The sequence below is a fragment of the Triticum urartu genome, chromosome 5A (assembly GCF_056163025.1).
Source record: "Triticum urartu cultivar PI428250 chromosome 5A, HENAU_Tu73, whole genome shotgun sequence".
Lineage (NCBI taxonomy): Eukaryota > Viridiplantae > Streptophyta > Magnoliopsida > Poales > Poaceae > Triticum > Triticum urartu.
The window spans coordinates 179,798,517-179,870,605 of NC_141877.1; the positions used below are offsets into that span (position 1 = coordinate 179,798,517).

At 47.0% G+C, this 72,089-nt stretch overlaps 1 protein-coding gene across 4 annotated transcripts; it reads left to right on the forward strand.

The window, feature by feature from the left end:
- Positions 1-738: 738 nt before the first annotated feature.
- LOC125508531 (Rubisco methyltransferase family protein) lies at positions 739-31,776 on the forward strand. Of its 4 annotated transcripts, XM_087525761.1 has the most exons (13): positions 741-1,127; positions 1,206-1,281; positions 2,368-2,573; positions 2,686-2,772; positions 2,853-2,945; positions 13,171-13,325; positions 13,459-13,543; positions 13,613-13,699; positions 13,775-13,894; positions 14,838-14,939; positions 15,018-15,186; positions 17,253-17,338; positions 31,405-31,776. In XM_087525761.1, the coding sequence occupies exons 1-11, from the start codon at positions 801-803 to the stop codon at positions 15,183-15,185; spliced, it is 1,506 nt and encodes a 501-aa protein (XP_087381887.1). In that variant the 5' UTR covers positions 741-800; the 3' UTR covers position 15,186; positions 17,253-17,338; positions 31,405-31,776. The 4 variants fall into 4 exon arrangements, with proteins under 4 accessions (XP_087381884.1, XP_087381885.1, XP_087381886.1 ...); XM_087525758.1 differs by having other exon boundaries at positions 739-1,127; positions 13,459-13,699; XM_087525759.1 differs by lacking the exon at positions 17,253-17,338 and having other exon boundaries at positions 739-1,127; positions 13,459-13,699.
- The last annotated feature ends 40,313 nt before the right edge of the window (positions 31,777-72,089 follow it).

Genomic DNA, 72,089 nt, shown 5'->3' on the forward strand with positions numbered 1-72,089 from the left:
AGGGTACGTAGACACACTCTCCTCTCTTGTTGCTATGCATCTCCTAGATAGATCTTGCGTGATCGTATGAATTTTTTTAAAATACTGCGCTCCCCAACAAAAACATGCATAACCCAACCCACATGAATCATGTTCATGTTCAGAAAAGGGGATCTGGATGGCTAAAATGGAGTTTTGCTTGCAATGGAAAACTTATAACTTTTCTGACGCACTTGTAGAAGCGTTTCCCAGCACGTGAAATGAAGGTGACCACCTTGTCGCCACATGATGGGCAAGGAATCAGCGGGAGTGCATCGTCGACTTGAGACGAAGAAGATGAACTAGTCATGGTTCCCAATCTGGTTCTTGGTGGCGAGGTTGAAGAAAAAGAGAGGAACGCTTTGGGAAAAGAATCGTTCAAAGAAAAGCCCATGGATTGGCTGCCGTGCACAAATAATGAAGCGGCCGGAGGCCCACCAACATCCAACGTCTGAGCCGTAGCACAGGACGACTATCCCCGTCTGAGCCGCCAAGCGGGCGGCCGTTGCCGTCACAATACGGGCTTGGATGGGCCATTGTTAGCGAGATATGGGAATATACAACTCCGAATACACACATGAACACCTGGCACGGTGCGAATCTTAGGCTAGCTCACGATGGAGATAACGAGCTCATCTGAGCTCGAGCTTAGAATAACACTTTCGTGGCTAATCTAATTAGGATCCGATGTCTCTTGTCCGTGATGAATATGGCTCCACCTGGCCCAGTCGCGCCTTTCCCTCATCCACACCAACCGGTCGCCCGAATCTCGAGCGCCACCCATGGCCTCCTCCGCCTTGTCCGGCACCCACCATCGCCTCCTTCTCCCCTGTTTCCTGCGCCGCCTCCCCCGACCCCGCTCGCGCTCGTGCTCCCGCCTCCGCCTCGCCGCCTGCCACGCCGACACCCTCCTTTCCTCCTCCGGGGCCCAGGGGCCGCCCGCCCCCGCCGCGTGCTCGTCGGCATCCTCCGCTGGCGGGTTCTCTGACTGGCTACTCACGAATGGGCTGCCGCCGGGCAAGGTGGCCATCCTGGAGCGCCCCGTCCCGTGCTCTCGCGGGGGCAAAGACCGGCCATTACACTTCGTCTCTGCTGGGCAGGACCTCGAGGTACTGAGCAAGCAGGGTTAGTTGTTGACTCGGCGGTGAACATGCGATCCTGATGCGGCTTTCTGCTTGCTTGCGCAGGCGGGGGATGTGGCGTTCGAGGTGCCCATGTCGCTCGTTGTCACACTGGAGCGGGTTCTCGGCGACGAGTCGGTCGGTGAGTTGGCCTCTGGCTCTAGACCGGCTGAGTTCTGTCATTTGGTAATCTAATAATAAATGAATTTGACATTTGTAATGGTATTATGCCGAAATCGTTCCTGCCCTGAGTAGGTTACATATGAAAATAATTTGTAGAAATATTGTGCAGGTCATTTCTTATGTAAGATGTTCTTTCCACTTCTATGTGTTGCAATACCACGTAGTTTCTTGGTAGTCTTGTTACCAGCAATACGTATGTGGTCTGAGGAATTTTCTTTGTAAGTTAGTAACTGTGCTGTAGTATATCTGGAGTTCACTGACGTATGCTTTTATGAAGCATGATTCAATTGCAGCTACAGTTTGTGAATCTGCTTTATTCAGATATTTAACATTACCTTTCTCAACAGTGTCATGCTTACACATTTTTCGGTCAAGCTCATCTCTATGTCAAAAAGAGTAACAATTGTCTCTTCTGAGTTAGGTGGTCCTAATTGATTTTTTGTCTTCCCACACACAAGTGGAGAAAATGCAACATCCTATTTGTGGTGTAGGATTTGTGCAAATATATCCCTTGCTGGAACTTGGGAACAAATTTTGTGTTCCAGTTTCCAACCTTAACATGGGTGTTGATTATAAAGCTAAAAGAGTATTATCAGTTAGGAATTTGGACATAATCCCTATCTATTCTTCAATAGCTTCAATTGATTCGCATATTTATCTGTAGCATTCCTTTTGATGTTTATTTTGTTCTATGATTGTAACAACGAGTTTTTAGCTTTTAAACATTAATTACATGATACTAGTATAAGAGAAAGAACAGTATAAGTACAGTTTGGTTGGAAGTAGTTTAACCATGAAACACTTGGAAACTGATATAATATTTCTTATATTCAAGTTACATATTTTGCATATGTGATATGCACAGTCTTCTCATTATCTGAATTAGTAATAATTTTTGGTGCTTATGTCTGTCATGTTTCTCCTAATAGCATTGGTTTTCCTAAAGTGAAACAACTACAGATCCCAATGGCATAATGCTCTCATGTAGACACCAAGAGAAGAACATGTAAATGATGTAATGCTATGTTTTTTTTCTACCATGCAGCTGAATTGTTAACAACAAACAAATTGTCTGAGCTGGCATGCTTGGCATTGTATCTGATGTATGAGAAGAAGCAAGGAAGAGATTCACTTTGGTACCCGTATATTAAAGAACTTGATCGTCAGCGAGGCAGGGGGCAACTAGCTGTTGAATCACCTCTTTTATGGATTGAAAGTGAACTGGATTACCTGAATGGCAGCCCCATGAGGGTTAGTGTTTGTATCTACTAATGTTGACTTATCATCTAATTTCTTTAATTCGAGATTAATTAATATTTGAGAAGACCATAAACATCCCAGCTTTGATTTTCTCATGATTCAGGATGAAGTTGTTGTTAGAGATGAGGGAATAAGAAGAGAGTATAATGAGCTTGACACATTGTGGTTCATGGCAGGTTCATTGTTTAAGGTATTTTCTTGATCCTCCTTATCTTTTTTCCACGAGAGTTTGTTGCGTCGGTTCTTTATTCTCATGTGAATTTTATGCAGCAATACCCTTTTGATGTACCTACTGAGGCGTTTCCGTTTGAGATCTTCAAGCAGGCATTTGTTGCAGTACAGTCTTGTGTGGTTCATTTGCAGGTAATATGCCAAGCATTTATTTGTGGTTCTCCAACATGGCGCCTGCGCCATTTGATTTATTTCCATTTGTTTGAAGTCGGGGCTTAATATTTGTTTCGCAAGTGAGTAATGTATGGTGTCATATGAATTAAACAGTTTAGCTGTAAATATTTTTCATTTTAATTAGATCACATGTGATATGGGGCAAGCCATTAGGATGGCCCAATCTTCACGAATTGGAGGTGGATTTGAGGAAGAACACGGGGGAAATCACAAGGAAAACTAGCACAAATCGACACATAAGTTGCAACAAAAGGTGGATAAATAGTTGATCCAAATCATCCACAAGAGAGAGACGTAACATGCTAGGGTTCTTCCCCAAGTCCTAAGACATGGAGGTCTTGAATTCCATGGAGGAATCTTCCCACAAGTGGAGGTCTTGTTACTCCTATGGAGTCTTCCCCTCAAGAGGCCTTGATCTCCACTAAGGGAGCAAATCTCCATGTAAGAGTAATCCCACAAGGGAGGTACATGAGCTAAGCTCTAATGTCTAGTCATTTCTTAGCTAACCCTAGATCTGAGGCGGGGCAGAGGTATATATAGGTCCACTCACGAAGGGTAAGTAGGAAAGGAAGATACACGGGTTGGGCCCATCTTAGTGCATGCAGGCAAAGTCGGATAGTCCAACTTAAGCCTGATAGCCTGACATGTTGGAGGTTCTAACCCCATGTCCGACCCAAAGTCTGACATGGTCTAGAGAGCAACGCCAAGTCGGGCTATCTGACATGTCAAACATACGGTTGGACTGTCGGGCCTCACTGGCCTCCGGGCACCGTCTTCGCGCTCCGGGCCGCCGTATTCGTGGTTCCTTCTTCGCTTCCATGCTTCCCTCGTTGATGGTGTAGGCGCTCTCTTGTGCTTGACCTCCTCCATTGCATGCTCGTCATTGGGCTCAAACCTATAGGCCCACAACATAGGAGAGTCAAGTAGTATACTGTGAGGGCACTGGCCTATAAGATCGAACCCACCTCATCTAATAGTGGTCCCATGATCGGTGTGCCACTAAGTACAATGAACCGATATCACAAGCATACATCCATTACAACACGAATAAGTCTTACATAGAGATGACCATCATGGTCTAGTCTTACATAGATAAGCCATAAAGGCAACTCCAGAAGAAATACTGCAGCAGAAACATCGACGGTAGCTTGAACTCACGTAGTAAGCCATAACCTACATGCAAGCTGACTGGGGAAGCGGCCTAGTTCGTAGGGGCGTCGTCGAAGAACTCATCTTCAAAGCTAGTGTCTTCCATTCCTGGCTAAGTTAATAGCCAGGGACAAGCCAGGTGAGTACATTTGAATGTACTTGCAAGCAACCCAAAATATGTAATAGCAGAATATTCATGCAAGGTTTAGTACAATGAAAGCTCTACACTATGTTTAGCAATTTGTGGAAAGCTAACTTTCAAATGCTCATGACCTATGTTTTGAAAACAACGAGGCCTCGTGGTCCGAAGAACCACGGTGATATAATAGCTTATGTTGAACATCAACTTGGTCATCTCATCTCATAATTCTTGGTACCGCGTACCGTCATTTCCATCATCATCTTTCTCATATCATCACCATTCTCATCATCATCACCAACTTTTATGGACATAGTCTAAGCATGGTCATTCCAACTGTCCTTAACCGAGGACAACGACTATTTGAATAGTTTTGCACTCTACAGAGGTTGCACACTTTACCTACAAGAATCAGGGAACTTCCGTGTCTACCACGACATCTCATTGTACAAACTCACTTTGTACCTGAGATAAGCACCCGATCATTACCTTTTCCCAGATGACACTAATAGAGAGTCCACTCGATTGGTACCTACCCCTTGTCCAACACTTCTCATCATATCATAGCCTTGGCTTCTGAGGTGCTACCTCAATTGTCAACATATCACACACACATGAGGGTACCAACGGTGTGCCCGATGCGAGTAAAAACCATGATAAGCCGCCTTAGTATGTCGAGAGCGACTCCATATCGAGAGTGAGTACGTCCACTCCCGTCACTAGTAATGTGGGCACTCTACTAGTATCGAACAAGGTAACGTCTGTCCCATACCAGGGTATCGTGGTTGCGCTAAATGTTGGGCTGACGGTCACATGCTTAAGTCTAATCCTTTATGAAAACCTTCATTTACTTCCTCCCTCGGGCACCAATGTCATCCGACGGGGTTTTCATAAAACTTTTGAATAAGTTTGTTTTGTGTCCAACCTACATCTTGCTACCCATTTTGCATGGCTAAGCAACTACCATAGCATAGCTATGCCCACCAAGTGTTTCCCGGGTTGACAAGGACAAGTATTATCGGCAGCTAGGGTAACACATATAACATGCAAGTAGGATCAACTAAACTAGCAATGCATTTAGTCATAGTTTCCAATGCATGAAAATAATTCTACTCAATGAGAAAAATATATGGGTGATCAACATGGTCAAAAGGTTGCTTGCCTGGCTCAGAAAAGTCTTCAAAAGCTTCTGGTCCTTGTCCGAATCCTTCGTCTACATTGTTATCTAATGCCAAAACTTAATACATTAAGCAACACGACATAGGGCAGAAACGTAAAAGTGCTCTAAAAATATTGCTTCTACTTTTCTAGGACTTCTTTGGTTATATGAAAAATAACCAAGGTGAACCTACCGATTTTAGAGCTATAGGGATTTTTGGGCAACTCACTAAAGTTGGATCAAAGGAAGAAAGATTTGCTAAAGAGCTATATGGAAACACCTTTTGTAAAAATGAGTGGAGGCACTCATTAGATAGGTTGAGATTTTAGACACATTTAGGAGTTGGTTTCACTGGATCTGGAGTTCAAATGATTTTCCTAGGATTTGCAAATGTGACTATATATGTAGAAATGGCCTAATAATTCTCGGTGTAGAAATAGTGCATGGCAAAAATGTTCACCAAATAGGTTATGAACTTAGAAGTAGCTAGGAATTTGAATCACCAAATTTGGTGTACAAATGATTATCCTGTTACAGTATATGTGGGTTGCACCAGCCCTTTCCATCGGTTGGGACTTTTGGTTGCGTTGGCTAGTGCATGAAGCTTAACATATTCTAGGAACTTTCAAAGGTTGACTTTATATGAAAGAAAATTAGGTTTGCTATATAACAGTATAGAAAAACCCACTGGAAAAATGTGCATGTTACTCCATTCGATAGAGCATGAATTTAGGAGCATCTAGGAATTTGAAGCATCAAATTTGGATTCCATTTGAATTTCCTAGGATTTGAACAAGGTCTCTGGAATAAAGAAAAAGAAAAAGGGCATACCTGACTGGGCCAAAACTGGCCCGATCTGGAGCGGCAGAAGTGCGCACTGGGCGCGACTTAGCGGCGCAGTGAACTGGGTCCGGCCCAGCCGCTCGGCCACGTGAGAAAAGACCGTGACGTCGAAGGCGCATTCTTTGGAGTACGCTTCCGTCGCGGGGAGGCGGATCCAGTCAAAACCGTTTCCACTTAATGGTGTGGCCCACCCATCAATTACTAGCCGGCTGAATGGCGGGGCCCCTGGGTAGGTTCGTCTTCCTCCTCCCGCCAGAACGGAGGAGACAGGGGCCTCGGTCGGCGGCCGATGGCAGGTGCTACCGGCCACCGTTGGAAGCGCCGGCGATATGTGCGAGCTCAAGGGAGCACATCGCATCGAATGGAGGTCGAGACGCCGGCTGGCAACGAAGAACTTGATGGCGGTAACGCTCCCAAGAGGTGGTGCTCGAGCTCGTCGATGAATGGCTCGATTCCGGCTGCGGTGCTAGAAAATAAAAGTTGCATGAGATTCCTAGCGATGAGATGAAGCTATAGGAAGAGGAAGGAGGTCGAATGGTGGTCTGTATTGCCTGATTTCGCGGCGACCCGAGGCCGCGAAGAGCTGCTCGAATTCGAGGTTTTCGACGTCAATCGAAAGGGCTTTTGGTTCTAAGGTTCGATTGGGTGATTTTGAGCTGATTGGAAAAGATAGTTGGGCCCGGCGCTCGCCCGAGAGCAAGTTTCGACCTCGAGGGTCAAAACTTCAATCTAGAGCGTGCTCAAGCTCCGACCAAGGTGTTTGGGAGAGAATGAGAGCGAGAGGGGGAGAGTAAGCTTGTCTGGGGGTCTTGGGGGAGTGCCAGGAGAACGATGCATGGCTTTGGAAGAGAGGGGGAGAGTAAGCTTGTCTGGGGGTCTTGGGGGAGTGCCAGGAGAACGATGCATGGCTTTGGAAGAGGGAGGGATCGACAGCTGGGGGCACACGCGGCGTGTGCTCTCAGCTTCGGACACGAGTGTCCATAGAGCACAGAAGAGGTGTGGGAGAGCTGGGGCTTTGCCCAACGCCCGCGGGAGTTCACAAGGAGGGCTGTGACATGATCCTTCTGCCAGGGGTGCACTGGAGCAATGCAGGGGGCTGAGCAGTGCCAATTAGTGCACTGTTGGGTCTGACTTGGTTTGTCCAGAGTGCCAGTGAGAGAATTAAGATGTCTAGGGTGTTGCCACGGTGCTGGAATTGATGTGGGTCGACCTGGGGGTGGCTAGGTGGCAAGGCTTTGGTCTAGGGTGAGACAAAGACTGCATTTACAGTTTTACACACTGTCCAGAAGGTTAGGCAGGGGTGTTTGGACATTTCTGAGCTGAGCTGAGTGCTGGCACTTGCACTGGATGAGGATGAATGGATAAGAAACCTCTGGTAAAAATTTGAGGCAAAACAAAGTAACTTTGTTTCACAAAATTTTCAAAAGTTTCTGCATGAAATGGAAAAACAGATATTTCACTAAGCTAATGGATGATCTGGTTGCTGAAATTTGGTAGGATGGATATTTGACAAACATTTATGGCATGAATTATTTGAGAATTTTTGGAGATAATTCTCTGTGTAGAAGTTTCAAACCCTAGAAATTGGCAGAGCTGAAATTGTAGATCTAGTCAAAATTTTAGTCATGACCATGGGTTGAAACTCATATATGTGGAAAGTCTCCTGAGCCTCTCTAAATTTTCTCATATATTTTTGAAACAGGAAAATATTTTTAACGTATTAAGCACCATTTTTGGCCTTGAGAAAAAGCTGATAAAAAAGTACTACTCCCTCTGATCCATATTACTTGTCGCTCATCTAGACGTATTTCAGTGCTAGATACATCCATTTGAACGACAAGTACTATGGATCAGAGGGAGTAGTTTACTTTTGAAAATAATATTTTGGTGGTTTTGGGAAGTCCTAATCTAAAATGATCCAAATATAGCTTTGCAAAGTTTTTATTCCACCTAAATTAAGTACTTGTAGTTCAAGCCTTAACTCAGTTTTTTTTGAAATCCTAAATTTGAAAAAATACTTTTTGTAAGAAAATATTTTATGAGCTATTCCCATCGCATGATCAGTGGTAGAAGTTCGAGATGAAGTACTGGAGTAGAATAGCTATAGGATTTTTCCTAAGAGATAGAGCACCTTATGCAAGCAGAAGATCCAAGTCAATTTCAAACAGAAGAAATTCAAAAGATCCAAATTAAGAAGCAAAAATTTAAATTCAAACACCACTAAGGGTCCTAACAACACTATTAGCTCTAAGTTATGAGGAGGCAAAACTCAGGGTGTTACATATACCATCTTCGAGAGATCCAAGTAGACACGTGCAAAGGAGAAGAAATGGGATCTTGTTCCTATTCCAGAAGGAAAAAGTCCAGTTACTTGCAAATGGGTGTATAGCGTCAAGCAAACCCTAGAAGAGAAAGTAGAACCTTGGAAGGGAAAGTAGAACGGTACAAGGCGAGACTAGCGGCAAGGGGTTACAGTTAAACCTACGGGATTGACTATGACCAGACCTTTGCACCAGTTGCAAATGTGAGTACAATAAGAAATCTTATTTCTTCTGATGCTAACTTTGGTTGGCTACTGCATCAGTTGGATGTCAAGAATGGATTCTTGCATGGAGATCTTCAAGAAGAGGTTTATATGGAGATTCAACCTGGCTTCAGTAGCCCAAAATGATGTAGGGCAAAGCCCCAATTGTGCCAATTCTTCACAATTTGGAGGGATCAAGAGGAAGAACACACAAGAACTCAACAAACACAAGGGAAATTCACTAGAAGAACAAGGTCCACATCACACATGTGCTCTCCAAGCATCCAAGCAAAGAGGCTGTACTAGATCCGCAGTTAACAAAAGGAAACAAGTAGCTAGGTAAAGTTCTTCCCAAATCCCTAAGGGGAAGTGAGGTCTTGAGAGATAGATCTTCCCCAATCCTAAGGATATGGAGGTCTTGGAAAGCCCTTGGGATTCTTCTTGTAATGGAGGCCTTAGTCTCCAATGGAGAAGGGGTAGATCCGTAGATGAGCAAAGTTCTCTCAAGAAGGTCTAATATGCTTTGCTAACCCTAGAAAGCGAGGGGCTTGGTTAATATAGTCTAGGGCCGAGATGGGGGAGGTAGGAGATGGGATACATGGCTCTCGTCCAAACTGGAAAGTAGGTAGGTCAGATGTCCGGTAAGAGGCCTGACCATTTGGGTGGCAAGCTGGACGTTTGGCGACTATAGCCGGTGCTTGGACTGGGTTGGCTCCCGTGGTGCACGCTCTAGGGGTCGTGCGTCTGGGTAGCTGGCAGGACGTCCGGCTTTGCGAAAAACCTTTTGATGTTGCATATGGGCCAGAGAGCCTTTTCGTCCAGGCTTAACCCAGACGCCCGGGTAGCTGGCCAGACGTCTGGTTGTTGTGTAGTACCTGCGACTTTTTCCACCTTCCTTCTCTTCTGCTATGACTTAGCCTTGTGTCCTCGCTTCTTCATGGTCAATCCCTTGGTGCCTGAGTTGCTTAGGGTATACGTTTGAGGTAGTAGCCATGTCTCATATGAATGTGTACAAAGTTCAAAGAGGAGCGAGTTCACCTCGATTTCAATGCCACGTTTGTGTGCTCTAGTTGTTGGCCCACTTGGCGCTTGGGATGTTGGCGTAGGATCGATGGTGATGTCCATGGGGTGCTCTGCACCATCTCCCCGCTCCCCCTTGGGGAGGATCTGTCCTCAGATCCAAAACTTCGTCACCATGGTAAGGGGCCAAGTCGGTGATGCTGAAGGTGTCGCTCACGGAGTACTTGTCGAAGGGGATCTTGATGTTGAAGGCGTCGCTCATGGAGTACTTTGTCACCATGGTAAGGGGCCAGGCCAGGAGGCCCCCGTAGGTCAGCGAGACATGTATCGTCTTGCTCAGATGTTAGTAAGGGCTCCCTACCGCAGAAGCCATCAGGCCTTGTGCTTGGTGGGATTAGGAGGTGCCGTCGTAGACCTCGTCTCACGGTTATCAATTCTGTCCTGACGTGTGCCGAAGATCTTTGTGACGTCCTCGACGGCAAGAAGAGGACCGATGCCTTCGAGGACACTGGCGTATGGTGTGCCCTGAGCAACTCTCTGATTGGCATGCTCTCACGGATTGCAAAGACAGCGAAGCCCTCACTCGTAACTGATGCCGAGCTTGCCGTGACATGGAGTGCGACACCCGACGCGGTGCGAACAAGCGCCATCTTTGCCACAGACGCAGTGGTGGCGAGGACCACGACTATCAAGACGGCATTTTGGCCCCCCTAGGGTCCAGAGTTGCAGCATGCATCCATGGGAGCGCACCCACATCCGCTCCACGCCGACAACTCAAGCTGTTGGAGCGAGAAGTCAATGCATTGCTTTCGAGTATCGAGGCATCCCCACCTCTTTGGTGATCAAAAACACTTATCACGTTCAGCCACAAAGACCAGCCCAAGAGCACGATGGGCGTGGGCCAACTCCCGTTGGTGGTCTCTCCGACGATCGACAACATCAAGGTTACCAACAAGTTGGTGGACGGGGGCGCATGCCTCTATCCTGTCACCTGCTGTCTTCGAGAAGATGCAAGTGCCCCTCATGGCGTTTGCAACCGACAAATCCATTTAGGGGTGGGTTACTATACCAATCGGACATGTGTCTTTGATGGTCACCTTCGGCACCAGAGATACCGACTGAGAGCATGGTTTTCGACATCGTTGAGCTTGGTGAGCTAGTTCTAGGATGTGGGAATCCTATCACAGGAACTCTCGACCTGAAACCACACCTTGGTGAGCACGGACCTTCTGTTCTCAAAACACCTTTTTGGATCTCCGAATTTACCTGAAAGAAAATATCCTTCCCCAACATAATGCCACTGTAGAGAGGATCGCCCGACAAGCGAAGCGTTATGCTGTGATGGATGGAGATCTCTATCGGCATAGTGCAAATCAGGTCCTCCTTGAGTGTATTTCTCAGGAAGAAGGCCGCGACCTGCTCGTGGATATCCTTGGAGGCGAGTGCGGTAGCCAGGCATCATCATGCACGCTGGTCGGAAGGCCTTCCGGCAAGGCTTCTACTGGCCAACCATCCTCCAGGATGCCATCGAGCTAGTTCAAAGCTACGAGGTTTGTCAGTTCCATGCAAAGCGGGTTCGTCAACCCGCTCAGGCTTTTCAAAACACCCCCCTCTCATGACCCTCCGCAGTTTGGGGATTGGATATCTTGGGGCCATTCCCCTGAGCAGTTGGGGGCTACAAGTACCTTTACGTCGCCATTGACAAATTTACCAAGTGGACTAAAGTCGAGCCCGTCGCCAAGGTCACCGCGAATACGGCGACCAAACTCTTCATAGGAATTGTGTGCTGCTTCGGGGTACCCAACCATATCATTACTGATAACGACACCCAATTCACCAGCGCCACGTTCACTTAGTACTGTGTGGAGCTTGGGATCAGGCTGTGCTTTGCCTCCGTCGCTCATCCACGCAGCAACGGGCTGGCAGAATGAGCTAACACACTGATCCTTAAAGGGCTCAAGACTAGGACTTTTAACAAACTCAAGAAAAGAGGCAGGCGCTTGTTCGACGCGCTCCCTTCAGTGCTATGGTCGATTTGGACGACCTCGAGCAGAGCTACAGGCGCTGCGTCAATTAGCTAAGGTAACTACATAATTGCGGTGTTGGTAATTGTAACTTGGATGATGGGTAACTTTTTTTGAACAGTAACTTGGATGATTGGTACTATACTAGTGCTATGATGGTTACTATACCATAAACAACTGGGTGGCTGTCGGTGCCATGTTGATACCTGGAAACCTAGGCAACTGGATAATCACATTCATTTGCCATGGTGTTGTAACTGCAACGGAAGTTGGACATCTATATTTATATCAACGGAAGATGGGTGGCAACTCTAACATGAACTACGGGTTAATTACACAATGCTTTGATGATAATTGTAACCCGAATAGCCGGGAAACTAAAATCAGTGCCATGGTGGTAATTATAATTATAGAGTTCAATAACTGTAATTTTATGATGATAACTCTGAAATGTAGATAACTACATCATTTTCATTGTGGTAAGGTAACATAGGTAATTGGTAACTATATCACAGGAACAATGGTAACTGAGGTGGGCTACATCAAAATGCAATGGTGGTAACTGGACCTATACATGCTGTGCCTACTATGGGGCTGGGAGATGGCACCCCATGAGATCGGAGATGGCGCCGGCTTGGCGAGGATGTGGGTGTGCGGTTTGAGCTCGATGGCGACACTGTGGCCCACTTGGATGGGGACAACAGCGGTGCGACGTGGATGGTGGCATGGGTATGGCCGTGGTTCGTTGGAGGACAGGAGGAGACGGTGCTACCGCGGACGGTTGCCGGATTTTGGGTAGATGACCCATGGTTGTGGTGCTGCGTGGCCCGGGAGAAGCGCTGGTGCGAGCTGACTCCGCCACGTTGTGTCGCGTACGTGGCCACGCGGGATCAGTGCGGGGCAGTGCCTTGGCGGAGTTCGACTACGCCGACCGCCGACATGGTGGTGATGGGGAATCAATATGACAGAGGGGTTCGAGCGAAAGTACGGTGCGCCTGTTGGGTCCTGGGTGGCTGGGTTAGCGAAGGGAGATGAAAGCGATAGGAGATAGAATCGGGCGAGGCACACGTACCATGATCGTGAACAAACGGTAGATGAAGTGTTTGAGCGTAACACTAGGAAAGTTTGTAAGTTACATATCTTGTTCTTTCGCAGTCAATGCTCAATTGTCTCTAGATTATCTTTCCATATTTAGTGCAGATTTTTTTTTAAATCTGTCTTATTTGCTTAATGTTTTGTGTGAGAACAACATTGCATTGCTTGTGATTTCTCCATACCCAAACTACATTCCATTGACTTTGTTGTACTTCTTATCTCAAGAGCAGAAGGTTAGTTTAGCTCGAAGATTTGCACTAGTTCCCTTGGGCCCACCACTGTTGACGTACAAGAGCAACTGCAAAGCAATGCTGACTGCTGTTGATGGTTCTGTTCGATTGCTGGTCGATCGGCCGTACAAAGCAGGAGAACCAATAATTGTTTGGTATTATGTTTGCTTCAGTGCATTGATCTTGTCCTCATTCATTATATTTGGTAATTAGGATGCTGATTTATGTTGTAGACAGATCTCATGTACTGTTCTTGTATGCAATGATTTTAAATATATAATTATCCAGGTGTGGGCCTCAACCAAACTCCAGGTTGCTTCTCAATTATGGTTTTGTTGATGAAGACAATCCATATGATCGCATAGCAATCGAGGTGGGATTTCTAAAACTGTTTTACAGTCCTTATTTGGTTGTTGTAACCAAGCCTAAATTATTATCACAGGCATCCCTAAACACTGAAGATCCTCAATACCAAGAGAAGAGAATGGTCGCTCAAAGAAATGGAAAGCTTGCTATCCAAAAATTCCAAGTGGGACTTTCAATTCCTTTTTCCTATTTAGTTGAGAGTAGAATGTGTTGAATATTGATATGCCTCACTTTTCAGGTCTGTGTAGGCAAAGAGAAGGAAACTATTTCTGAAATGCTGCCATACTTGAGACTAGGATACATTTCAGATCCAGATGAAATGCAATGTATACTTTCGTCAGAAGGTGATACATGTCCAGTAAGCCGGCTTACCATCCTTGACGTTGCAACATATTGCATTTGATAAATTACTATCTGATCTCTAGATTGTCGTGAATGGTGTTTGACCTATATGGGGCAGTTCCTGTTATTTCATATCAAGCTTGACTTGTATCTCAGGTGGTTTACACATAGGCTCACTTTAGTTAACCGTGGCCGAGCAAAGTGAACACCCGCTTAGATGTTGTCAAATATCGTGAAAAAAATATAGGAGCAACATGATAACAATGCAACACCGTGCATCATACGTTTTAAAAAAATACGACTCCACGTGGTCTCAGCAGATTTGCAATATATACAAAAGAACAAGGCTTTTTGGCTTCTTGTTTGTAACCCTTTGAATTCACCTTCTGTTTGCTTAGGTTTATATGAGGCTTCTATTTGGAAGGTTCGGTTTAGATTCTCAAGTTGAACAAAGTAGTATTCCCTAAAGTAACCAACCCGTTCATGACCTGCATAGTGCTTATAATAAGTCTTTAAACTGGTGCTAGGCTAAGCCCTTGATGTAGAGAACTGGCTTGGTTTTGCAAAAAATTCAAAATACGTATTTTCCCTTTGGTTGAAATTTTAGCGAGAGATTGAAGACAGCTCAACATGTAATCTGGAAATTGGTTTTACTTTTGAAGCCTTTTCTTGGCATGCTCAAGATCCTAGTCAAGTAAAGGTTTCCACCTGGTTTTTTGTACTGGATTATATCTGGTCGACATTAACCATATATCACTGAAACAAAATGAGCGGTGGCTGGGACACTAGCATCATTTATCTGCATTACAATGGGTGAAATTAGGGATATACTCAATGATCTATGTGACTTCTTATCAATGTAGAGAAAAACTGCTAACCAAGATATGTTCTGATAATAGGATTATGGCACGATAGTTTGTATAAAATGCGACATTTCACCTAAAACTGCTATTCTTTAGGTTAGTCCATGCTCAGAGCGAGCTGTACTTGACCAACTTGTTGTCTACCTGAAATCAAGATTGGCTGGTTATCCGACTACTTTGGACGAGGATGAAGCAATGGTAACGAGCCGTGGGTTCTTGTGTATATATTTTCCTCATTTCTCTGTTACATTACTGAACTGCTTTTGTGTTTGCCAGTTGGCCGAGGGCAGTTTGGAGCCAAAGAAAGAAGTTGCCACTAGACTTGTAAGGTTAGAGAAGAAAATGCTGCATGGCTGTCTTCAGGCTGCTAACGAGTTCATAAGTGGCTTGCCTGATCATACCGTATCACCTTGCCCTGCTCTATATGCTCCTGAATTGAAATAAGGTATCATTGGCAATGCTCTATATGCTTTTATAAAGTTTGTTATATATCACCACAAATTATGTTGGATATATGTATACAATCTGGTTCATTTAAATACCTCCCAGAGTACTGGATCTTCCACAAGATCTTAAAGGCAGTGTGAATTTTGGCTTAGTTTTCTGCTGCAAAGAAAAAGTGTGAGTTTCTCATGTAAAACCTGGTGTCAGACCAGCTCGTCTGCTTTCTCCTTTGTTCTCTGTATCACACTCCTAATGATTCTTCCTCTCATCACCGTGGCCATTCCCAGAAGACACTTCAATGATGGGCTTGTTCATGCTGAATGCACCAAGACACAGAAAGTTCTGGCACAAATGGCCTTGTGAAAATGCTGGACACACCCTCTGTAACTCGGAGCATCTTGTGCACTGTGCTAGCCTGCAACGTCACCACCTTGTTCGTACAAATCAAATAAAGATTAGCTCACCCAAGAAGCTAGATAATTTCTTATAAGACAAAGTACCGCAGGTCTGACCAAGAAATGGAGAACAAGAAACCATCAGCAACACTCATATATCTATTGTGATTCCGAGTTGTGTAACCACGTATATCATGGTGGACGGGGTCTCCTCCCCATCAAACACTGCAACTGTTGGGTGGATGGCAACATGGCGTCATCACAGCAGATACACCTGTCACTCTCTCGTGACAGGAAAGGAGGCCAACACATAACCAGCTTACATCATGGAAGCATTGGTGTTGGAGAGGTTTGGGAACTAAAACGCTGCTCCTACCGTGCATCTAACACCCCATCACTCTCCCTCCCCATCACCATTGTTCCCCTATGCTCCATTGCTTACGCAGGAGCAATGCCCTGCTCGCCATCCTCCCTTTCTTCCTCCTGAGCCGCAAACTTTCCATCGAGCACCTTGTGTGCATGAAACCGACGCCACTCAACCCTTTCTTTCCACCTCCACCTAGCGGTTTCTCGCACCAACGTGCTCCCACGTCTCAATGCCCGATGTGCGTCTCTCTATCTGTTTCCTGTGCTACTCGCCGCTCTACCGCCAGAGCGCATGTATGCGGGCGAGCCTGTTCTCGGCACTCCCATCTCCACCTTGCCGGGCCAGCGGTGAGCTTTCCTGCTGCCTCCCCTTCGCTTCCTTTGCATATTCCGCAGCCCCTGAGTACGTCCGCATCGCCGCGGCATGCTGTCTTTGTCGTTCATTACCATGCCGAGCTCCTTCAATGACGGCCTCCCGGCGCTTGTTGCCAGCCCTCAAAAAGCACCCCGAAACTCTCCTACCCTGCATTTATTCCTACTCCCTCTCTTAAGCTTCAAGCATGCGCAATTTTGCCCGCGAGCCTCGTCATCTTCGGCTCCGTCCAGAATCGCCGCCACCAAACCGAGCAATATCCTGTCGCTACCACGGCTTCCCTCTCCTATTCCTCCTGTCCTTGCCGCCCTTTTAACCCCACTAGCATCTTGCCCAGCTCAATTTCAAAAGAAAAGGGCCGCGTATGTGATTCCGTCAAGCTCTACCGCCGGCGACAAGGATCGGTTGATCCCCGACGACCATCGACAACCTTCACGTGCTCGCGGTGTCAAGGTGGTTACGAATCGGTCCTCGTCACTTCATGCCTCCCCTCCAATCGCATGTAGTGGAACTCCGGGAAGCCCTCGGCTGCCTCCCAGGTCTTTCGGTGCAACATACGCTGCTACATCATTGCTGACTGTGGGTCCCACTAGACAGGATTGCTGTCATAACGTCATCAACCGGCCATCACTGCCTTTGCATTACCGGCCATCACCGATTTGTAAAAAGTAAATAAAAATGATACCAATTCATTAACCTAGCCCCAATTGTGGTATTTTTGTGCAATTAACTCTATATACCCAAAGCTGCAACCTCTAAGGTGGTATATACCCAAATATCTTGTATATTTCACCCCCCCCCCCCCCCCCCCCCCAAAAAAAAACTATTGTAGCAAGCAATCTCTTCATTTAATTTGCTGTTTTACCAAAACTAAAGATTGAGGTTATGCAGCTGTTCTGATAGGCTACTGCCAATAAATTCAATGTTCCACAGAGAAGCAAGTGTGCAGTGAGATTCAATTATTGCTAGATGGACATATCACTTCAGGACACGTTCTCTGTTAAGTGCATCATTAGAAGGTAAATTAGATAATTGAGCGTGAGTTTGAAATACCTTCAAGTTTCAGGATTTGATCTGATGTTAAAATTTTTTACATATTCTTGCCAAATGTATGTCTATGATTTCTTGCCTAGATTCCAAACCTCAAATACTGAAAAACGAGTACTGGAACCCTGGCAGTTAAGGTGCGAAATTACTCAAAATGCAGTTATTTTAGTAAACTGCTCTTTAGGACACCTCTATTTTCCAGAGAAGTTATATTGCTACCAATCCTTATGGTGCTACCCTGCTGCTACTGAGGAATGGTGGCACCGCTAAAAAGCTATGAAAAGTTTGTTATTTTCTTGTATATATAGTGTGATATCCAAAATTATCCCCAGGGCCCCAACCAAGTCCTACATGCCACTCCACATAGACGGTCAACAAAAGTCATTGACAGTCAACACAAGTCAATAAAATTCCAAGCAAGTCACCTTGCTCAACAAAAGTCCAAGCAAGTCTTCATGGTCAACAAGTCAAAGGAAGGAGAGCCCATAAAAGATAAGTCAAACTAGAAGATAGAGGAGCAAAGAAGCCCAACTCAAGCGAAAAAGCCTTTCTATTTGGGGGGGGGGGGATCTCCCCTTCAGGTTAGCGAGAGGCGCATGGGCTAAAGGACTAAAGATTACATAGTTCTACTCTCCCATCTCCTCTTTTGAAGGGTAGTCTTGGTCATTTATAAAGGACCCCTAGTGATGTAGGGCGGAACCCTAATGGCTGATCTTTCACGATTTGGAGGGGAATTCCCGAAGAACACGATGAACACAAGAGAGGAAAACACTCAAATCAACAAGATCCAATCACACATGTGCTAAATCCACATACACAAAGGGGAGATACAAGATCCAAAGTCAACAAGAAAGGATACATGGTAACTAGTTCATCCCAATCCGTGAGGGAAAGGTCTTGAATCCACTAGGGGGATCTTCCCTCATGAGGGGTCTTGAATCCACTAGGGGGATCTTCCCTCAAGAGGGGTCTTGAATCCATTTGGGGGATCTTTTCCTTAGGAGGTCTCGGTCTCCAAAGGAGTGGGGGATAAGTGGATGAGCAAAGCTCTATCTCTAATGAGCTATCACATTGCTAACCCTAGATGGAGAGGGGAGAGGTCTATATATATTGTTAGTACAAGTTGGGGCGAGTTGGAGGGATACATGGGCCTTTGGCCTGTTCACTGCGTGCAGACTGGGGTCGGATGTCCGGGCTGGCGGGAGCGTATTCCTGTTGCTCTCTGTACAGGAGGGGCCGGATGTCCGGGGCTGTCGGGCCAGATGTTCGATGATTGTAGGTGCTCTTCGGCTGTGCTGCTGCTGTGGTTGACATCTCCATGGGCTGGATGTCCGGGGCCTATAGCCTTTCTCCGGTTCCTCTCGTCATGCTCATTCGTCCATGTAGGACTTGTCCATCATCACGAGCATCTCCCATCTCCGGGAGAGTATTCTTGGTACCTAAGCACGCATAGCATTCTGTGTTTAGGTAGTAGCCATGTCTCATGTGGATCATACGGAATATCACTAAGGAGAGATGTCACCTCGGTCTCTAGAGCTCTTGCACGTGCTTGTGTCATCGGTCCACTTGGCACTTGGGGAGACGTAGGTAGGTCCATGGGGATGACCCTAGGATGCTCGGCATCATCCCGTCCGGAAAGATCCGACCTCGGATCGAAAACCTCATCACCATGGTAGGGAGAGAGATCCTTGACGTTGAAGACGTCGCTCACGTTGTACTTGTCTCGTGGTATGTCGATCTTGTAAGCATTATCGTTGTAGCGTGCGATCACCTTGAAGGGTCCGTTGGCTGAGGTAGTAGCTTGGACTTGCGCTCGTTGGGGAAGCGGTCCTTGTGAAGGTGTTGCCACACAAGATCTCTAATGTTGAATATCATGGGTTGCTTGTTGATGCTGAGCTTGGTCGCGAGGCGGTGGACTTGACGCTCGATTGCTTGTCTTACATCTTTATGCACCTTTTTGAGATAGCTCGCTTGTGCACTCGCGTCCATGTTGATGCGCTCTTGTAGAGGTAGCGGTAGAATGTTCAATGGGGACAATGGATTGAATCCATAGACGACCTCGAAGGGGGACTTGCCGGTAGTAGAGTGTCTTGCTCCATTGTAGGCGTACTCGGTGATGGGTAAACACTCCTCCCACTCCTTGATGTTTTTTTGATCAACACGCGGAGGAGAGACGATAGCGTTCGGTTGGTGACCTCTGATTGGCCGTCGGTTTGTGGATGGTTGCCGAAGAGAAGAGTAGCTTGATTCCGAGCTTGGCGCATAGGGTCTTCCAAAAGTAGCTAAGGAACTTGACGTCGTGGTCGACATAGTAGTCTTGGGCACTCCATGTAGGCGCAAGATTTCCCTACAAAAGAGATTTGCAACATGTGAAGCATCGTCTATCTTGTTACATGGAATAAAGTGTGCCATCTTATGGAAACGGCCCACAACAACAAATACCGAATCTTTTCCATTTGAGTTCTAGGCAAACCAAGCACAAAGTCCATACTAATATCTTCCCATGGGTGATACAGAATAGGAAGTGGCATATAGAGACCATGGTATTGAGCTTTAGACTTAGCTTTGCGACATGTAGAGCATCAGTTGGTGTAGCGTGAGACGTCACGAAACATCTTGGGCCAAAAGTAATTCTTGGAGAGCGTAGGAATGTCTTGTCGCGTCCAAAGTGTCCCATGAGTCCTCCACCGTGAGCCTCTTGCAAAAGCAACAAACGAAGAGAAGACTCGGGGATACAAAGCTTGTTAGCTCTCATTAGATAATCATCCTTTATATAATATGGCTCCCAAGTGTTATGCGTTAGACATTTTGCATAAGGAATGGCAAATGAAACATCATGCGCATACAAGTCTTTTATGTGCCCAAATTCTATGACATTCAATTCAAGTTGAGTTACAAGCATGCACTTGCGGGAAAGAGCATCCGCCACAACATTTTTCTTACCTTTGATATACTTGATGACATAAGGAAATGACTCAATGAACTCACTCCATTTGGCATGTCGCTTATTCAATTTTGTTTGACCTTTAAGGTATTTAAGTGTCTCATGATCCGTATGGATGACAAATTCACGAGGACGAAGATAATGCTCCCACACATGCAAGACTCTCACTAAAGCTATAACTCTTTGTCATAAATGGGATAGTTAAGTTGCGCTTCGGAAAGTCTCTTGCTAAAGCTATTGGGTGCTTCTCTTGCATCAACACACCTCCTATGCCATTACCACTAGCGTCGCAATGCACTTCGAAAGCTTTATCAAAATTGGGCAATGCAAGCAATGGAGCATGTGTAAGCAAATTCTTAAGCTCATGAAATGCGGTATCTTGGGATGGTCCCCAAACAAATGATGCATTCTTCTTACTCAATGCGTGTAATGGTGATGCAATAGTGCTAAAGTCCTTAACGAATCTATGATAAAAACTGGCTAGACCAAGGAAGCTACACACTTGTTGCAAGTTGGTTGGTTGTGGCCAAGTTTTAATAGCTTCAATTTTAGCTTCATCTACATGAACACCCTTAGAAGACACAACAAAACCCAAGAAAACAAGCTTGTCAACACCAAAAGTGCATTTCTCCATATTAGCATAAAGTCGCTCGTTTCTAAGAGTTTGCAAAACGACCCTAAGATGGGTTGACATGATCTTTTAGAGATAAACTAAATACAAGTATATCATCAAAGTAGACCACAACAAATATGCCAATGTATTTGCGAAGAACATCATGCATCACACGCATGAAAGTGCTAGGTGCTTTGGATAAGCCCATAGGCATTACTAACCACTCATACAAGCCAAACTTGGTTTTGAAAGTGGTTTTCCATTCATCACCCTCTTGAATGCGAATTTGGTAATAGCCACTTTTAAGATCAATTTCTGAGAAAATGGTGGCTCGGTAAGCTCATCTAGCATATTGTCAAGGCGTGGAATGGGATGCTTATAGCGAACGGTGATAGCGTTGATGGGACAACAATCAGAACACATGTGAAAAGTTCATCCCTCTTAGGCACAATAATAACCGGAACGACACAAGGACTTAAGCTCTCACGTACATGCCCATTGTCAATGAGATGTTGTACTTGCCTTTGTATTTCTTCAGGGTTGACGTGATATGGTGCCTTATTCGGTAGGGGTGCGCCAGGGACGAGGTCGATGCTGTGTTCGATGCGACGAAATGGAGGTAGTCTGGGTGGTAGTCTTCGGGATCATTGCTTCCGGAGAACTTAGGCATGGTGAACTTGAGCCTGTCGTGGCATTGTTCTTCAATGCGTGCGGGTCTATTGTGATGGCGCTCTTGCCTTGGTTGAGGGTCTTTGACCGCTTGTTCCTCGTGCTCCGCTTGATTAGCTTGACGTTGAGGTCGTGAGATTCTTGCACAATTTCTCATTTCTTGGCGCTCCTCGAGGTGTGCAGCTTCTTGTTTTTGGTTGCGTGCGCGGACGGCTTGGGTTGCTTCATTTAGAGCACGTTGGGCTTCAAGGGCTTGTTTGTCACGGCGTTGTTGCTCTTGTCGAAGGGCGTCACCATCTTGGTTTACTTGGCGTATTGGAGCTTGCTCTTGGTCCATCGCGGCTTGTTCTTGTCGACGTTGTTGTTCGCGCTCTTGAAGGCGGCCTTGCAAACCATTACCATGGAATGGTTTTTATGATTCTTGACGATCCTCATGAACTTGACGATGAGGCGAACGAGGTCTTGAGTGACTTGAATCCGAAGATGTATTCGAAGAGTGTCGACTTGACTTGCGCCGTCTTGATTATGTTGATGACGTTGTCGAGGAACGATTGATCAACAAGGCTCGGAAGTCATCCATTTGTGTTGCCAATTTGGCGTCGAGCTCTTCCATGTGGTTGGAAAGCTTGTTGTCGAGATAGTCTCTTGTTCGTCCTTTGGATTGTCGCATGTTGGTGGTGAGTTGATCGATGCGATCGCTCAATGCTTCATTCTCTTGGTGCAAAGCTCTATGCGCGCCGAATGATGAAGCTGTGTACCTAGGGTAGGGTCATGGACCTGTCCAAACTGACCTACCCAAGGACATCTCCAGAAGAGATCATCTTTCAATCTACTTGAAGGCGTCTCACTCGACAGACTTGAAGATACTCGACCAAGAAGCAATCACTCGACCAAGACCAAGCCACTCGACGGTCAGGTGGCCTAAAGGCACTCCGCATGCTAACGGTCGGTTATTAAGTAGCTTTTATGGTCATCATAGCACTTTATTACTAGCATTACCAGTAACGCCCTGCCTTAATGTACATTGAACCCTTTGTATCGTGGGCCGGCTGGGGTCTTGGCGCACTTTATATAAGCCACCCCCCTCCTCCGAAACAGGGGTTCGCACGCCTGTAATTCACACACCCATAATCCAGTCGACCGCCTCCGGGCTCCAAGACGTAGGGCTATTACTTCCTTCGAGAAGGGCCTGAACTTGTAAATCTTGCGTTCCTACAACTCCTCTATAGCTAAGGTCTTGCCTTTTCATACTTACTCCCCTACATCACTGTCAGACTTAGAACCACGACAGTTGGCGCCCACCATGGGGCAGGTGTTTTAGCGTTTTGTTGGAGGAGTTGCGATCTTTTTCGACCCGAATCATCATGGTTTTCGGCGGAGTTTTGGTGGAGGGCCGCGAGATCCGTCTCGGCACGCTCACGTTCATCGCCGATGACTCCGCGTGGCTTCAGGAGGCCCCGCTCGACGTGGACGCACTCCCTGTCCGCGGGGCAACGCACTTTAGCGCGTGCGACCGCGGCGTTCTCCTGCGGCAACCGTCGACCCCCTACCGGTCGGCTCCTGTGGTGTCCTCCCTCCCAGTTTCCCGCCGGTGCAAGCGCTCTGGTCGGCCGAGACTCCAGCGGTGGGTGAGACACGCGGTGGCACGCCAGTCGGCCACCCCTCAAGTCGCGGCGATCGAGCCCGATGAATCCCTCTACGGCCTGTTCGACCTGTCGACCGGCTCCGCAGAGACCGCATCCGAGTGCAACAGCAGCGATCCGGCGGCGGAGGTTCTGATGGTCGATGGACCTCCCAGTCCTCCCGGTTTTCCCCGCACCGACGGAGGCGCGGGTGGAGGCGACCCGTCGCGTCCTCATGAGGAATATCTTCCCGAGCCTCTCACGTCGCTGCAGAGAGAAGAACTTCGCCGCCGGAACATGGATGCATTACACACTCCTATCATTGGAGAAACCCCCGAGGCTCGCGCCTTGGAGGACGCGCGCCTGGCAAACTTGGCCGAGCGCACTCGACTGGAGAACCTCCAGCGAGCACTCGACGAGCGTGCGCGACAACGGGTTCCCGAATCCAGTCGACGTCAGCTCTTCCCGCCCCCGCAGGTACATCGAACTCCGATTCAGAATTTAGCAGCTGCAGCCCGCATAGCAGAGTCGATTCAGCCTTCCCAGTCGGAGGCTGGCAGAGGCTTGCTGTAAATCAGAGCGTTGCTCCGGGCAGCAGGAGACCAAAATTCCGCTGTTTCTCAGTCGTGGAACAGGATTCACAGTAGATCCGTTGCCGCAGACACAGTCCAGTCGGCTCATAGCCCAAGATTGCCCCCGAGGCGTGAAGGACGTGGGGACCGGCATAATCAGCATGGTAACCATGAGCAATATGATCACCGATTCGATCGTGATGATCGACGTTGAGTGCCCACCCCTCCCCCGAGGAGCGGGTCGTAGTGGAGAGGGGAAGGTTAGGGTAGGGTTTAATCCTATCGAGTGGAGAGCAGTCCTCCCACTCGGGGGCTTAGCTGCAGTCCAGTACTCGCCTAAGTTCTCTCACTTGAAGACCTAGCTGCAGTCCAGTACTCGCCTAAGTTCTCTCACTTGAGGACCTAGCTGCAGTCAGGTACTCGCCTAAGTTTGAAAAAATCCTACCGAGTGGAGAGCAGTCCTCCCACTCGGGGGCTTAGCTGCAGTCCAGTACTCGCCTAAGTTCTCTCACTTGAGGACCTAGCTGCAGTCAGGTACTCGACTAAGTTTGAAAAAATCCTACCGAGTGGAGAGCAGTCCTCCCACTCGAGGGCTTAACTGCAGTCCAGTACTTGCCTAAGTTCTCTCACTTGAGGACCTAGCTGCAGTCAGGTACTCGCCTAAGTTTGAAAAAATCCTACCGAGTGGAGAACAGTCGTCCCATTCGGGGGCTTAGCTGCAGTCCAGTACTCGCCTAAGTTCTCTCACTTGAGGACCTAGCCGCAGTCGAGTACTCGCCTAAGTTTGAAAAAATCCTACCGAGTGGAGAGGAGTCCTCCCACTCGGGGGCTTAGCTGCAGTCCAGTACTCGCCTAAGTTCTCTCACTTGAGGACTTAGCTGTAGTCAGACACTCGCTTAAGTTTGGAAAAATCCTACCGAGTGGAGAGCAGTCCTCCCACTCGGGGGCTTAGCTGCAGTCCAGTACTCGCCTAAGTTCCCTCACTTGAGGACTTAGCTGCGGTCAGACACTCGCCTAAGCTTGGAAAAATCTTACCGAGTGGAGAGCAGCCCTCCCGCTTGGGGACTTAGCTGCAGTCCAGCGCTCGCCTAAGTTTGAAACACATCCTGCTCTGCAGTAACAAGGGGCAGGTCGACCGCCACCTCCTCCTTAGGGAGCTTCGCCACAAATACAACGCACACTTCATCCTGCTCTGCAGTAACAAGGGGCAGGTCGACTGCCGCCTCCTCCTTGGGGAGCTTCGCCACAAATACAACGTATGATCCATCGCTGACCCGCAAAGACGATGAGGTGCAGGTCAACTGCTACCGTCTCCTTCGGAGCTGCGCCGCAAATACAAAGGTTGTCTCGAATAAAGAACGATTCCCACCCGACGGGGAATGCATAAAGATATTCGACGATAAACCAAGTTCGGACCACAAATCAAAGTGCTCGAGCATTCCGCCCGAAAGAGATTAACGATTACAAAAACCACTCGGCATTCCGAGGCGAATTTAAAGTGAGGCATAAAAGTTTGTTTACTCCGCAGGAGGAGGGCTGGCAGGCTCGACGAACTCATCCAGGTCGACGCCGTCGGCTATCCGAGTGGCTGCAGCAATGAAAGTCTCCATAAAAGTCCGGAAGTCATGTTTCTGGGTGTTGGCGACCTTGATTGCTGCCGGTTTGTCTTGTCGCACCTCCTTGCAGTGGACACGAACCAAAGACAGAGCCACATCAGCGCCACACCGAGCAGCAGACTTCTTCCACTCCTGCACTCGGTCAGGGATTTCATTTAGTCGAGTAATCAGGGACTCAAGATCATTTTGGAGCACAGCCTCTGGCCAAAGTGCCGGGTCGATCCGCGACATGGCAACCTTCAGTCGAGCCAAGTAGTCCACGACACCGTCAATGCGGGATTTCAGTCGGAGCAGATTCATGGCAGTTTCATCTTTCACAGGAGAATTGATTGGATCTAAACCAGGTTTGATCCGCCCAGTCTCCTCCTTGAAGTTCTGGCAAAACTCTGCATCACGATCCAAGGATAAGTCAATTTACATACGCCGAGTCGACACAAAAAAAAATCAGTCGGAACAAAATGTGCACCTTCAAGCTTGATGAACAACTTCTTGGCAAGACTCCTCAGGTAGCTCTCCAGATCGTCCCTCCTGCGAGCAATGCTTTCCATCTTCTCGCCCAGGATGAGATTCTCCTTCTTCCAGCGCGAGCACTCCTTGTTGGCGTCATTCAGAGCAGACTTCAGCCTGGTATTCTCTTCTTCCAACTGGCCGACCGAAGCCAGTTTCTGAGCAGCTAGAGCGGTTTTGTCGTCAGCCTCCTTTCGAGCAGCATCCAAATCCTGGTCCTTCGCCAGAGCTTCTCTCAGTTTTTTTACAAAGAAATGATGCCTGATTCAGAAAGAGCAGAAGAGAACTCAAGCTTAAGACAGACCAGTCGACAAATTCGTCTTACCAGTGGCGTCGTCCTTGACCCTTTGCAGCTCTGTCTTGGCCAGCTCCAAGTCAAGGTTCAGTTGGATCTGCTGTTTCTCCAAGTCAGCAAAGCGAGCTCCAAGATCACAAGATTTCTGAAATCAAAGGGGAGAAGTTATTTTTACAGCAAAAAAAAGTTACTAAGGCTACGGTCGACTGCCCGCAGTCCACCATAGCCTCGGGGACTACACCCAGCGGGTGCACTTTGCGTGCCCCCGCCGGTTCTGATCCCACTCGACCGGTCCGCCGGAGTCGAGTGCAGGGAGTAAAAAAAAAATAACAGAAAGAGCTCAGACCACAGTCGACTGCCAGCAGTCGACCGCGGTCTCGGGGACTACACCCAGTGGGTGCATTTGGCATGCCCCCACCGGTTCCGACCCCACTCGACCAGACCGAGTGGAAGAGACAAACTATCAATTCGGTTTACACTCGACAAGATACAAAGACTACAGTCGACTGCCCGCATTCCACCGCAGTCTCGGGGACTACACCCAGTGGGTGCACTCAGCGTGCCCCCACTAATTCAGAGTTCAAGCAACGCACCCAATGGGTGTACTAACGCAAAGATTTTCAGAAAGGACTCTTCAGATATCATATCCTAACAGAACAAGCGGCGACCAACTAACCTAAACGTTGCTTTGGAGAGCTGAGCTGGCGTCGTAGGCGGCCTGACTGGCGTCTCGCACCATCTTCATCTTCTTCATCATGACACCCGCCTGGCGTATAGCTTCCCTGGCAGCATTCACTTCGTCTTCTAGGACATGATGGGTCGCAAAAACCGAAGGTGGGTCGACAGGGGCCTGAGCAGTCGACGAAGAAGGCAAGGCACTCGATAGTGGCACGGCGAAGGTAACAGAACCCCGATTGGCGTCGCCAGCGTCCTGAACGACTGGTTCCGCCCTCGGCGTCGACCGTAGCGCCTCTATCGTAGGAGCTTGCCTACTCTTCCTCGTCAAAGGCCTCTCGGGCTCTTCATCATCGTCAGGGAGGTCAATAACGTTGGGAGCTGTGCAGGGTACAATTGCCAAAGTCACGTCACCCAATGAAAAACGAGTCGGAAAAATGCTCAAACCCTGTCCCACTCAAACCTCGATCCATTCGGGGGCTAATGATGAAGCTGTGTATTTAGGGTAGGGTCATGGACCTGTCCAAACTGACCTACCCAAGGACATCTCCAGAAGAAATCATCTTTCAATCGACTTGAAGGCTTCTCACTCGACAGACTTGAAGATACTCGACCAAGAAGCAATCACTCGACCAAGACCAAGCCACTCGACGGTCAGGTGGCCTAAAGGCACTCCGCATGCTAACGGTCGGTTATTAAGTAGCTTTTATGGTCATCATAGCACTTTATTACTAGCGTTACCAGTAACGCCCTGCCTTAATGTACATTGAACCCTTTGTATCGTGGGCCGGCTGGGGTCTTGGCGCACTCTATATAAGCCACCCCCTCCTCCGAAACAGGGGTTCGCACGCCTGTAATTCACACACCCATAATCTAGTCGACCGCCTCCGGGCTCCGAGACGTAGGGCTATTACTTCCTCCGAGAAGGGCCTGAACTCGTAAATCTTGCGTTCCTACAACTCCTCTATAGCTAAGGTCTTGCCTCTTCATACTTACCCCCCTACATCATTGTCAGACTTAGAACCACGACACTGAATAGTTGGTTCTTGGTGACATAGTTGTTGGGCTTCTCTTCTTGCTCGATGAAGAGTGGGTTGGTAGAAGTACTTGGCCTATCCATTTTCTCAAGCAAATATGTGAGTGGAAGAAAGCAAAGAACTAGACCAAATGTACCTTATCCAATGTTGAAGATGGATCAAAGATCCCCCAATGTAGTATTATGGAAGTAGCACAATTGGTGCCGGATCTTGTCGATTCTCACACCTATACAAGTAAATCTTTTGGAGTAGCTTGGTGAGGATGGTGGCACAAAAATTATGCAATTGTTAGCAAGATTCAATAATGTTGAAAGAGATTCACAAATTCGCAAGTGAAATAAGTAGACCAATAGCAATATGTGGCACACGGAAACACACGCACGGATAGATAAATGGGGTCGTGCAACCAAGGAACGAGCTCAAAATGTGGAATCGACGGAAAATGCTCTTGTTGCACAACTCTAGAGAGAGGCTAGCACGATTGCTCAATAGGCGGATACAAGACTTATGCACAACCTATAAGAGACAAAGCGTATCGACTTTTTATCCCAAGTATGCTATGTATGTATGGCTCCCGGTGGTTCTCTCACTATGATCCAAGATGATCGAATATGACAATTTGATATGCAATGTGGGGATGCTATGGCTATTGCTTACAAGCTTTTTGTTTCCTCTTGCTTAAAAGCTTTTTGTTCTTTTGATATTGTCCTTTGGCCACTTATGCGAAATTTTTGAACCAAGGTAGCAATGATGTATATGCGAGAACAATTGATAACACAAGAGATGATACGATGATATATGCATGCAATGGAAGGTGCAGATCGATTATCACTAAAGTGCACAAGTAATGTTGCCCGGTAATACTCAAATGGCTAGTATGGATAGGAAAGTGACGCAAAAATGGGCTCGGGGTTAACAATGCAATGGCAAGGGAGAGTATACAAAGATGTCGTCGAGGTTACTGACGGTGGTTTGTCATTTGTAAGCAATGGCGGATGATGATGGAAGTGGTCGATGACGAATTCGTGGCGAAGATGAGCGGCGGTGATGTCGGTGTCGAACCGTCCCTAAGTAGCCGAAACACGTTAGGAAATAGAAACCGCAACTCAAATTCTCAAAACAAATGTGTCAAAATTGTCGGAGGTGATAGTGGATAAGCGATGGTGGTATGCGGAAGTATAGGTGGAACTCCGGTCAAAATTGGTGAAGTTGGGGAAATATGGTGGCGGTGGAGATGTTTATTGCTGCCAGGGGCCGGATGTCCAAGTCCTCTGATTCGTGGACAAACTCGATGAACTAGGTGGGAAAAAGAAAAATCAGGGCAAAAATTCGTGGAATTTCGTGGATGGAAATTGGGGAAAAGTGGAGGGAAGCTAGATCCACCAGTAACACAGCAAATCCATGGATCAAATCAAACAAAACATCACACCAACAAATCAGATTTTTTTTTTGGTAGGGCTGTTTTTGTGAGGATTTTCGAAATTGGGACAAACAAAGCAAGATTAGGCTAGAAGGTGGGGGTAGGGACTCCAAATTTGTGATCAACCATGGCTCATGATACCAGGATGATGTAGGGCGGAACCCTAATGGCCGATCTTTCATGATTTTGAGGGGAATTCCCGAAGAACACGATGAACACAAGAGAGGAAAACACTCAAATCAACGAGATCCAATCACACATGTCCTAAATCCACATACACAAAGGGGAGATACAAGATCCAAAGTCAACAAGGGAGGATACATGGTAACTAGTTCATCCCAATCCATGAGGAAAGAGGTCTTGAATCCACTAGGGGGATCTTCCCTCAAAAGGGGTCTTGAATCCAATAGGGGGATCTTCCCTCAGGAGGGGTCTTGAATCCACTTGGGGGATCTTCTCCTTAGGAGGTCTCGGTCTCCAAAGGAGTAGGGGATAAGTCGATGAGCAAAGCTCTATCTCTAATGAGCCATCACATTGCTAACCCTAGATGGAGAGGGGAGAGGTCTATATATAGTGCTTGTACAAGTTGGGGCGAGTTGGAGGGATACATGGGCCTTTGGCCCGTTCACTGTGCGCAGACAGGGGCCGGATGTTCAGCGGCTCGCGTCGGGCCGGATGTCCGGGCCGGCGGGGACCGATTCCGGTTGCTCTATGTATAGGAGGGGCTGGATTTCCGGGGCTGGGCCGGATGTCTGGGGCTGGTCGGGCCGGCGGGGACCGATTCCGGTTGCTCTATGTATAGGAGGGGCCGGATTTCCGGGGCTGGGCTGGATGTTCGGGGCTGGTCGGGCCGGATGTCTGGTGCCTGTAGGTGCTCTTTGGCTGGGCTGCTGCTGTGGTTCACATCTCCAGGGGCCGGATGTTCGGGGCCTGTAGCCTTTCTCTGGTTCCTCTCGTCGTGCTCCTTCGTTACTTGGGGATTTGTCCATCATCATGAGCATGTCGGGGAGAGTATTCTTGGTACCTAAGCACGCATAGCGTTCCGGCTTTAGGTAGTAGCCATGTCTCATGTGGATCATACGGAATATCACTAAGTAGAGATGTCACCTCGGTCTCGAGAGCTCTTGCACGTGCTCATGTCATCAGTCCACTTGGCACTTGGGGAGACGTAGGTAGGTCCATGGGGATGACCGTAGGATGTTCCGCATCACCTAGGCTATATAAGGCCCCTAATAGGCATGTAAATCATTCACTCCCTACTTGAATAAACTCAAGAGAGTCACTCTCCCCCTTCCTAAGAGTTGAGGCTCGACTGGAGGCCGGGTATCGTAGGCCGAGGGGCCTAGGTAAGGCTCGGACTAGTCTAGGGTCGTGGGACATCGGAAGCGGTAACACTCAAGTTTCTGTGTGCTGAGCACCACGCTTGATGTCTCTCCTCATAGGACATAGGTTGTGCTCCGATGAGGCGACTGAACCTAATTTTAGAAAGATTGTTGTATGAGTGTACGACAACCTTTGCTATAAGTCTGTTGTACATACCCTCGCCTACTCATGCTAACCACATTGCTAAGGGTACACCCCCTCCCCCTCGTTGAAAGTTGTTTTTGAACAACATATAGATTGTAGTATAATCTAGCATCCTATAAAATTTCATTTCAAAATACAATACATGTCAGGAGAATAAAAAAGATTAATTGTGCAGTGAATATTTATTAACATTGTTTCTCTCTAAGATACTATTCACAACAAAATTTTGTCTTTATTGTACCTCAGTCTGTACAAGTTTAAACGAAAATAAAAATTTGTTACATCCAGAGCATTAAGTAATACCATCTCTTTAAAGTAATATAAGACGTTTTCGATCACTAAAGTAGTTATCTAAAACGTTTTATGTTACTTTACAGAGGGAGTAGTTTCAAATACATGACTGTTACTGTACCAAGGAATGCCAGAAGCAGTAAACCTGCTATTGATTTTACTGTTTATGTATGTGGTATGCTATCAGAAACTTCTGCGACTGAATGCTCCTTAACTGATTTGTGATCACAACATGTCTGTTGTGTTGCAGGAAACCTGTTCGAGTGTAACAAGGATATTGTCGATCTCCACTAGATCTGCAAACAGTTTTATTGCACACAAATGTGCATTGATTTGCTTTTCCAGCCGTGTAGATTCGTTCTGTGTGTTCATTTTCATGATTGAGAGTTAGCAATGGTATCTTGGACATGCTCACTTTCCATTTTGTGCATAGAAGAACATGCACGAAAATTGGCTTGGCTCAGCTATTCTATTGTAACGGCTGGTTTAGAATTACCGAATCTGTCGATCCAGAGCTGGTAATTGCATGACAGTAGTTATGCTCTGATGCTGCATACCGCTATTTGTAGTTTGATTATCTTCTCGATGCTTTGCCAAAAATTCGTTTCTTTGCCCAAGGTCAGATGCTCTCGGTATGTCACTCTGACCGTTCGCTTCGAGATCGGTATCGCATCACATACTTGTTGCTGTATTTCCGTACATATCTGTGTAAACATCGGCCTGCTTAGCGCATTTATTCTAGTTTTTTTAAGAAATGATTGTAATTTTATGGGCGCTGCTACGCATGGCCGAGCGTCACCCTCTACCACTGCAATAAAGGTCGTGTTGCAGTAATTTTCTGCAGTACATGGCTCATGTTGCAGTTTTTTTTTGCAAAACATAGGTCAAATTGTAGATTTTATTTTGGGCGGCTTAAAAATAAGCTGGCTTACTGGAAAAGTTAGGGAGGCGGCTTATTTTTTAAGCTGGCAAAAGAACTGACCCTTTGCAATAAAGGCTTTGTTGCTGTTACGGTTTTCTTTTTCAGTGTAAGTCATGTTGTAATTTTTTTTGGCAATAGAAGTCTTGTTACAGTTTTTTCTTTTTGCTTTTTCTTGCCTTGCTGTGCCAAACCCACCACGTCACGTGGGGACGCGCGGAGTGCAACCAAGGTGGCGGACGCAAGCGTGATAATCAGCGCGTTGAAACATATCATTTCCCTAATTTTATTCATATTCATACAGGTAAACTGATTTGGATCTATGATTCAAGAAAATACAAAGTAACTTTTATGACAAAGAATTACACCGAGATCTCTTGCCTAGAAGAAATACTCTCAAGGCTTAGGTAAATAGGCTGCAATTACACGATAATAATGTGTGAGAGAATTCACCTTCACAAAGAATCAAATCAACAAAAAGAAAAACTTGAAACATTAAAGGCATGTACAATGGTGCTATTTTAGGATGCCACGTGGGATAAATGATGAGAACTCATAAGAAAAGGCTTGTCTTCTTTTGTTTAAAAGAAGACAAGAGACGATCTCTTAACACAATATGTCTTATCACGTTTTTAGGAATGACTACATATTGAAGATAAGGTTAATAGATAATTCATTGTAGACAAATTTTTATGTCTTCTCTAAATTATATGCAAGACTTAAGATAAGACCATTTTATCAATCATTATACATGTCCTAACATAAACCTATCAGACCAGATTAATCGGATGAAACAAAACTCTCTAACTTCATGACATCGCCAAAAAAGAATGAGAGTAATTTTATTCTCACAAAACTACGATCCGTATTTATTGTAGGTAGGTGTCGTCATGTCCTTCCCTTGTACAAGTCGCTTCATGCCCCAAGATGAATCATATGCTTGCTCCCAAGCTATGCTCCTGTCGACCCCTCAAAGAAAAAGCTATGCTCCCTTTAGTTTAGTCTATGGAAAATAAAGGCGGGTGTGACCAACTGTAGCTTCTTTGCTTCATCCCGTGCTCCTTTTAGAGCAACTTGATCACTATGCCAGTTTCCCCACTTGTGTTCTCTTTTCTCGCTCCTGTGTTTCGGCATCACTATGATCAACTCACGATGTGGCTGTGCTACTCCCGTAGGAGTTGTTGGATTCCCTGATACTTTTCCAACGTGTTTATAATTTTTGATTGTTTCATGCTGTTATATTATTACTTTTGTATCCTTTGTATAACAGTTTATATAATATTTTGGACTAAACTTTTAATTTAATGCCCAGTGCCTGTTCCTATTTTTGCATGTTTTTTGTTTTGCAGAAAAATCATACCTATCGAAGTCCAAACATGATGGAACTTTATGATAATTTTTTTGAAACATAAAAGACTCTAGAAGCTTTTGGGGAGGGCGAGAAGACCCATGTGGGTCCCGAAAGCCATGCCGATGCACCCAGGGGGATAGGCGCGCCATGACTTGTGGGCTCCACGTAGTTCCATTTGCCCTAATCTTTGGCCTATAATTTCACATATATTCTGAAACCCTCCGAGTGAGACCCGAAATAATTCTTCCACCTCCGCAAGCCTCTATTCTTCCGCGATCCCATCTGGAGCCTTGTTTCGGTACTTTGCCGAAGGGGGAATCATTGGGAGGCTATCTTCATCAACTTTGATGCCTCCATGATGATGTGTGTGAGTAGTTCCTTTAGGACCTACGAGTCCATAGTAGTAGCTAGATTGCTTTCTCTCACTCTCTCTTTTGATGTCAATACAATGATCTTCTCTAAGATCAATCCGATGTAATCTTTTGCGGTGTGTTTGTTGGGGTCCGATGAATTGTGGGTTTATGATCGGATTATTCATTGAAATTATTTGAGTCTCTTGAGATTTATCTACCACGTAAATTTATAGGGTTGTATTTCCGTGTACTTTGGCCAAGTTAGATTGATTTATCTTCAGCAGGAGAGGTGCTTTGTAGTAGGTTCAATCTTGCGGTAATCTTGCTCTGTGACAGGAGGGGCAAAGACACATATTTGTATTGCTGCTATTAAGGATAAAACGATGGGGTTCGGTCATATTGATTGGTCTTACTTTGCCTACATTATGCCATCTTGCTTAAAGTGTTACTATATTTATCATGAAGTTAATACTTTGAGATGCATGCTGGATAGCGGTCTTGGGGTGGAGTAATAGTAGTAGATGAAGTTGGATTAACGGTCTACTTGTCACAGACGTAATGCCTATATATTGACTATGCCTTGGATGATCATCATAACTATGCACAATTCTATCAATTACCCAACAATAATTTGTTTACCCACCATTGCTATGCTTATGAGAGAGATTCACCTAGTGCACCTATAGCCCCAGGGTCCATTCTCCATTAATCTAAGAATCCTACAATTGTTAATCTTGTAACTGGCAAGAACAAGGGGTGTGATGACCTCCTTGCCTTTGTTGGGTGCAAGCTATTGTCGTGTCTGTGTGCAGATACTGTTCATGTTGCTGGCGTGGTGCCTCCTTCTGGTTCGAGAATCTTGGTTCTTAACTGAGGGAAATACTATATGCTACTATACTACTTCACCCTTACTCTTCGGGGAACCCACCAACTATCATGAGTAGCAGAAGAATTTTTAGTGCCGTTGCCGGGGAGAAATCACCTGACAAATCAGGTGCCTTTGCACAAAAATTTTCTTTTTTCTTGTTTTTGTTTTCTTCCCTAGTTGCCATGTGCCTTCTATATATTTGTTTGTTTCTTCGCTTACTATTTTTTGATTGATAGGGACCCTTCTCCACTAGCCGGACTTCTCAAAAATCCTAATAAACCAACTGCTAGTGATGAAAATGCTATTGCTATAAGTTCTTTGAAAGAAAAGATGAAGTTGAGTGCACTTAATTATATCTTTATGAAGTTTTTTCTTGAAAATCATGAATCTGAAATTGTTTATGAAGTGTTAAAAGAAGAATTTTATAGAGTGATTCATGATAATTCCTTGAATGAAAAGCATGATTGCAATGATGTTAGTATGAATTCCATGAATGTCGATTGTGCTAATAATATGCATAGCTACAAGCCTGGGGATGATGAGTTTGATGGGCATAATATTTGTAGTCCCCCTACTAATAAGAAGTTAAAAGAAAAATATGGTAATCTTTATGATTCAAGTGATGAAGATGACACTTGATATTGCTTTTTTATGATGACACTATGTCAGTAGGCACTATTGATGATGATTTTGTTATGCCTACTACTTATTGTAATGATCGTGATTGGGGTGAAAATTATGCTACTTCTTGTGATCTCTAGAGTTTATTTGAGCCTCATAATGCATATGTTAGTGATAATACTATTTGCAATACTATTAAAAGTGGGTATGGAAGAGTGTCAACTTTAGGTAATAATAATCCCACTACTTTGGAGAATGATCAATCTTATGATTTTTTTTGATAAAAGTGGGTTTGAAGAGGTCATGACTTTAGTCGATGTTAATCCCACTATCTTTTATACGATAGCTATATTGTTGAGTTTGATTATGGTCCTACTTGTAATTATTTTCAGAGAGGCAAGTTTTGTAACACCCACGATGCGGCTATATCTCCCACGTGTCGGAGCACGACTTAGAGGCATAACCGCATTGTAGGCAATGTCGCAAGAGGGGTAATCTTTACACATCCCATGTACTGAATAAGAAAAGAAGTACATAGTTGGCTTACAATTGCCACTTCACACAATAACATAAATATAGCATTACAATCATCCAGATACAATCAAGGCCCGACTACGGAACCAAAATAAGGACAACCCCAAATGCATAATGTCCCCGATCGCCCCAACTGGGCTCCACTACTGATCGTCTGGAAAGGAAACGTAGTATCGTCCTGAGTCCTCTTCGAACTCCCACTTGAGCTCAGTCGCATCCCCTGGAACGGTATCATCGGTCCCTGCATCTGGTTTTGGAAGTAAACTATGAGTCATGGGGACTCAGCAATCTCACACCCTCGTGATCAAGACTATTTAAGCTTATGTGTAGGTAAAAGGTATGAGGTGGAGTTGCAGCAAGCACTAGCATATATGGTGGCTAACATACGCAAATGAGAGCGAGAAGAGAAGGCGAAGCACGTTTGAGAATCTATAATCAAGAAGTGATCCTAGAACTACTTACGTTCAAGCATAACCCGAGACCGTGTTCTCTTCCCGGACTCCGCCGAAAAGAGACCATCACGGCTACACACGCTGTTGATCCATTTTAATTAAGTTAAGTTTCAGGTTTTCTACAACCGGACATTAACAAATTCCCATCTGCCCATAACCGCGGGCATGGCTTTCGAAAGTTCAAATCCCTGCAGGGGTGTCCCAACTTAGCCCATCATAAGCTCTCATGGTCAACGAAGGATGTTCCTTCTCCCAGGACAGCCCGATCAGACTCGGAATCCCGCTTACAAGACATCTCGACAATGGTAAAACTAAACCAGCAAAGCCACCCGAATGTGCCGACAAATCCCGATAGGAGCTGCACATATCTCGTTCTCAGGGCACACCGGATTGTCCAAACTTCCGGTAGGCCAGCCCAGAGTTGCCCCTGGTGGCCACCGGCGGCTGACAAGTTGGACCAACACTCAGAGGAGCACTGGCCCGGGGGTTTAAAATAAAGATGACCCTTGAGTCCGCGGAACCCAAGGAAAAAAAGGCTAGGTGGCAAATGGTAAAACCAAGGTTGGGCCTTGCTGGAGGAGTTTTATTCAAGACGAACTGTCAAGGGGTTCCCATTATAACCCAACCGTGTAAGGAACGCAAAATCAAGGAACATAACACCGGTATGACGGAAACTAGGGCGGAAAGAGTGGAACAAAACACCAGGCATAAGGCCGAGCCTTCCACCCTTTACCAAGTATATAGATGCATTAAAGTAGACAAGATATAATAGTGATATCCCAACAATAAACATGTTCCAACAAGGAACAAACTCCAATCTTCACCTGCAACTAACAACGCTATATGAGGGGCTGCGCAAAGCGGCAACATAGCCAAACAACGGTTTTCTAGGACAAGGTGGGTTAGAGGTTTGACATGGAAATATGGGAGGCATGTTAAGGCAAGTGGTAGGTATCGCGGCATAGGCATAGCAATAGAGCGAGCAACTAGAAAGCAAAGATAGAAGTGATTTCGAGGGTATGGTCATCTTGCCTGCAAAGTTCTCCGAGTTGACGTAAGCTTGATCCTCGTAAGCGTACTCAACGGGTTCCTCGATCACGTACTCGTCTCCCGGCTCTACCCAAAGCAAGAACACAAACAAAAGGAACCACGATCAACCACGGTGCAATGCGCAATCAACATGATGCAAAACATGGCATGATATGCGGGATGTGATATGCAATGCATATGCATGCTCCGAAAGGAAAAGGTTGAACCAGGCCTCAACTTGGCAAACCAAGAGTGCCGCTGGAAAGATGAGTTGATTTCGGTCGAAATCGATATAAAGATCACCGGAATCGGATGCATGGTTTGCAAATGGCAAGCAAAACAATAATGACACAAAGCTGCGATCAACAACACGATGCCATCTAAATGCATCAAGAAAAATAAGCTACTGCACTCTAACATAGCAACAAATCACATGGCAGTGATCCACTCAAGATGCTTGACAAAAGATGAACACAGAGCTACGGCTAAATCACACAATAGCAGGTTCAAACAAGCATGGCAAAAGTGCAAAAGATATCAGGTTCACAGACTTAGTGAAATAACCAACATGTCAGGATTTAACATCAAGAAGCAATGTTTAGAGAAAGATAACAACATGCTACAAGAACATATCATGGCAAATCAAGGCATGGCATGAAACTACACAAATCATATAACACAAAGTCCCTTACTTACCATAAGCCAAAAGGGATCAGAAAATACAATGGAAACCATGCAAACATAGCAAGTTTCATTAACAGTTTCAGACTTAGCAGAAAACTGGAACATGGCAAAACAGAGTTACGTAGGCATGTTTACGAGCTCGATGCACTCACCAAAAGGCATTGCATGACAAAATAAGCATACACCCAGCAAGAAGACATGATAAATAAGCTAACCATGGCAAGAACACTCTCATAGCATGCATGGATCAACTACAACAACCTCGGCAAAATTGCTTAACACGTAAACAATCTGCCAGGAACATTTTATAGCAAAAGTAGAGCAAGATTGAGTCATGCTAGGGATGCAAACAAAGACATGGATGGATAGAACACAACAATATCTCAAAATCATCCTTACTAAACATGCTCAAAAGAGGCATGGATCACTTTGTAGCAACATGAATACATGGCATAAAAATATCATCAGGGAAATGACTTAGAAGAATTCTAAGTCCCTGAAATCAGCAACATCACGAGAGCTACTTTGCATGCTTGTGATAGTCACCACATTGATCACAAAAATACATGGCATACACCCTTGTAAAGATGGCATGGCATACAATAAAACACATGTAGGGCTCAAGTTCATAGGAGGCACACATTAAACATGGCAGAAATGACAAATGTCCATAATCTGTTAAGAATCTGAAACTAACATTACATAGCACTCTTGCAACAGCATTTAGGGCATCAAGATGAACTCAAATGAACATGGTGTAATGGAATGAAATTAAGTGCACATCCAGATGAACAATTTGATATGCTACACGCCCAAAACGGAGCCACGAATGGAAAGTTATGACATGATGAAATATGCTAAAAATATTGGGGACTTAGGGGAGAAACGAGGTCAACCCTAGGGTTCGTTCAAATCCAGATCTGCACGCGAATCGAGGAGGAGCTCGAGCTCGCCAGAGTAGTCGAGGGCGGCGGCCGGAGTTGGATGGGGCGGTGGATCCGGCGCCGTGGGGCTCTCCGCCGGCCGGATCTCGCCGGATCCGGCGCGGCACGGGAGCGGTTGGCAGCGGCGAGCTAGGCGGCAGAGGACGAGGCGGCGAGGTGGCCGGCGTCGGGCGGTGGTGGCGAGAAGGCGCGACGGCCGGCGAGAGGCGAGGAGGCGGCGCGGCGAGCTCTCGGGCGGCGCGAGGCGGCGACCAGACGCGGGCGGCGGGGCACACGCGCGGGCTCGGGGGGGGGGGGGGGGGGCGACCCGGGCTCGGGCGGGCCGGCGGCGATGTGGGCGCGGGCTGCCCACATGGCGGCTCATGATTGGATGTGGGCGGCGGCGCGGCGTGTCCGGCGGTGGACGGACACGTCCGGCGCAGAGAGGGGAAGGTTAGGGTACGGTTTGATCCGGAATTTTGAGGGAGGCACCTATTTATACGTAGAAGGAGCTAGGAGGCTCCAAATTGAGCACGGTTTTCGGCCACTCGATCGTGATCAAACGCCCGAGATGATGGAGGGGGTTTAGGTGGATTTTGGGCCACTTTGTAGAGGTGTTGGGCTGAACACACACGAGGCCTTTACGGCTCCTCGGTTAACCGTTGGAGTATCAAACGAAGTCCAAATGGCACGAAACTTGACAGGCGGTCTACCGGTAGTAAACCAAGGCCGCTTCGCAAGTCTCGGTCCAATTCGAGAACTTTTAACACCCGCACACGAAAAGAGGTAAAAGGAGACCTCGGAGGACATAGGAGCGCTGGAATGCGAAACGGACAACGGGGAAAATGCTCGGATGCATGAGACGAACACGTATGCAAATGCGATGCACATGATGACATGATATGAGATGCATGACAAGGACAAAAGCAACACGAAGACAAAACCCAACAACAAGGAATAACATAACTTAGTGCCAAAAATGGCAAGAGTTGGAATACAAATATGGCAAGTTACATATGGGGCGTTACAACACTCCACCACTACGAAAGGATCTCGTCCCGAGATCTAGGACCGGAAAAACTCCGGATATTCAGAACGGAGGTGGTCCTCGCGTTCCCAGGTGGCTTCACGGTCGGAATGATGTGACCACTTCACTTTCAGGAATTTGATAGACTTGTTGCGAGTCTTGCGCTCAGTTTCTTCAGGAATAGCAACGGGATGCTCATGATAAGACAGGTCTTCTTGGAGATCAATATCTTCGAAGTTGATGGTGCGGTCAGGAGTCTTGAAACACTTTCAAAGCTGAGACACGTGAAACACGTAATGCACATTTGCAAAGTTGGATGGAAGCTCAAGTTGATAGGCGAGATCGCCTCTTTTGTCAATGATCTTGAAAGGACCCACGTATCTAGGGGCAAGCTTCCCTTTGATACCGAAGCGACGATTACCTTTCATTGGAGAGACGCGGAGGCAGACATCGTCTCCGATCTCGAAAGCCAAGTCACGATGCTTGCTATCATAGTAACTCTTCTGGCGTGATTGTGCGGCTTTGAGATTTTCACGAATGACTTTGCACATTTCTTCAGCCTCTGTGATCAAGTCATTGCCAAGAAGTTGGCGTTCACCAGTCTCTGACCAGTTAAGAGGAGTACGTCACTTTCTGCCATAGAGAATCTCGAATGGGGCCTTGCCCGAACTCGCTTGGAAGCTGTTGTTGTAGGAGAACTCAGCATATGGAAGACAATCTTCCCACTTCATACCGAAAGAAATGACACATTCCCTAAGCATATCTTCAAGAATTTGATTTACTCGCTCGACTTGGCCACTAGTTTGAGGATGAAAGGCTGTGCTGAAGCGAATGTTGGTGCCCATAGCCTTCTGAAAAGAATCCCATAACTTAGAGGTAAAGATGCTACCACGATCTGAAGATATCAACTGCGGAATGCTGTGCAGAGAGACAATCCTGGAGGTATATAGCTCTGCCAACTGAGCTGCTGTGATAGATTCTTTGATAGGAAGAAAATGAGCCACTTTAGTGAGCTTGTCGATGACAACGAAGATAGCATCATTGCCACGCTTGGACTTGGGAAATCTAGTCACGAAGTCCATCTCAATATGGTCAAACTTCCATTCTGGAATGGCAAGAGGTTGGAGGAGACCAGCTGGTCGTTGGTGTTCTGCTTTCACTCTCCTGCAGACATCACATTCATTCACGAACTGAGCAATCTCGCGCTTCATTCGAGTCCACCAATACGACTGCTTGAGGTCATGGTACATCTTTGTACTTCCAGGGTGAATAGAGAGGAGTGAATTGTGAGCCTCGTTCATAATGACTTTACGAAGGTCACCCTTAGGAACAACAATGCGATCCTCGAAGAATAGAGTATCCTTGTCATCAAGGCGATAGCACTTGTACTTGGGTTGACTCTTGGCAATCCCAATCTTCGCCTTCTTCACCATAGCATCAAGAAGTTGAGCCTCACGAATCTGATCTTCCAAAGTAGGAGAGACTTGGAGGTTGGCAAGGAATCCTTGAGGAACAACTTGGAGATTAAGTTTGCGGAAAGCTTCACAAAGATCTGGTTGATAGGGCTTGATAATCAAACTGTTGCAGTAAGCCTTCCTGCTCAAAGCGTCAGCAATGACATTGGCCTTGCCTGGAGTATATTCGATACTCGGATTATACTCTTGATTCATTTCAACCCAACGAGTCTGCCTGAGGTTGAGGTTTGGCTGAGGGAAGATGTACTTGAGACTCTTATGATCAGTGAAGATGTCCACTTTCCTTCCCAACAAGAGATGTCTCCATGTTAAAAGAGCATGTACAACTGCCGCCAACTCGAGGTCATGAGTGGGGTAGTTCTTTTCGTTGGGCTTCAACTGGCGAGAGGTATAGGCCACAACTTTCTTCTCTTGCATTAACACAGCACCGAGACCTTGAAGGGAAGCATCATAGAAAACTCAAATGGTTTGGATTCATCAGGAGGAGTCAGAACTGGAGCTGTGACTAACTTCTCTTTGAGGGTGTTGAAAGCGATGTCGCATTCAGGCATCCAGACATACTTCACATGCTTCTGGAGGAGGTTGGAAAGAGGCTTCGCGATCTTAGAGAAATTCTCAACGAACCTTCGACAATAGCTTGCGAGCCCAAGGAAGCTGCGGAGTTGCTTCATATTCTAAGGCGGTTCCCAATTCACAATTGCAGACACCTTCTCAGGATTAACAGCTATGCCCTTGGCGGAGATGATATGTACAAGATAGAGAACCTCATCAAGCCAAAACTCGCACTTCGAAAACTTCGCATAGAACTGATGTTCTCTGAGTTTATCCAGCACCAATCTCAAGTGCTTGGCATGATCCTCCTTGTTCTTGGAAAAGACCAAAATATCATCGAGATAGACCAAGACGAAGTCATTTGTGTAGGGGTTGAAGATGAAGTTCATCATGCGAGAGAATGTTGGAGGAGCATTGATAAGGCCGAAATACATGACAGTGTATTCATATGAACCATAGCTTGTTCTGAATGTTGTTTTGGGGATATCTTGTTCACGAATGCGAATCTGATGATAGCCCATACGGAGGTCAAGCTTGGAGAATACTTGAGCACCTTTGAGTTGTTCTAAAAGCTCATTGATGTTGGGAAGTGGGTACTTGTTCTTTATGGTCTTCTTGTTCAATGGACGGTAGTCGACACAAAGTCGGTCCGTTCCATCCTTCTTCTTAACAAAAAGAACACCACAGCCCCATGGAAAAGAACTCGGTCGGATGAGACCCATACGCTCTTGAATATCGAGTTGTTTCTTCAGCTCCTTCAACTCTTCTGGTCCAAGCTTGCAAGGACGTTTGCAAACAGGTCCCGTGCCAGGTTCAAGATCGATGACGAATTCAACTGGCCGGTGAGGAGGCATTCCAGGAGGCTCTTCTGGAAAGACGTCTTGATATTCACAAACGATTGGAATCTGAGAGATGGCATCCAACTCACCCTTCTCATTGAGAGAAAATAGTCGAATGGTATCATCACAAGCGGCAAAGACGATTACATCCTTAGACGAATGTGTCAATTGAATCCGCCTGGTAGCACAATAAAGCTAAGCCTTGTGCTTAGAAAGCCAGTCCATGTCGAGAATTAGATCAATATCCGAGTTGCCAAGGACCATTGGAGAGGACAGAAACTTATAGTCGCCCAACATGATAGAAACATCCGGAACCACGTAGCTTGCGTGCAAGCATTTACCCGGTGAGACAACTGCTAACGGACTATGCAAATCTTGGAAAGCCAACTCATGCTTAGATGCAAATGGTCTTGAGATGAAACAATGTGATGCACTAGTGTCAAAAAGAACTTTTGCAGGAATATCGTTAACAGGAAGGTTACCCATGATCACATCTAATGAGTCCTCTGCCTGAGCTGCGTTCATCATGTTGACCTTTGCAAACTTGGGATTATGCTTGACCACTGCGGTGCTGGCAGATCTCACAGGAGGAGGAGGAAGACGCCTCTGGTTGAAGCATTTGTTTGCATAGTGACCCTTCTGCTGACACTTGTTGCACGTGACCTCTAAGAGCGGACGGTGATACGGAGCACTTGACCTTGGAGCATGAGACGAAGTCTTGTTCTGAAAGCCTGGGTTGGGTGGGTGGGAAGATCCATTGCCACCTTTGCTCTTCTGCTGATAAGGCTGGCGGAACGGAAGAGGAGGAGGCAAGCAATACTTTTGCTGCTTAGTTGCCACTTGAGTTGAAGAAGAAGAAGGAGTTGCATCTCTGACTCGCTTCTTGGAAGCATCACACTTGAGCTGAGCAGTCTCTTTCTTCAGTGCCATGTTGTAGAATTCATCATACTTTTTCGGCTCAAAAAGCACGAGAGCTAGTTGCAGATCTTCTCTGAGGCCACCTCTGAACTGATAATCATGCTCTTCTCGTCAGGGACGTCTTGCTTAGCGAAACGAGCAAGCTTCTGGAACATGATGTTGTATTGGTAGACAGACAAGCTGCCTTGCTTCAGATTGCGGAACTCCTCACGCTTGCTCTCAACAACACTCTGAGGAATGTGGTGAGCTTTGAAGTCTTGGCGGAATTCATCCCAGGTAATCACACGACCTCCTCTGGAATCTTTGTATTGCTGATACCACTCTGCAGCTTGGTCTTTGAGTTGGAACGAAGCAAACTTGACAAAATCCTCAGGCCTGACGTTGCTGCACTTGAAATGTTTGCAGATATCCACGAGCCAATCATCAGCGTCTGTGGCCTCGACACAGTTAGTGAAGGTCTTTGGCTAGTTTGCGAGGAACTAGTTGAGGGTAGCAAACTGATTCTGATTGTTGCCATGGCCTTGATTTCCTTGGTTGCGCTCTTGCAAGAGTTGCAGAAGCATCTGCGTGTTGGCGTTGGTAGCGGCCATCACAGCTTGCCATGCCTCCGGAGGTGGAGGTGGTGGCGGCGGATCCGGATTCAGACGCGTTGGAGGAGCCATCCAGAAGAGGGTGACATCCGTTAGCATCTTGAAAGACATATATTCAAGCTGAATCAAATGGATCAAAATTGCAACATATAGCCTTAACATTCAAACAAGAATGAACGAATGGATTCCAAATTAAATGGTCACACTTCCATAAATTGAGAAGCCACTTAGATAGAGGTAGATGAATAAAACAACAAGGTATGGACATGAGCAAATACTTGGTAAGGATTACCCAATCACAAACCAAATATCCGTGGAAGAAATACTAGAGCTACATGAATTCCCACCTATGAAACTCCCGAAATTTTCCGGTTATGCAATCAGGTGTTGGGGATATAGGGGAAGCATAACATCTCACCCAAAACTAGCAAATCCTACATGCAACTGTATCCATCCTTCAACACATAACCAGGAAACCTTCGGAAATAATTTACCTCGACCTTCGAAAAGCATCCATTATACGAGTTATGGCAATACTCCCGAACTCCCGCCCCAGTACTGGGTGGCGTCGAGGTTATCTCACCAACGACTACATAAAAGAGATTTTCAATGTCGGCGAAACTCAGGTATTCCAGAATTGCAACGATAAAATTATGACGACAACACCTCGGAGCTCAACTCCCCGGGACACTACCACAACCCCTAAATGTCAGGAGGCACCAAGAACAATGTTCTCGTCACAAAACCATCAAAACGATTCTAAGATACCCGCGTGATCCTAATTTTTTTAGTGAAATTTGAGAAGAGAAGAGTCAAAACTCTATGTCAGGATGCCTCACCAGAGCGACGAAGGGACTGAGGAGTAAAAATAATCCTACTCTCCGATATATATAATCCTAAAAGACTCAAAACATTTTTTCTAGACTCAACAACGCCAGCGATTCGATCAAGCAGGGGGCTCCTAAGTCGGGGAAGGCTCTGATTACCAACTTGTAACACCCACGATGCGGCTATATCTTCCACGTGTCGGAGCACGACTTAGAGGCATAATCGCATTGTAGGCAATGTCGTAAGAGGGGTAATCTTTACACATCCCATGTACTGAATAAGAAAAGAGGTACATAGTTGGCTTACAATAGCCACTTCACACAATAACATAAATATAGCATTACAATCATCCAGATACAATCAAGGTCCGACTACGGAACCAAAATAAAGACAACCCCAAATGCATAATGTCCCCGATCGCCCCAACTGGGCTCCACTACTGATCGTCTAGAAAGGAAATGTAGTATCGTCACGAGTCCTCATCGAACTCCCACTTGAGCTCAGTCGCATCCCCTGGAACGGTATCATCGGTCCCTGCATCTGGTTTTGGAAGTAAACTATGAGTCACGGGGACTCAGCAATCTCACACCCTCGTGATCAAGACTATTTAAGCTTATGTGTAGGTAAAAGGTATGAGGTGGAGTTGCAGCAAGCACTAGCATATATGGTGGCTAACATACGCAAATGAGAGCGAGAAGAGAAGGTGAAGCACGTTCGAGAATCTATGATCAAGAAGTGATCCTAGAACTACTTACGTTCAAGCATAACCCGAGACTGTGTTCTCTTCCCGGACTCCGCCAAAAAGAGACCATCACAGCTACACACGCTGTTGATCCATTTTAATTAAGTTAAGTTTCAGGTTTTCTACAACCGGACATTAACAAAATTCCCATCTGCCCATAACCGCGGGCACGACTTTCGAAAGTTCAAATCCCTGCAGGGGTGTCCCAACTTAGCCCATCAAAAGCTCTCACGGTCAACAAAGGATATTCCTTCTCCCAGGACGGCCCGATTAGACTCGGAATCCCGGTTACAAGACATCTCGACAATGGTAAAACTAAACCAGCAAAGCCACCTGAATGTGCCGACAAATCCTGATAGGAGCTGCACATATCTCGTTCTCAGGGCACACCGGATTGTCCAAACTTTCGGTAGGCCAGCCCAGAGTTGCCCCTGGTGGCCACCGGTGGCTGACAAGTTGGACCAACACTCAGAGGAGCACTGGCCCGGGGGTTTAAAATAAAGATGACCCTTGAGTCCGCGGAACCCAAGGGAAAAAAGGCTAGGTGGCAAATGGTAAAACCAAGGTTGGGCCTTGTTGGAGGAGTTTTATTCAAGGCGAACTGTCAAGGTGTTCCCATTATAACCCAACCGTGTAAGGAATGCAAAATCAAGAAACATAACACCGGTATGACGGAAACTAGGGCGGCAAGAGTGGAACAAAACACCAGGCATAAGGCCGAGCCTTCCACCCTTTACCAAGTATATAGATGCATTAAAGTAGACAAGATATAATAGTGATATCCCAACAATAAACATGTTCCAACAAGGAACAAACTCCAATCTTCACCTGCAACTAACAACACTATAAGAGGGGCCGAGCAAAGCGGTAACATAGCCAAACAACGGTTTGCTAGGACAAGGTGGGTTAGAGGTTTGACATAGCAATATGGGAGGCATGTTAAGGCAAGTGGTAGGTATCACGGCATAGACACAGCAATAGAGCGAGCAACTAGCAAGCAAAGATAGAAGTGATTTCGAGGGTATGGTCATCTTGCCTGCAAAGTTCTCAGAGTTGATGTAAGCTTGATCCTCGTAAGCGTACTCAACGGGTTCCTCAATCATGTACTCATCTCCCGGCTCTACCCAAAGCAAGAACACAAGCAAAAGGAACCACGATCAACCACGGTGCAATGCGCAATCAACATGATGCAAAACATGGCATGATATGCGGGATGTGATATGCAATGCATATGCATGCTCCGAAAGGAAAAGGTTGAACCAGGCCTCAACTTGGCAAACCAAGAGTGCCGCTGGAAAGATGAGTTGATTTCGGTCGAAATCGATATAAAGATCACCGGAATCGGATGCACGGTTTGCAAATGGCAAGCAAAACAACAATGGCAAAAAGCTGCGATCAACAGCATGATGCCATCTAAATGCATCAAGAAAAATAAGCTAATGCACTCTAACATAGCAACAAATCACATGGCAGTGATCCACTCAAGATGCTTGACAAAAGATGAACACAGAGCTACGGCTAAATCACACAATAGCAGGTTCAAACAAGCATGGCAAAAGTGCAAAAGATATCAGGTTCACAGACTTAGTGAAATAACCAACATGTCAGGATTTAACATCAGGAAGCAATGTTTAGAGCAAGATAACAACATGCTACAAGAACATATCATGGCAAATCAAGGCATGGCATGAAACTACACAAATCATATAACACAAAGTCTCTGACTGACCATAAGCCAAAAGGGATCAGAAAATACAATGGCAACCATGCAAACATAGCAAGTTTCGTTAACAGTTTCAAACTTAGCAGAAAACTGGAACATGGCAAAACAGAGTTACGTAGGCATGTTTACGAGCTCGATGCACTCACCACAAGGCATTGCATGACAAACTAATCATACATCCAGTAAGAAGACATGATAAAGAAGCTAACCATGGCAATAACACTCTCATAGCATGCATGGATCAACTACAACAACCTCAGCAAAATTGCTTAACACGTAAACAATCTGCCAGGAAAATTTTATAGCAAAAGTAGAGCAAGATTGAGTCATTCTAGGTTACTCCATAAATGCAAACAAAGACATGGATGGATAGAACACAGCAATATCTCAAAATCATCCTCACTGAACATGCTCAAAAGAGGCATGGATCACTTTGTAGCAACATGAATACATGGCATAAAAATATCATCAGGGAAATGACTTAGAAGAATTCTAAGTCCCTGAAATCAGCAACATCACGAGAGCTAATTTGCATGCTTATGATAGTCACCACATTGATCACAAAAATACATGGCATACACCCCTGTAAAGATGGCATGGCATAGAATAAAACACATGTAGGGCTCAAGTTCATAGGAGGCACACATTAAACATGGCAGAAATGACAAATGTCCATAATCTGTTAAGAATCTGAAACTAACATTACATAGCACTCTTGCAAAATCATTTAGGGCATCAAGATGAACTCAAATGAACATGGTGCAATGGAATGAAATTAAGTGCACATCCAGACGAACAATTTGATATGCTACATGCCCAAAACAGAGCCACAGATGGAAAGTTATGACATGATGAAATATGCTAAAAATATTGGGGACTTAGGGGAGAAACGAGGTCAACCCTAGGGTTCGTTCGAATCCAGATCTGCACGCGAACCGACGAGGAGCTCGAGCTCGCCGGAGTAGTCGAGGGCAGCGGCCGGAGTTGGATGGGGCGGCGGATCCGACGCCGTGGGGCTCTCCTTCGGCCGGATCTCGCCGGATCCGGCGTGGCACGGGAGCGGTCGGCGGCGGCCGGGCTTGGCGGCGAGCTGGGCGGCGGAGGACGAGGCGGCGAGGTGGACGGCTTTGGGCGGTGGTGGCGAGAAGGCGCGGCGGTCGTCGACCGGCGAGGAGGCGGCGCGAGGCGGCGGCCAGACGCGGGCGGCGGGGCGCGCGCGGGCTCGGGGGGTGGGGGGGGACCCGGGCTCGGGCGGGCCGGCGGCGATGTGGGCGCGGGCTGCCCACGTGGCGGCTCACGATTGGATGTGGGCGGCGGCGCGGCGTGTCCGGTGGCGGACGGACACGTCCAGCGCGGAGAGGGGAAGGTTAGGGTAGGGTTTAATCCGGAATTTTGAGGGAGGCACCTATTTATACGTAGAAGGAGCTAGGAGGCTCCAAATTGAGCATGGTTTTCGGCCACGCGATCGTGATCGAACACCCGAGATGATGGAGGGGGTTTAGGTGGGGTTTGGGCCACTTTGGAGAGGTGTTGGGCTGCAACACACACGAGGCCTTTACGGCTCCTCGGTTAACCGTTGGAGTATCAAACGAAGTCCAAATGGCACGAAACTTGACAGGCGGTCTACTGGTAGTAAACCAAGGCCGCTTGGCAAGTCTCGGTCCAATCCGAGAAAGTTTAACACCCACACACGAAAAGGGGTAAAAGGAGACGCCGGAGGACATAGGAGCGCCGGAATGCGAAACGGACAACGGGGAAAATGCTCGGATGCATGAGACGAACACGTATGCAAATGCGATGCACATGATGACATGATATGAGATGCATGACAAGGACAAAAGCAACACGAAGACAAAACCCAACAATGGGGAATAACATAACTTAGTGCCGAAAATGGCAAGAGTTGGAATACAAATATGGCAAGTTACATATGGGGCATTACAAGTTTTGTTATAGAAATTTTCATGTTACTCAATTGCCTTTCCTTGTGTTAGAAGTGTCAATGGAAACAGTCGAAAGCAGACTGCCCGAGGAGTGCTTGGTAACAACTATGAAAGGGTGCTATGCCGAAGACTAAGCCTTCCCTGCGAAACTTTTAGGGCGTGCCGAATAGCACCTAAATTGTGATATTTCCCATGCTTCGGGTCTAAACCCCTGGCCTAAAGCCTTTTATCACCATTTCACTTGGTATTATCCTTGCCAGGTTTATATGCATTTCTCTAATAGTGTCGGCATAGTGCAAGTTAAAACTGCTTCGGTAGTCCATCAACACGCGGTTTAAGTGGAGGCTGTCCACGATGGCATCAAGTACTAATGTAGCCTCTTCTCGGTAACATGATTGTTTCGGGATCTTTATCAACTCGTGTGGGATCGGAAAATTGACCTTCTGCTCCGACGAGGCAGATTGGGTATGCGTCTATAACACCCCAAATTTTGGCCCTTTCTTTTTATTTTGATTTTCTTTGGTTTTTGCTATGATTTTTCTTTTAGAGTGGTTCTGTGGACTTGAAACCCGGGAACATCATATTTTCTTCTTCTCCCAAGTGGTTCATTACTCTCAAATATTGCCCAAGATCATGCCATTTCCATTCTAGCCGAACCAAAATCTTTATTTCTTGGGAATATTCCTTTTTCTATTAAAGGAATAACCCTGTTGACCTAGGTTGTGAAGCAACCTATATTTCTGTCATTCCCAAAATTCCCACAAACTTCTCATAAATTCTTTGGATCATATCTTCCCCAAATATTTCAAAACCCTTCCTTGCCTAGTTCAAAATAATTCAGGAATATTCATTTTCCATTCTGTCCGGAATGGCACTTTGTGAAGGAAGGGCTATTTATCTTTTCTTGTTTCCCTCAAACTTCTTGAGAACTCTTTCATATCCAAATCATTGTCACATGGAAAAATTCAGCTCCATTTTCCTAGCCAATCTTCCTCAGCAAATTCCCAAAGTTTCTGTCCAGAGAGGACCACTATGAAGGAAGTACCATTTTAGCATGTCCAAATGGCATGAAATTTTTACAGTGCCTCAATATGCTTAAATCACCATCCTCCACCAAATTTTAGCTCAATCTAGCACTCGATGTGAGTGCATCACCAAATCTAGTTTCTGCCCTGTTTTTGCAGTTGTGAAGCAACTACCAACAATTCTTGTCCAAATTACCTCAAATTATACCAAAATGTAGTCCTTCCTACCCGCAATACCTATGAAAACCTGGTTAGCCCCTTAACCCTTCCATTTTACCACAACATCATGTCAAAGTTTGTTGCTGCAAACTTCAGATGATCTTACCCTTCATCTCAAAGTCGCTTTATTCAAGCCATCGCATCAGAGGGGTCCCAGTATGAGTGGACTACGGCCTGGACATGGTTCTTCACGCCGAGTCACCGTGCACGCATTGGTGCATCCGGTGACCGCGCTACTGCCATGCCAGTGCATGTGCTTTGCTTGCTGTGGCCGCGCTCTGCGTGTTGGGTAGCGTCGGGCTTCGTCTTCCCAGCCGCGTCCACACGTCCCTTGGTGCCGTCCACCCTCCTCCTCCTCCCACGTAGCACCATGAACCACCTCCCCGTCAGAAGCTCCCTCGCTGGCGCTAGCTGTCGCGCCCTCGAGCACACTGTTCGCCCGAGTGGCCGACCGCTCCTGTGCTCCTCCCATCCATGCCCGCGCGTCCCTAGCTCCACCGCACACCTTCTCTGCCCTCTCCTGTTGCCTCATTGGCCCTTGCGTGCCCGGCCTCGCTGGGAGAATCAACCGCGCGTCTGCGGCCGCATCCGAGGATGACAACGTCGCCCGAATACATATAGCCAGCCCCGAGCTCCCTTGACCTCACTAGAAGCCCTCTCCTCCCTCCTAGTACCCCCTTGGTCCCTCAACCAAGCTCAAGGGGCTCTCCTACCCCTTACATGGCCGAACCACCACCGTCGGCCTCCGCTCGAATTCAAGCAAGCTGAGCCCCCTCCCTCCCTTCTACCATCACCAGAGGAACCATCGAACTCCGGCGGAGCTTCTCCACCCTTCTGCCTCATCTGATCGTGCACTCTAGCTCTGAACCCACCACCACCCGTCGCCGTCGTCCGCCACAGCCAAGCCCCCGCTTGCTTTGGGCTCCCTAGCAGTCGTGCTGTGCACTGGTGGGTGCGTCTTGTCGCCTCAGTCATGACGGTAGGTCGCACGGCCCGAGTGATGGCCGGATTCGCTGGCAATCGCCGGTCGAGCACCGCCCCTGCCTTGGCTAGGAGCGTGCGTAGGAGGAAGACAACGACCTGTAGGCAGGCCCCGCGCGCCAGCGACCCATCCCGGCCGGGCCCATCTGCTGAAGTGGAAACGTATTCCACAGAATACAGTTTCCCTTTTGCGAAAACGCCCTAGGCAGTATGTAAATTTTGTAACCGAATATTGTTAGTCGATGATGGCGCCCGAAGGCTCTGGCGACGCCCTGGGCGACTCCCTCGCCACGGCGGCTCTGCCGACGCCGCCGACCTCGCCCCCTCCCTCGCGCGGCACCCTTCTCCCCGTGCCCTCCTCAACGGCCTCCCCGTCGACCCCCCCCCGCTGCCTCATCGCGTGTGGTGTGGGCGGACCTTGCCGGGGCCGACGACATTGCGGCTGGCTGCCCCGTCGTTTACCGTGACCGCGTCCCCCTGCCTCAGTTCGTGTGCCGCGGCTCGACTCCGCCTGTGGCCCTACTCCTAGGGGTGGTAGTTCGGCTGCCCGCGGGTCCGCCCAACGCCGGCGCTGGCCACTGAGCCCCTCTCAATCGGCGGCCGGGCAAGGTGTCGCCTTGAGACCGGGAGCCCGTCGCCGCGGCCGCCGCACGGGTGGTTGGCGTGTTGCTGGTCACGCTGATCACGGCCCCGCGCGAATCTCCTGGAAGGCCGGCTCCACCGCCGCCTCTGCCTCTGCTCCGGTCGCCACGTCGCCGGCGCCATGCCCTGGGTTGGCTGCTGTGCTTTCCCGCCGGTCCCCATTCATGCCATTCATCTCCGCCTTTGGCGCCCCCCTCCCCTGCCGCCTGGTCTCGCTCATGCCCCGGCCTAGCCTCGCCGCTCCCGTCCCGACCCGCCGGCGGCTCCTGCGACTGCGCTCGGGGAAACCCTCGCTCCCCGCACGGTGGCCTCGGCGGGGACGAACCGGGCCACGGTGGCCTTGGGCTGCACCGTGGGCCGTCCTCTTGGGCCCTCCCTGAGCGCCTCGGCTGCTGGGCCACCCCCCCGAGGTGTGGCGGCACTATGGCTGGCTATGTGGACCCGCCTTGGGCCCCTCGGCTGCTGGGCCGCGCACCGATGCGAGTCCTGGCCCAGCTAGACGCTCCATTTGGCCTCCCCTAGGGTTTCCTCGCCAGCCCGCTCCTGACCTCGCGTCCTTTGCATCCCGCCCTGACTCCCCTCCCGCCACCCCTCGCCTGCTGCTGCTCGCCATCGACCCCTGCTCCTGCGCAACCTCCCCTCCTTCCCCGTCGGCCATGCCTCGGGAATGGGGGGATGATGCGGGCTGCCCAAAGCGTCACACAGACGACCGCCGCGACCCCCAGAGTTCCTCCCCGGACGGTCATCGGCGGGAGGCCGACCTCCGGCAGCAACTCTCTTTCCGCACGGCCCGGCGCTCCCCCGCCCGCGACACTCACCGTCCCTCCCCTTGCGCTGGCCACCTCTCTCCCGAGCATGATGGCCGCCGCTCCCGCTCACCGGTTCGGCGTGCTTCCCCCCCGAGCTGACTCGCAGGACCGCCCCCGGTCACCGGCTGCGGAGGCGTGGTGTTTGTCCCGGCGTCGGTCTCCCTCTCTATCGCGCCGTTGGGACCGCTCCCCCACCCCTCCCCGACAGCAGCTGTCCGCCAACGCCACCAATGCCCCGGCCGCCCGCCGGTATCAACCGCCGCAAAACCAAGCCTCCTTTCCTGCCACCAATGGGGGCAATGGGAACTGGGGGCGCTAGGGTGCTAAGAAGAAGAAGGGACCTCCTCGCCCCGGCTTCCGCCACCACACCAACCGCGGTGGCTCCCCCTGCCACCGACTCCGCCGCGGACGCCCCGCCGTGCTTCAACTGCGGCCGCGCCGGGCACTTCCAGGTGGCCCGCCCCAACCCTTCGATGTGCTACCTCTGAAAGGACTCCGTCCATCCCGCGATTCTCTGCCCAGACCGTCCGGTGATGGAGGAGCTCATGATGTACGGCCACATCATCGAGGACATGGGCTTCTTCCACATTGAGGTGTCGGATGTTCCCCCTCCCTCCCCCTCGCTCCTGGCGCTCGTGTCTGTCGTGGGCGAGGGCGTCGCCACTCCAGAGATGATCGAGGCCGAGCTCAACCACTTGCGTCGGTGCAAGTGGGATTGGCAGGTGGCCTCCACTGCTGCCAACACTTTCACGGTGGTCTTCCCCGATGCCCTGAGCATGGGATACTGTGCCCGCAGCGACAACATCACCTTGGCCCTCAATGGGTTGGTAGTGAACATCTCTGAGCCAAAGTGGGATCCCAAGGCCGTGGCGGTCCTGGACACTACTTGGCTCCTCATCGCCGGCCTTCCTGATGTGGCCCGGTCTGAGTGGGTCATTCGCAGTATGTCCAAGATCCTGGGCAAGGTGGTGGTGGTCGACGAGCTCTCTCTGCGCAAGGCGGAGGAGGTCCGGGTCAAGGTGAAGTCCATGGACTCCTCCAAGCTCCGCGCCACGATCCGCGTCTTCTTCAACAACAATGGCTACGACCTCAAGATCTGCCCCAAGCCACCTAACCACATCGGTCGCCCCCGCTTCTCTGACGACGGCCACCAGGGGGGCGGCCCAGCTGATGCCGACGACTCCCACCACAGGCGGCATCGCCACTCCCGCCTCGACGATCCAGAGGACGATGACAACCTATCAGAGCACCCCCGCTCCCCGTCTTGCGAGCCTGTCAACCCACCTTCGGGTCGTGGCGGCTCTGGGACCAGGCGTACCCGTGTGACGGCCACCGACCTCGCGATCGCTCACCGGCTGGCCGCCCCCTCCTCCGACCTCCCCACCTCCGTCGGAGTCGGCCAGTGACACCTCCAGTGTGGGCCTGCTTGTCGTGCCGCCCTCGTCGCCCCGCTCTCTGTCCACTGACTCCGCCCTGCGTCCTGCACCGTCGAGCCCACCGCCCTCGTCCCCCCTGGCCCGACCTCCCCGGTCCCCATGGGCGACAACGGTGGTGCCCTGCTCTCCGCGTCCACACCGGGTCCCCCACCCATGGAGGTAGCGGCCGACGGCACCCTGGAGCCCCCCGCCCCGCTCCCTCCTCTGGTGGCACCCAGCGGCCCCGCTCCACATCAACGCCGGTGACTGCGTCTCGCCGCAGTGCCCGCCTCAACGCGGCCCGCCCGGCGGACTTCCCGGCTCCGTCCGTCCCCGAGCATACTGAGCTTCGGGCGGCGGCCTGGAACCTTGAGCCAAGTGCGGATTCCGTCCTCCCTAGTTCCTCCAGTTGTTCCTTTTTCGCGCTTGAGGCCGTTACCCTTGGCTACCTCGCCAAGGTGGCCAATGACTCGGCCATCATCTTCAGGGGGAAATTGGTCCCCCCCTTAGAGCAGACCGCGACTATTAGAGCCCGTGAGATCTTAGATGGCAAGCTTGCTGAAACCCGGGCACACCTCCTCCGCCATCCTGCGGAATCGACCGCCACCCCCGCGGCTCGGGCTCCGCCGGTGGCTGATGAGTTGATCCGTGGGCGCACCCGTTCTCGCACTACTGCACTCCACGCACTGAGCACATCTCATGCCCTGGTGTCAAGCAGCCCCCCGACGGGGGTCTAAATGCGGTCCCTTTTCTAGAACATCCGCGGTTTCGGCCATGGTGGCCGATGCCGCCAACTCATCGAGTACATACGCAACGAACACATTGACATCATTGCCATCTAGGAAACCACGTGCACCGAGTTCTCCCTCCACGAACTTGATTGTCTTAGTCCTCACCTATTCGCCTGGCACTGGCTCCCTTCTAGTGGGACCACGGGGCACTCGGGTGACATCCTTTTAGGTGTAAAGGATGCTACCTTCGAGGTGGGCAGCATGGACCGGGGAGAATTCTTCGTCGGTGTGGAGATCTTTGAGCACACACTCAACTTCAAATGGGAGATCATGATAGTGTATGGATCGACGGATCACTGCCGCTCCTCGGCCTTCTTTGTTGAGTTGCAACAGAAGATCTCCTCCTCCCTCATGCCTGTAGTCGTGGGAGGGGACTTTAACCTCATCCGCTCCCTGGATGAGAAGAATAATGACCGGATCAACCTCCTCCAGATGCAGTTATTCAACAACTATATCGTGGAGCTTGGCCTCCGTGAGCTAGAACAGACGGGTGCCAGGTTCACCTGGACAAACCGTCAAGTAGACCCGACGCGATCTGTCCTGGATCGCGTCCTAGTTTCCCCGGAGTGGGAGCTTAGTTGCCCCTTGGCCTCGCTACGTGCGATTACCCGGATCAGGTCTAACCACGTCCCTCTCCTCCTATCCACCACTGACGAGCGCCCCCTATCCCGCCACGTTTCCGGTTTGAGCTCTTCTGGCTCAATCAGGCCGGTTTTCGGGAGGCGGTCGTCGCGAGGTGGATCTCCGCTCGCTCTTCCCCACACCACTCCATGTCCACCGCCGACTCGTGGCAGTTCTGTGCCAAGATCGCTCGCCAATTCATGAAGGGATGGGGCGCTAACCTTGGCCGAGACCTCCGCGAGCGCAAGAGGGCCCTCATGTCGGCTATCCAAGCCTTGGACGCCTGCGCCGACACCTCCGGGATCTCCCCAGATGAATGGATGCTGAGATATGATCTCGAAGACCAGCTCTCGACCATCTACACGGATGAGGAGAAATACTGGAGGCTTCACGGTACCAATGGTGGGTGCTCCGCGGCGACGCCAATACCGCCTACTTCCAGGCGATTGCCAATGGGCGGCGGCGTTGGAACTCCATCCATTGCTTGTGGGAGGGGGATACTCCTCTTGTCCCCCCCTCGGACATCAGTTCCCACATCGACGGCTTATATAAAGTCCTTTTCCCCCACCCCTCGTGGTGGGGTGATACGTCTCCAACGAATCTACTTTTCCAAACACTTTTTCCCTTGTTTTGGACTCTAACTTGCATGATTTGAATGGAACTAACCCGGACTGATGCTGTTTTCAGCAAAATTGCCTTGGTGTTATTTTTGTGTAGAAATAAAAGTTCTCGGAATGACCTGAAAATCAACAGAGAATATTTTTGGAATATATAAAAAATACTTGCAAAAGAATCAACATCAGGGGGCCCACACCCTGTCCACGAGGATGGGGGCGCGCCTACCCCCCTGGGCGTGCCCCCTGCCTCGTGGGCCCCCTAACGCTCCATCGACCTCAACTCCAACTCCATATATTCATGTATGGGGAGAAAAAAAATAAGAGAGAAGGATTCATCGCATTTTGCGATACGGAGTCGCTGCCAAGCCCTAATCTCTCTCGGGAGGGCTGATCTGGAGTCCGTTCGGGGCTCCGGAGAGGGGAATCCGTCGCCATCGTCATCATCAACCTTGCTCCATCACCAATTTCATGATGCTCACCGCCGTGTGTGAGTAATTCCATCGTAGGCTTGCTGGTCGGTGATGGGTTGGATGAGATTTATCATGTAATCGAGTTAGTTTTGTTAGGGTTTGATCCATAGTATCCATTATGTTCTGAGATTGATGTTGCTATGACTTTGCTATGCTGAATGCTTGTCACTAGGTCCCAAGTGCCATGATTTCAGATCTGAACCTATTATGTTTTCATGAATATATGTGAGTTCTTGATCATATCTTGCAAGTCTATAGTCACCTATTATGTGTTATGATCCGTTAACCCCGAAGTGACAATAATCGGGATACTTACCGGTGATGGCCGTAGTTTGAGGAGTTCATGTATTCACTAAGTGTTAATGCTTTGGTCCGGTACTCTATTAAAAGGAGGCCTTAATATCCCTTAGTTTCCAGTAGGACCCCGCTGCCACGGGAGGGTAGGACAAAATATGTCATGCAAGTTCTTTTCCATAAGCACGTATGACTATATTCGGAATACATGCCTACATTACATTGATGAACCGGAGGTAGTTCTGTGTCACCCTATGTTATAACTGTTGCATGAGGAATCGCATTCGACATAATTATCCATCACTGGTCCATTGCCTACGATCTTTTCACATATTGTTCTTTGCTTAGTTACTTTTCCGTTGCTACTGTTACAATCACCACAAAACCAATACTGATACTTTTGCTACCGTTACCGCTACTATCATATTACTTTGCTACTAAATACTTTCCTGCAGATATTAAGTCTTTCAGGTGCGGTTGAATTGACAACTCAACTTTTAATACTTGAGAATATTCTTTGGCTCCCCTTGTGTCGAATCAATAAATTTGGGTTGAATACTCTACCCTCGAAAACTGTTGCGATCCCCTAGACTTGTGGGTTATCAAGACTATTATCTGGCGCCGTTGCCGGGGAGCATAGCTCTATTCTTTGAGTCACTTGGGATTTATATTTGCTAATCACTATGAGGAACTTGAAAGATAAAAGAACCAAGATTTTTCCCTCAACTTCGAGGGGAGGTAAGAAACTGCCATCTAGCTCTGCACTTGATTCACCTTTTGTTTTTAGTAAACTTGCGACACCTACACCTGCTATTCATTCTGATATGTCACATGTTATTGATGATTCCACTTCTGCTATGCATGATGCTTATGATGAAACTACTTCTATGCTTAATACTACTGTGCCACTAGGTGAATTTCTTGATGAACAACTTGCTAGGGTTAGAGAGAATGAAATTATTGAAACTGATAATATTGATGAAAGTGATGATGAAGATTCTCCCCCTAGATATGAATTGCCTGTTCTGCCTGAGGGTTATGTTATGGATGAAGAAACTGCCAGAGACTTTTTAGCTTGGTATGATAGATATGATCTTAAGAAATTATTAGCTAAGCTGAAAGAAAGTCTTTGAATGCTAGAATGAAATATGACCCTGCTTTTGCTACTTCACCTATCTTTATTTCCGATAAGGATTATGATTTCTCTATCGACTCTGAGTTAATTACTTTGGTTGAATCTGATCCTTTTTATGGCTATGAATCTGAAACCATTGTGGCACATCTTAATAAATTAAATGATACAGCCACCCTGTTCACTAATGATGAGAAAACTCGCTATTAATTTATCCTTAAGTTGTTTCCGTTCTCATTAAAGGGTGATGCTAAAACATGGTTTAATTCTCTTGATCCTGGTTGTGTGCGTAGTCCCCAGGATATGATTTATTACTTCTCTGCTAAATATTTCCCCGCTCATAAGAAACAAGCTGCCTTAAGGGAAATATATAATTTTGTGCAAATTGAAGAAGAGAGTCTCCCACAAGCGTGGGGGAGGCTTCTCCAATTACTTAATGCTTTGCCTGATCATCCTCTCAAGAAAAATGAAAAACTTGATATCTTTTATAATGGACTAACCGATGCTTCCACATACCACCTGGATAGTTGTGCTGGTTGTGTTTTCAGGGAAAGAACTGTTGATCAAGCTGAATTGCTATTGAATAATATGTTGAGTAATGAAAATGATTGGACACTTCCTGAACCAACTCCTAAGCCAACTCTGAAGAAAAGGGGTATTCTATTTCTCAGTCCTGAAGATATGCAAGAGGCAAAGAAATCTATGAAAGAAAAAGGTATTAAAGCTGAAGATGTTAAGAATTTACCACCTATTGAAGAAATACATGGTCTTGATAACCCGACACAGGTAGTAAAGGTAAATTCTCTCTATAGATTTGATGAAGGTGATATTCCTTATTATAAGTCTGCTAGCCAATGCTTGGATGAGTTTGATAATTTTATTGTTAAACAAGAAAACTTCAATGCCTATGTTGGTAGACAATTGAAATGCAATGCTGATATGCTTGAACACTTGAGTGATTATATGTCTAGAGTTAAAGGTGAACTTAAACTTATTAGTAAACATGCTTCTATGGTTACCACTCAAGTAGAACAAGTACTTAAAGCTCAGTATGATTTGCTCAATGAATTAAATAATAAGAAAAATGATAATGCTGTTAGAGTTATGACTAGAGGGGGTAAAATGACTCAGGAACCTTTGTATCCTGAGGGTCACCCCAAGAGAATTGAGCAAGATTCTCACAAAATTAATGTTGATGCACCTAGTTCTTCTAAGTAGAAGAAAAAGAAAAATGATAGGACTTTACATGCTTCTAGTGAACTTGTTGTTGACACACCTGAGAATCCCAATGATATTTCTATTTCTGATGCTGAAACACAATCTGGTAATGAACATGAACCTAGTGATAATGTTATTGATGATGTTCATGTTGATGCTCAACCTAGCAATGACAATGATGTAGAGATTGAACCTGCCGTTGATCTTGATAACCCACAATCAAAGAATCAACATTATGATAAGAGAGACTTTGTTGCTAGGAAGCACGGTAAACAAAGAGAACCATGGGTTCAGAAAACCCATGCCTTTTCCTCCTAAACCATCCAAGAAAAAAGATGATGAGGATTTTGAGCGCTTTGCTGAAATGATTAGACCTATCTTTTTGCGTATGCATTTGACTGATATGCTTAAAATGAACCCTTATGCTAAGTACATGAAGGATATTGTTACTAATAAAAGAAAGATACCAGAAGCTGAAATTTCCACCATGCTTGCTAATTATACTTTTAAGGGTGGAATACCAATGAAACTTGGAGATCCAAGAGTACCAACTATACCATGCTCCATTAAAAGAAACTATGTTAAAACTGCTTTATGTGATCTTGGAGCGGTGTTAGTGTTATGCCTCTCTCTTTATATCATAGACTTGAATTGAATAAGTTGACACATATTGAAGTATCTTTGCAAATGGCCGATAAATCAATTGCTATACCTGTCAGTATTTGTGAGGATGTGCCTGTTGTGGTTGCAAACGTTACTATTTTAACGGACTTTGTTATTCTTGATATTCCCGAGGACGATAGTATGGCGATTATCCTTGGTAGACCCTTTTTGAATACTGCAGGGGCTGTTATTGATTGCAACAAAGGCAATGTCACTTTTCATGTTAATGGTAATGAGCATACAGTACACTTTCCGAGGAAACAACCTCAAGTCCACAGTATCAATTCTATTGGAAAAATTCCAACAATTACTATTGGAGGTTTTGAATTTCCTCTTCCTACTGTCAAGAAGAAATATGATATTCTTATTATTGGGGATGTGCATATCCCCGTCGAGGTAACCTAGTGTTATTCGAATTTTCTCCAGTTTCATGCGATTCGGAATGAGTTTGTTAATAAGACTTGATCAACCTTGCTAGTAGATTCCTTTTGATGAGCATGAGATGGATGAAGTTAGAAAGCACAACTCTCTGTACCATCTTTTTACTTTCTGTTATTTAGTTTAAATAAAGCAAAAATAGTATTTTCTGTCTGTTTTCTGAATTATGCTTGCAATAAAAAATACCCCGAAAATAAAAGTTCTCCAAATGTCCTGAAAATTTAATATGATTTTTTCCAGAATATTTAAGAATTATTGGCACTAAGAAAACACCAGGGGGCCTCACCATGTGCCCACGAGGGTGGAGGGCGCACCCTACCCCTGGGCGCGCCCCCTGCCTCGTGGAACCCACGTGGGTCCCCTCCACTTATTCTTGCACCCACACACTTCGTCTTCCTCCAGAAAAAATCATCCACCAGCTCAAACCCGTGTTCTAGCTCATTTTGCTGCCATTTTTGATCTCCTTGCTCAAAGCTCAATTCACAAAACTGCTTTGGGGGATTGTTCTTCGGTATGTGACTCCTCCAATGGTCCAATTAGTTTTTGTTCTAGTGCTTTATTTATTGCAAATTTTTGCTACTTAGGTGACCCTGTTCTTGAGCTTGCATGTCAAATTTATGTGGTCAAAAGTAGTTTTAATGCATGATATAGCCTCTAGACACTTGTAGGAGTAGTTGCTATCAATTTTGTTGAGTTTGGTTCACTTTTATTTGAAGTTACTAAAAATTTCAGAAATTTTAGAAAAATATGAAGAGATTTTTGAGGGGCTCATCGAGCCGAAGCTCGAAGGATAAGCAAAGTGAAGAAAATAAGAAGCCCAAGTATACTCTCCCTCGTACTGCGGAGGTTCGGCCATGTGAATGGCCTTGTGATGAGTTCTTGAGAGAAGCCGGGATTTATGAAGATTTTTATTATTTGGCTGAGAATGCAGGCCTCACCGACTTCCCCCACGACCAGTGTGAACAATATCTCTTACTCACCAATATTTTTGTGCAAAATTTTCATTTTCATGCTAGGAGATCGCCACCTTCGGTGGAATTTTATTTATATGATGAGCATAAGGAGATGTCACTTTTTGAATGTTGCCGGGTTTGTAGGATACCCTTTGAGGGCAGCATAGAGGAACCACATCATAATGATGTGGAGGGATTTATTGATATGATTGCTGTAGGGGAAACGAGGAAAGTTTCCGATGCAAGAATCACTAGCATACATTTTCCTGTTCTACGTTACTTTGCAATATTTGCTAGTAGATGCTTAATTGGCCATGGGAACTGTGGAAATCTTAGTGCCCTTGATATTGTTATTTTGCGCCATGCTTTGTTTCGTGATACCACTTTCAGTTTAGGCGCTATTGTTGCTAAATGGTTAAATCTGAATCGTACAAAGGGTGCCGTCTTAGGAGGCATCTTCGCCTCGCGCCTTGCTGCACACTTTAACATACCTATTAGGCATTATGAGAAAGAGGAAAAGTTGCTGCCTCATATTTTTCTAGATTATAAGATCATGGTAGCCCATGATTTTATTGTTAAGAATAAGAAGAAGATGCTTAACTATAGACTGATATTTGATAAGAATCGCTTTGAGACTATTACCTTGCCCGCTCCCTCTTTGTTCAACATATTTTCAGGCACGCACCTTGTTTTGCCGGAGGCCGTTCAGGCATACCAGAGCCTGACATTAGCCCCAGAGCCGGAGCCACTATCTGATCATCACCCTCAGTCTGTTTATCAGTGGGATCCGGAGGAGATCGCTAACCAGTGGCACCCCGAGGACCCTCCTCAGTACACTGGAGGGGATCATTTTGATCCATGGGCATAGACCAACTTATGCCAAAAGCCTAAGCTTGGGGGAGTACATATTTCTCACCGACATTACATTCATGTTCACACACTCATGCCAGTTGTCGGTGCTCATACTTTTTCATTGTATTATCCATGCTAGTTTATTTTCTTTTGTGGCATTCTTCTTGTGTGTTTGAAAAACCTTAAGAAAAAAGCAAAAAATTAGTTGTAGCTTTTAGCTAGTTTACTTTCCATGCTTGTAGTAGTAGTAATTAAAAATAAAACCCAAAAAGATTTCTCATTCTTCTTTTGCTTGTTGGGAGCTTTCCTGTGTAAATAGTTTTGTTTCTTTTCTTTTTTTGGGGGTCGAGAGGAGAAGACCTTGATGAAAATGTTGAGTGGTTCTCATATGCATTATTGTTGATCTAACAAAGAGCCCATATTACCTTGTCTTCTCCCTTGAATTGAATGCTTGCAAATTCCAGCTTAGTCTAATGCACATGCACTATTATTATTATCCATACTATTCGGTTGTGCAAGTGAAAGGCAATAATGACGATATATGACGAACTGATTGAGATGAGAAAAGCTAGTATGAACTCGACCTCTCTTGTTTTTGTAAATATGATTAGTTCATCATTCCTGATTCAGCCTATTATGAATGAAACATGTTTGCAATGACAATTAGAGATTATAGTTGCTCATGCCATGCTTAAGTAGCTAGGAGTTTATAATGGTTTAACTTGCGTGCCAACATGCTATTAAAATGGTTGTGATGTGGTATGATAGGGTGGTATCCTCCTTTAAACGATTCGAGTGGCTTGACTTGGCACATGTTCACACATGTAGTTGAAACAAAATCAACATAGCCTCCACGATATTTATGTTCATGGTGAATTATATCCTACTCATGCTTGCATTCAGTGTTGATTAATTTTAATGCATGTTCATGACTGTTGTCGCTCTCTAGCTGGTCACTTCCCAGTCTCTTTCTAGCCTTCACTTGTACTAAGCAGGAATACTGCTTGTGCATCCAACTCCATAAACCCCAAAAGTTATTCCATATGAGTCTACCATACCTTCCTATATGTGGTATCTACCTGCCGTTCCAAGTAAATTTGTATGTGCCAAACTCTAAACCTTCAAATGAAATTCTGTTTTGTATGCTCGAATAGCTCATATATCAACTAGGGCTGTCTGTATCTTCCATGCTAGGCGGGTTATTCTCAAGAGGAGGGGACTCCACTCCTCACTCACGAGAAAATGGCCGGTCACCGGGATGCCCAGTCCCATGCTCAAGCCAAATCAAAATAATTGCAAACAAAACTCCCCCAGGATTGTTGTTAGTTGGAGGCACCCATTGTTTCGGGCAAGCCTTGGATTGATGCTTGTTGGTGGTGGGGGAGTATAAACTTTACCATTCTGCTTGGGAACCGCCTATAATGTGTGTAGCATGGAAGATATCGAGATCTCTCGGTTGTTATGTTAACGATGAAAGTATACCACTCAAAACATTATTCATCTCTATTTCAAAACCGAGCTCTGGCACCTCTACAAATCCCTGCTTCCCTCTGCGAAGGGCCTATCTATTTACTTTTATGTTGAGTCGTCATCCTCTTATTAAAAAGCACCAGTTGGAGAGCACCGCTGTCATTTGCATGTATTATTATTAGTTTACATTGAGTATGACTTGAATGGATCTCTTTTACCATGAATTACAATTTCCAGTCAGCCCTTGAGCTTCAGAGGTGCTCTACGTTTATGTTTAGCGGTCTCAGAAAGGGCTAGCGAGATACCATCTTATTATATCATATTATGATTGTTTTGAGAAAGTGTTGTCATCCAAGATTTATTATTATTGCTCGCTAGTTGATTACGCCATTGATATGAGTAAACATGAGACCTAAATGTTATTGTGAATATGATTAGTTCATAATCTTTGCTGAAAACTTGAATGCTGGCTTTACATATTTACAACAACAAGAGCAAACAAAGTTTGTAAAAGTTTTTTTTATCACTTTCAGTTTGTCAACTGAATTGCTTGAGGACAAGCAAAGGTTTAAGATTGGGGGAGTTGATACGTCTCCAACGTATCTACTTTTCCAAACACTTTTGCCCTTGTTTTGGACTCTAACTTGCATGATTTGAATGGAACTAACCCGGACTGACGCTGTTTTCAGCAGAATTGCCATGGTGTTATTTTTGTGCAGAAATAAAAGTTCTCAGAATGACTTGAAAATCAACGGGGAATATTTTTGGAATATATAAAAAATATTGGCAAAAGAATCAATGTCAGGGGGCCCACACCCTGTCCACGAGGGTGGGGGCGCGCCTACCCCCCTGGGCGCGCCCCTGCCTCGTGGGCCCCCCTAACGCTCCACCGACCTCAACTCCAACTCCATATATTCACGTTCGGGGAGAAAAAATAAAGAGAGAAGGATTCATCGCGTTTATGATACGGAGCCGCCGCCAAGCCCTAATCTCTCTCGGGAGGGCTGAACTGGAGTCCGTTCGGGGCTCCGGAGAGGGGAACCCGTCGCCATCGTCATCATCCACCTTCCTCCATCACCAATTTCATGATGCTCACCGCCGTGCGTGAGTAATTCCATCGTAGGCTTGCTGGACGGTGATGGGTTGGATGAGATTTATCATGTAATCGAGTTAGTTTTGTTAGGCTTTGATCCCTAGTATCCATTATGTTCTGAGATTGATGTTGCTATGACTTTGCTATGCTGAATGCTTGTCACTAGGGCCCGAGTGCCATGATTTCAGATCTAAACCTATTATGTTTTCATGAATATATGTGAGTTCTTGATCCTATCTTGCAAGTCTATGGTCACCTATTATGTGTTATGATCCGTTAACCCCGAAGTGACAATAATCGGGATACTTACCGGTGATGACCGTAGTTACTAAGTGTTAATGCTTTGGTCCGGTTCTCTATTAAAAGGATGCCTTAATATCCCTTAGTTTCCAATAGGACCCCGCTACCACGGGAGGGTAGGACAAAAGATGTTATGCAAGTTCTTTTCCATAAGCACGTATGACTATATTCGGAATACATGCCTACATTACATTGATGAACCGGAGCTAGTTTTGTGTCACCCTATGTTATAGCTGTTGCATGAGGAATCACATTCGACATAATTATCCATCGCTAGTCCATTGCCCACGAGCTTTTCACATATTGTTCTTTGCTTAGTTACTTTTCGTTGCTACTGTTACAATCACTACAAAACCAATACTGTTACTTTTGCTACCGTTACCGCTACTATCATATTACTTTGCTACTAAATACTTTGCTGCAGATATTAAGTCTTTCAGGTGCAGTTGAATTGACAACCCAACTATTAATACTTGAGAATATTCTTTGGCTCCCCTTGTGTCGAATCAATAAATTTGGGTTGAATACTCTACCCTCGAAACTGTTGCGATCCCCTATACTTGTGGGTTATCATGGGGCTAGCCTGGCTCCTGACACTTGGTCGGCTAACCAGTTGATTTCTGCCGAGGCAAACGTGGCCTTGGTGGAACCCTTCAAGGAAGACGAGGTGTTCGCCACCATTAAGGGGATGAACCTTTCCTCGGCCCCAGGTCCGAATGGCCTGCCAATGACGTTCTTCAAAACGTTCTGGCAGACCATCAAACCGGAAGTCATGGCCCTTTTCAAGGAGTTTTACTCAGGGTCCATGAACCTTGGGCGTCTCAACTATGGGATCATCACCCTCATCCCCAAGGTCCCGGGTGCCTCCGATATTCACCAGTTTTGGCCCATCATAGTGATCAATGTGATATTCCGGATCCTGGCTAAAGGGTACGCCAATAGGATGACCCTTCTTGCTGACTCGGTTACCCACCCCAACCAATCCGCCTTCATCCAAGGCCGGTTTATTCTGGATGGGGTGTTGGTCTTTCACAAAGCCCTGCATGCGGTCCAGAATAATCACCATCGTGCAGTCTTTTTGAAGCTCGACTTCCACAAAGCGTATCACACAGTCCACTGGCCTTTCCTTTGGGAAGTTCTGCTCAACAAGGAATTCGACGACCGGTGGGTGACCAGAGTTATGCAGCTCGTCTCCTGCGGTCGGACCGCTGTGAACATTGACGGAGAGATCGGCCCCTACTTCCCCACCCTATGTGTGGTCCGTCAGGGCGACCCGTTCTCGCCGTTCTTGTTCAACATGGTGGTTGATGCCCTTGCGGTCATCCTAGATAAGGCCAAAGCTACTGGCCCTATTCGCGGCATTGTCCCGCATCTGGTAGGAGGGGGAGGGGTCTCCCTCTTGCAATATGCGGATGATACCATAGTCATGGTGGAGGGCACTGTGCAAGACATTGCCAACCTAAAGTTCCTCCTCCTATGCTTCCAACAGATGTCGGGGCTCACAATCAACTTCGATAAGAGCGAAGTGATGATTCTTGGGTACACTCTGGCAGAGGCTCAGGTTATAGCAAACTGACAGAATTGCCGGTTGGGTACATTCCCCACGACCTACTTGGGGATACCCATTAGTGACTCACGCCTCACCGTGTCTGACCTTCGCCACACGGTGACCCGGATGCAGCACCGGGTTGAGCCCTAGAAAGGGAGATGGCTGTCAAAGGCCGCCCGCATGATCCTCATCAACTCCTCGCTTGCCAGCCTTCTTTGGTTCCTCATGAGCTTCTATAGCCTCCATGAGACGCTCCATCAGGAGATCTCTAAGTACCAATCCAGATTCTTCTGGGATGGCGAGGGTGATAAGCAGAAGTACCATATGGTGAGTTGGCCCGACATCTGCAAACCCAAGGACCAGGGAGGCCTTGGGATCTTGTCCTCTCAGCGCATGAACATTGCTCTCCCGACTCAATGGTTCTGGCGCATCACAAATGGGGAAGGAGGCCTTTGGCTTACCATCATCCGGAACAAGTACCTTCGGGGCCAGCCACTAGCATTCTGTCAGCGATCTGGTGGTTCCCAGTTCTGGCAGGCCGTGATCCAGTTGCTACCTGTGCTCCGCATTGGCACGTCCATCTTGGTCGGCTCCGGATCCTCGACCCTATTCTGGTTTGACCGGTGGATCGGCGATCTCCCCTGGTCGCGCGATTCCCAGAGCCTTTTGCCATTGCGGTCGACCCTCGGGTCTCTGTCGAGACGGCCCTTATTGACTTAGGGCGCCTCGCCTTTCGTCGCCCCTTTGGCCTGCTGGAGGTGGCCACTTGGGATGCTCTCCTCTAGGACATCGCCCTTCTCCCCATGGATGTCGAGGGTGCCCCTGACTCCATTTCTTGGCGACTGGAGCCCTCTAGCTGCTTCTCCGCTAAGTCCGTCTACTCGGCCATCGCCCCCTTGTCGGCCCCAAGCCCTTTAGCTTGCTTTGGGACATCCGATGCCTCTGAAAATCAGGATCTTCTCGGGGACGCCTTCCGTCTAGGGTTGAAGTCCTCAAGCGTAATGGACTTGGAGATGTGATTTTCCCCCTGTGCAGCACGGTGGAGGATGCTAACCACATCTTCTTCTCTTGCTCCATAGCCCAGTTTCTTTGGTCTTGTTTCCGTGAGATGGTCGATGGACAGTGGTGCAACACCAACTTCCTTGACTTGCTTGCTGAAAGCCACACCCCCCGCTACCACCATATTAGAAGGCTGTGCGTTGGGGTCCTTGCCTGGACGCTTTGGACCATCCGCAATAAGCTTGTGATTCAGAAAATTCCTCTTCGATGTGCGACTAGCACGGTCTTCAAAATGTGTGGTTACTAGCAGCTCTGGCGGCCGCTTAGCCGCCCACATGACCGGGACGCCATCAACACTCTCCTCGCTGACCTTCAATCGACGGCCTTCCGCATGGCGCCCCCGCTGCCACCTCCTCCTCCGGAGCCCGACTAGTCCCACTGTTTGGGCTGCTGTGTGTGGGAGTTTTCTCTGTTTTTAGGGCTTGTTGAGCTGTGCCCTCAGCATTAACCCTTTGCTACCTCTATGTGTGTGCGACTTGTGTGTGTGTGAACCTTGTTGGATGTTTGGCTTGGGCGGTTTGCTTTATAATATAAAGCGGGGCGAAAGCCTTTTTTGCTAAAACGCCCTAGGCCACGGCTTCGGGGCAAAGTACGCGTTCCCACAGCGGAAGCGTATATTTGGAAGTATATCTTTTGTTTCCAGCTGCCAGCCGAAAATCTTATATTGCGGACGTTCATCCGTTAAGGGCGGAAATGGACATTGTTATTTCTTTTTCCACCTAACGAATGAACAACCGTAATTTTGCAACCGCAACTCCGAATCAGGTGATTCCAAAGCCCACATTCTCTATTCTTCGAGCCCGTTCCGATGGTACCATTCTCATGATGTTGTAAAAATTATAAAAATGACCATTTTGCCCCTACCCTATATTCATCTCCTTTGAGAGATAAACTTTTCTGGCGAATCTTTCTGCAAGCTCATCGCATTTCTTCCCGATGAATTCATCGACCCCAGGCAAGCCACACCCTCCATTTGCATGATTTCAATGCAATGCCATGGTTTTATTTAGTAAACTTGCTTAAAATTTGCATTAGCTAAATATGATTTATTCATGGCAATTCTTGGAGTATTGCCTTGATCTCTTTGGATTACTAGGATCAATGGTTATGTTTCATTCTGATCATATTTAGTATTTTATCTATGGAGTTAATTATAATGATTTGGCTATATTATTCTTTGGATTATTGGATGGACATTGCTATGATTTGAATCACATGTTGATATATGATATTGGAGTAACAGTTATCACAGATATACCTTGGGGACAAATTCTGTCATTTTGTTGATCAGGTGCCATCGAATCGAGCTCACGAGTGCATCCACATATTCCTGGATGGGGAGGCCCTAATTTGGTCTATTGTCATGCCTCTCGCCGATGCTTCCAACGAGGGAAGGTTATGTGTGCACGCTACTCTGATCAAGTAGGCGGCAATAACCTTGTGTGCCCAAGTTGTATAGTACCCAAGGGTCCCCGTTCGAGACAATTTTAGCCAGAAGGTGGCAGTTTTGTTTGGCGACGATAGTGGCGAATGTCACGCGGTGACATCAGGGCCACCCATGGCATGACCCAGACAGGTGTGTGTCGGAGTGGCCGTGAGAGTGTCATGCAATAGATTGGTTTGTTGGAATGTCATTGGTCCACCCGAATGGGAATATATACTAAAGTACGAGGCCATGAGTTCCATGGTGTGGGCACAATGTGCTAACCTCTGCAGAGTGTAGAAACCATACATATAGTTGCGTCTTCTGTTATGGACACAGTTCGTTGTAGGTCACACCGTTCGATCAACACCTACGATGACAGAATGACTTATATTTATATGCGAGAAAGTAACAGTTTGGCAGGAAGTCGATGATGATATTGGGATGATCTTGAGGATGATCGTCAGTTCGTGATGTGATCACGCGGTGATCAAGAGGATATATTGATCACAAGGTGATCGAGAGGATTTGGTTCATGATGTGATCACGAGGATATATTGATCACGAGGTGATCGAGAGGATATATTGCTTGGCTGAGAAGCCAAGGGTGAGGTGACCATGTGACCCAAGATGAGGGTTCATCAGTAATTCTAGCATGTCTTGATTAATATTTACTTCCACATCATAGTAGTTGTTAATAACTTAACCTGTTAATGCTATGTTGTTGTCTTGCCTTGATGCTTTTGGTTTTTGTGAGCTTGAGAGTGCATTCAAAGTACTCACCTATCGTGTCATGCTAGATTGCAGGTGATGCCGTGATTGAATTGTTGTCAAGGGTCCCGAGTCTGCAAGCTAGGACGTGTCCCAGCCAGAGTCCCTGCGAAATGGAGTCCATCACCGTCATCGATGTTTCGCTTCTAGAAGTTATTCTGCTACTACGAGTTGTTCCGCTGCGAGCATAGAGGTACCTTACCAGGCGTAGTGTCGCCATGCCGATGCAATCCTTGTAATATCCGAACCCTTGTACTCGTATTATTTGTAATAAGAGCTGTTTTGTTCTATGCCAAGCAGTGCCGTATTCCAGAAGACTTGATCTCTAGGCTGGAATACAGGGTATTCCAGTTCCTCTGATCTGGGGTGCCACAAGGCTTGATATCAGAGCAGGTTTGTCTGTAGGATGCCCTAGTTAGTGCGAGCATTAGACATCGTTAGTATACAGTCTAACCTGTTTGATGCATTTGTTTGTTGCATAGCATGCATATAGACTTATTATCTTATCGCTAGCGACTTGATCTTGTGGGTGATGATGGTATTGGTTTCGATCCACTACAACCCCGCTCATGCATCCCTTTAGTTTTCTTTTATGTCTTCTTCGGTGTTTGGCATCATCTCTATCCCTGTGAAATGATGCCAAGTGTTCCCGACAATGTTTGCAAGAATGGTGCTCAGGTATCGCTAGTACTGCAGGATGTTGCTAGCGCGACACTACAATCAGAGGTTCGACAAAACTGTGTGATGCATTAATCGCAACCGATGTCATAATAAAACCTTCAAAAATGATATGACGCATTTGTGATGGCGGAGACTTCAAACATGATTCAAATTATAGTTACTTGTGCGATGCGTGACATACAGTTCACTCCAGTGAACCATTTGCATTGAGTATAATAATAGAAACGGTCGACCAGATGAAGGTGTATGCGATATATGACATACAGTTCACCTTGATGAACTGTTTGTGATTAGGCAGCACAAAAAACGGTTGGGAAGATCAAGGTGTGTGTGACAGACGGCATAGAGTTCACTCGGATGAACTATTTGCGATGAGCCAACACAGTAGAAAAGGTTCAACTTAACAAGCTATGTGTGATACGCGGAAAACATGTCCGTAATCAGAAATGTGTGCGAAGACCGATAATAACACATATGACTTCTACTAATAAGGCATGTGTGTTGTGGGCAAACGCTTGCTGGTATACAATTGTGAGCGATTGATGAATGCATCACCGATGGGTTCCCTAGTATTGTCCATGCGCAATGTGATTGCATACAGAACAACAACATATATACTTATAAAGGACTTGATTCCATAACCAAATTGAACATCCAATTACATAGGTGGCTAGTATACACATGACATTTGCACACCAAAGTAAACTATTACATGCATAATTTACTAGGATAAACGATCATCTGATCATCACCTACTTCTTGTGACGCTTACCGCCACTGCTCTGTTGGTGGCTCGATCCCTCGTCGATTACAAGAAGGAGGCACTCCCTCATGTCAATGATCTTCCTGTGCATCTCGTAGCATGCGTACACGTTCTTGACCACGAACTTGAGGTGAACTTCATCCAGTTTCCGCATCTAGGCCCCATGCCAGGATGCGGGATTTCTCTTGGCATCCTCCTTCATCTTTTCGTAGTTTGGGTAGATGATGGCTGAGGTAAGGTCAACAAGGGAGTCCTTCTCCTTCTTGCTTCCCTAGACCCTGTAGTGTCCACGGATGTCGATAAGGTTCTTGCAGG

Coding starts and splice junctions, on each gene's coding strand:
- LOC125508531 (XM_087525758.1), top strand. CDS start 801: ATGGCCTCCTCCGCCTTGTCCGGCACCCACCATCGCCTCCTTCTCCCC. Junction 2,574..2,685: donor TGAATGGCAGCCCCATGAGG/GTTAGTGTTTGT, acceptor CTCATGATTCAG/GATGAAGTTGTTGTTAGAGA. Junction 13,700..13,774: donor TTGCTATCCAAAAATTCCAA/GTGGGACTTTCA, acceptor CTCACTTTTCAG/GTCTGTGTAGGCAAAGAGAA.